General features: G+C 38.4%; 8 protein-coding genes, 2 long non-coding RNA genes and 1 pseudogene across 15 annotated transcripts; 4 read left to right on the top strand and 7 right to left on the bottom strand.

Moving 5' to 3' along the window:
* Nucleotides 1-10,028: 10,028 nt before the first annotated feature.
* Nucleotides 10,029-10,778, bottom strand: LOC121051611. Its single transcript, XR_005806248.1, has 3 exons — nucleotides 10,679-10,778; nucleotides 10,437-10,526; nucleotides 10,029-10,284 (listed from the first exon to the last, which is right to left on the bottom strand). It is a non-coding gene; the product is annotated as an uncharacterized LOC121051611 (long non-coding RNA).
* Nucleotides 10,779-13,475: 2,697 nt separating this feature from the next.
* LOC112190585 (probable protein ABIL5) lies at nucleotides 13,476-15,188 on the bottom strand. The gene is made up of 8 exons (XM_024330031.2): nucleotides 14,912-15,188; nucleotides 14,747-14,829; nucleotides 14,468-14,615; nucleotides 14,255-14,354; nucleotides 14,116-14,155; nucleotides 13,890-14,023; nucleotides 13,748-13,809; nucleotides 13,476-13,630 (listed from the first exon to the last, which is right to left on the bottom strand). The coding sequence occupies exons 1-8, from the start codon at nucleotides 15,005-15,007 to the stop codon at nucleotides 13,541-13,543; spliced, it is 753 nt and encodes a 250-aa protein (XP_024185799.1). The 5' UTR covers nucleotides 15,008-15,188; the 3' UTR covers nucleotides 13,476-13,540.
* A 528-nt stretch (nucleotides 15,189-15,716) lies between these two features.
* LOC112184572 (proteinaceous RNase P 1, chloroplastic/mitochondrial) lies at nucleotides 15,717-19,502 on the bottom strand. The gene is made up of 7 exons (XM_040514028.1): nucleotides 19,453-19,502; nucleotides 17,615-17,704; nucleotides 17,342-17,523; nucleotides 17,078-17,198; nucleotides 16,848-16,916; nucleotides 16,625-16,754; nucleotides 15,717-16,273 (listed from the first exon to the last, which is right to left on the bottom strand). Exons 3-7 carry the CDS (start codon nucleotides 17,428-17,430, stop codon nucleotides 16,044-16,046), a joined length of 639 nt encoding a protein of 212 aa, XP_040369962.1. The 5' UTR covers nucleotides 17,431-17,523; nucleotides 17,615-17,704; nucleotides 19,453-19,502; the 3' UTR covers nucleotides 15,717-16,043.
* Nucleotides 17,711-21,585, bottom strand: LOC112184574 (protein NUCLEAR FUSION DEFECTIVE 6, mitochondrial). 2 transcript variants are annotated; one of them, XM_024322835.2, is made up of 3 exons: nucleotides 21,335-21,585; nucleotides 21,123-21,241; nucleotides 20,071-20,356 (listed from the first exon to the last, which is right to left on the bottom strand). In XM_024322835.2, the coding sequence occupies exons 1-3, from the start codon at nucleotides 21,481-21,483 to the stop codon at nucleotides 20,337-20,339; spliced, it is 288 nt and encodes a 95-aa protein (XP_024178603.1). In that variant the 5' UTR covers nucleotides 21,484-21,585; the 3' UTR covers nucleotides 20,071-20,336. The 2 variants fall into 2 exon arrangements, with proteins under 2 accessions (XP_040369961.1, XP_024178603.1); XM_040514027.1 differs by lacking the exons at nucleotides 20,071-20,356; nucleotides 21,335-21,585 and adding an exon at nucleotides 17,711-19,617.
* Nucleotides 21,586-22,101: 516 nt separating this feature from the next.
* LOC112184573 (peroxisomal fatty acid beta-oxidation multifunctional protein AIM1) lies at nucleotides 22,102-27,671 on the bottom strand. The gene is made up of 18 exons (XM_024322834.2): nucleotides 27,406-27,671; nucleotides 27,235-27,306; nucleotides 27,062-27,124; nucleotides 26,914-26,970; nucleotides 26,758-26,825; nucleotides 26,570-26,651; nucleotides 26,432-26,487; nucleotides 25,570-25,872; nucleotides 25,283-25,369; nucleotides 24,786-24,960; nucleotides 24,493-24,614; nucleotides 24,096-24,259; nucleotides 23,635-23,889; nucleotides 23,360-23,481; nucleotides 23,126-23,247; nucleotides 22,827-22,975; nucleotides 22,451-22,589; nucleotides 22,102-22,348 (listed from the first exon to the last, which is right to left on the bottom strand). Exons 1-18 carry the CDS (start codon nucleotides 27,497-27,499, stop codon nucleotides 22,307-22,309), a joined length of 2,172 nt encoding a protein of 723 aa, XP_024178602.1. The 5' UTR covers nucleotides 27,500-27,671; the 3' UTR covers nucleotides 22,102-22,306.
* A 2,294-nt stretch (nucleotides 27,672-29,965) lies between these two features.
* LOC112189020 (protein tesmin/TSO1-like CXC 5) lies at nucleotides 29,966-35,561 on the bottom strand. 2 transcript variants are annotated; one of them, XM_024328282.2, is made up of 8 exons: nucleotides 34,774-35,561; nucleotides 33,718-33,825; nucleotides 33,310-33,487; nucleotides 32,145-32,507; nucleotides 31,821-31,915; nucleotides 31,654-31,748; nucleotides 30,951-31,370; nucleotides 29,966-30,639 (listed from the first exon to the last, which is right to left on the bottom strand). In XM_024328282.2, the coding sequence occupies exons 1-8, from the start codon at nucleotides 35,055-35,057 to the stop codon at nucleotides 30,395-30,397; spliced, it is 1,788 nt and encodes a 595-aa protein (XP_024184050.1). In that variant the 5' UTR covers nucleotides 35,058-35,561; the 3' UTR covers nucleotides 29,966-30,394. The 2 variants fall into 2 exon arrangements, with proteins under 2 accessions (XP_024184050.1, XP_024184049.1); XM_024328281.2 differs by having other exon boundaries at nucleotides 29,966-30,645; nucleotides 34,774-35,553.
* Nucleotides 35,562-36,919: 1,358 nt separating this feature from the next.
* On the top strand, nucleotides 36,920-38,024 carry LOC112186477 (annotated as a pseudogene).
* Nucleotides 38,025-38,061: 37 nt separating this feature from the next.
* LOC112186476 (collagen alpha-1(II) chain) lies at nucleotides 38,062-42,347 on the bottom strand. Its single transcript, XM_024324927.2, has 3 exons — nucleotides 42,125-42,347; nucleotides 39,398-39,698; nucleotides 38,062-38,939 (listed from the first exon to the last, which is right to left on the bottom strand). The coding sequence occupies exons 1-3, from the start codon at nucleotides 42,312-42,314 to the stop codon at nucleotides 38,336-38,338; spliced, it is 1,095 nt and encodes a 364-aa protein (XP_024180695.1). The 5' UTR covers nucleotides 42,315-42,347; the 3' UTR covers nucleotides 38,062-38,335.
* A 7,722-nt stretch (nucleotides 42,348-50,069) lies between these two features.
* Nucleotides 50,070-52,274, top strand: LOC112188658. 2 transcript variants are annotated; one of them, XR_002931501.2, is made up of 6 exons: nucleotides 50,070-50,391; nucleotides 50,494-50,533; nucleotides 50,698-50,863; nucleotides 51,550-51,663; nucleotides 51,783-51,871; nucleotides 51,962-52,274. It is a non-coding gene; the product is annotated as an uncharacterized LOC112188658 (long non-coding RNA). The 2 variants fall into 2 exon arrangements; XR_005807469.1 differs by lacking the exon at nucleotides 50,494-50,533 and having other exon boundaries at nucleotides 50,070-50,415.
* A 1,308-nt stretch (nucleotides 52,275-53,582) lies between these two features.
* LOC112187634 (probable plastidic glucose transporter 2) lies at nucleotides 53,583-58,828 on the top strand. Of its 3 annotated transcripts, XM_024326509.2 has the most exons (14): nucleotides 53,585-53,906; nucleotides 54,381-54,510; nucleotides 54,823-54,934; nucleotides 55,055-55,122; nucleotides 55,237-55,369; nucleotides 55,770-55,869; nucleotides 55,954-56,066; nucleotides 56,146-56,239; nucleotides 56,699-56,852; nucleotides 56,999-57,142; nucleotides 57,226-57,299; nucleotides 57,636-57,724; nucleotides 57,869-57,983; nucleotides 58,268-58,828. In XM_024326509.2, the coding sequence occupies exons 2-14, from the start codon at nucleotides 54,387-54,389 to the stop codon at nucleotides 58,448-58,450; spliced, it is 1,503 nt and encodes a 500-aa protein (XP_024182277.1). In that variant the 5' UTR covers nucleotides 53,585-53,906; nucleotides 54,381-54,386; the 3' UTR covers nucleotides 58,451-58,828. The 3 variants fall into 3 exon arrangements, with proteins under 3 accessions (XP_040370826.1, XP_040370827.1, XP_024182277.1); XM_040514892.1 differs by lacking the exon at nucleotides 56,999-57,142 and having other exon boundaries at nucleotides 53,583-53,906; nucleotides 56,699-56,813; nucleotides 57,276-57,299; XM_040514893.1 differs by lacking the exon at nucleotides 57,869-57,983 and having other exon boundaries at nucleotides 53,584-53,906; nucleotides 58,268-58,406.
* Nucleotides 58,829-58,897: 69 nt separating this feature from the next.
* On the top strand, nucleotides 58,898-60,744 carry LOC112187635 (omega-hydroxypalmitate O-feruloyl transferase). The gene has a single exon (XM_024326512.2). The coding sequence runs from the start codon at nucleotides 59,228-59,230 to the stop codon at nucleotides 60,632-60,634; it is 1,407 nt and encodes a 468-aa protein (XP_024182280.1). The 5' UTR covers nucleotides 58,898-59,227; the 3' UTR covers nucleotides 60,635-60,744.
* Nucleotides 60,745-68,002: the final 7,258 nt, after the last annotated feature.

The following is a 68,002-nucleotide window of genomic DNA, read 5'->3' as shown; positions in this document are numbered from 1 at the left end:
ACAGGACCCAAAATGTTACACAAATCGCAACGCTTTTGAAAACAATCGAAATCAACATTTCCATAATCATTGTTTTCCGAAAAAGCCATAACACAAAACAATAAAAAGCATCAATTCATGCCTATTGTTTTCATACCCAAATCTCAACGCTTTTCTCAAATCTCAACGCTTTTCAAAACAAATCGAAATCAATCATTCCCACAAATCATTTGTTTTCCAAAAGCCACACCTCAAAACAATAAAAAGCATCATTTCATGCATATTGTTTTCATAAATCCACAAACCACCCAAAATATATATATTTCACGTAAATATATATCTACTAATACATGAATACGTATGTATATATATACATCCCATAATATATACACACACACACATAGTCATCTACTCAGAAATGCCACTAACACCATCTATAGTTTGCAGTTAGCTAATTAACTCTCAAAACGATAAGGGTATTCCCGTTTGTGAATGAACTTCGTGAGATTACTCACCTCAGAATCCCGCTGCGTCTTCAATACAGAACCAAACTAACACTATCACCAATAACTCGTGCAATTCACCTTTCGAAGCACCTAATCACCAATGATCTCAAATCAGTAACGATTCACAACCAATCTAAGTCCGAAACCCCTGTTTTGAACTAAAATCCCCAAAGTGGCGCCAATCGAGGCGAAACCACATCCGAGACCTCCCAATGTCTCTGGAATACGTCCACGATCGATGTGACCAAACCACAAGTCGATCGGACGCTCAAATCCTTACGGATAGAATAATCGATCGGTATGAAACTGCAAAAATCATAACAATTCCATACGAACTCCAAAATTTGCATATTATATATCGAAACGTTCGTATCAACGAGTAGAACATATATAATACTAAAAACAGTTCCTTAAGTGGCCGGAACACTGCCGGAACGCCGCCACAGGCGGTGGCGCATCGCCGCCGGCCAAAACTCAATATTTCACAAAACTCCCAACATCAAAGTTCTTCATCTAAGCATGCTTGTGAATTCTCATAACTAGCTCGAAGTCAAAAAAACAAGCTTAAGGGATCGAAAACTACCTCACAAGCCGTGAACAGTAATCCCAACTGAGTTGAACCGATTTCCATGTAAACTGATCAAAACAAACCACATAGATCGATCAGCAAGCCTATTCTGAACTCAACCAAGGAAACACGAAGCCACAAAGTCGCCGGAGTTGTGTTTTCCGGTCGGGTCTGAAGAATCGGTACTAGAGGACACCAGAGGGAGGAGCGCACGGAGGAGTCGAGCTGATCTGGAAAGTCTCGTCGCCGGAGATGTCCGGAGCTCGCCGGAAAAGCCGGGTCGGGTCACCGGGTTCGGGTCGGGTCGAGCCCGGGTGATGAGAGAGAACGGAGCGTTTCTGGTTTCCGAAAAAGGAAAATGCAAAAATGGAAATAGTAAGTTTCCGAAAATGGAAACTCCTATTTATAGAAGTTTCCCAAAACTTCAAACGCTCATAACTTTCTCATACGAACTCCAATTCTCGCATTCCACATGTCCACGAACTCGTATCGACGCGCTCTACAACTTTCATGAAGGAAGTTTTAGGAGAATCCCAACGTATAAAAAGTCAACCTTTGCGCCACCCCTAAAGTCACATTTTCCGAATAAAAATTCATCCGAAACACTTCCGCTCCATCCACGAGCCACGAAACCGTTGAATAACCATAATTTAGATTCCGTAAGATCCTCAGAAAATAATTACGAAATTTCCGGGGCATCACAGCTGTCGTGTTTAATTAAAGGTCTAGGCATGAGGTGTCCTTGTTTCAATTAATTATTTGACCCTTTAACAATTATTTTCCTTTTTTAAGTCTAAATATTCTTGACTATATAATTATATACTATAAAAATGAATTTAAAATTAAAAAATACAAAACCGCCTAGGCGCCGCCTAGTCGCCCGTTTAGGCGTCTGGGTGCTAGTCCCCTGACCACCGCCCGACTAGCAACTAGCGATTTTTTGAACCTTGCTCCCTATACTTATAGGGTTTAATCGTTTCAGTTCCTGACATTTGAATTTCACCTAAAAGGTCCCTAAACTCCCAATTGATCTCTGCCGTCAAGCTCCGTCCAAATTGACTATTAAATTGCTGACGGATTTACGCTGAAATGTCTATTTTACCCTCAATTACTTTTTTTCTTTTAATTTTTTTTATCTCTCTCTTTTTTTCTTTTTTTTTTCTTTTTCCTTTTGACCTCTTCTTCTTCCCTGGATCCGCAAGACCCAATGCCCCTGAAAACTCACTTCGTCTCGTCCACCGATTCTCCCGAGTTCACTCACCTAACCACCTCCTTGACTCGCTCCACCATCATTGCCCTTGACGCCGAGTGGAATCCTCTCCGCTCCCACCACCCCACTTACCCAACCGTCCCACTCCTCCAACTTGCCTGCTAACTCGGCTGCGAACTCGCCGGCGACTCGGTCGTCGTCTTCCTGCTCAACTGGACCCTCCTCCAAATCGACTTGCACCTCCAATTCCTTCGACGGGTCCTTCTCCGACGATCACGACCCGATCTTCGAAGCCCTGAAAGCCGAAGACTTTGAGAAGATCTTCGGCGACTCGGCCAAGTTATCCATCAATTACGAAGCTTTGAACTTGGATTCCATGTACGGTGGTGGTAGGCCCACTGATTCCTCTTCCAAGGTCGCCTATTCTGGCTCGGCGTTGCAGGGCTAAAGAGCTCTGCTGCAAACGATATTTTCTCCTTGACAATGACGTCGCCGCCGCCTCGGGCAAGTGATATATAGTAGTGGGTTTGATGACCTTCTCGGTGGGTTTGGCAAGGCTGAGCCAGGTTCGTTGAAAAGTTCTAGCAAGGGTGTGCCTGCGGCTTTCAATGATTTGTTAACTGGGTTTGGAGCTAGTAGCAGCCCCCAATATGAAAGGTATTGTTGCTTTCTCTCATCGCTATATTTGTTGGTTGAATTGGATTCCTTTACATGATGAATTTTCGATTTTGGGCAGTACTAGTGTGGAGTTTGAATTGATGGTTAGTTATGTGAATGTGGAACTGTATTTTGTGCCTCAATTTTCATGGGCTACGTGTTGATGAATATTATAGGAACATGAGTTTGAACATCTTTTTTTTTTGCCTGATACTGTTTTGCTGTGATAATCTTGTTATTCATTGCTAGAGATTCTCAATTCTTCCTCAATTTAATGTTGAAGCAGATTATGTATCTGGATTGAAATGACTGGTATGACGTTGCCACCACTCTCACCACCCAATTCTCCCTCGTCTCGTCATCCAAGACCGCCGGGGAGAAGAAGATAGAGAGAGAGAGAGAGAGAGAGAGAGAGAGAGAGAGAGAGAGAGAGAGAGAGAGAGAGAGCTGGGTTTGTTTTTGGGAGAAGATGATGGAGATGAACAGAGGAGAGAAAACCTGGAAGAAGAAGAGGTAAAAATAAAAAATAAAAATATATTAATAAAAAATAAATAAAAAGAGTAAGTGAGGGTATAATAGACTTTTAGGGGGAAAACCACCACCACGTCAGCAAGATAACGGAGTCTTTGACTGATGCTTGACGATATGGACCAATTGGGAGGAAATTGGGAGTTCATGGACTTTTTAGGTGAAATTCGAAAGTCAGGGACTGAAACGATGAAACAAGTATAGAGAATAAACAGTATTTAATCCTAAAATAATTAACCTTGAGTCTAGTTTATATCGTCCCAACCCAAAAAAGGCTACAAAGAATTTCTCTAAAGAATTCATCGAATACAATGAACTCCTCCAATCTTAAAATCAAGTCATGTGTATCGATTTCTAAAATTGTCGGTAAAATTGTTCGACGGTCCCTCGCTTCTACCTTGTTTGGCAAGAGAGAAGCGATGGGTTTTGTCCTGTCTCCGGTGACTTGTTGCACCACCAACAACGACGTCTCTGATAAAAGACTCACTTCTTTCCAATTATAATAGGCCCGCTCACCTGCGGGACTACTTTTCAGGGACAAAAAGGGACAGATGGTCTATGACCATTAGATTTAAATGAACCAGATCCGAGGGGTGAAAGAAACTGTACAAACCTTCATGGACTCCACCCAATCCGTTACCCATCGTCATTCACTGCTCTCTCTCTCTCCCCCTCTCTCCTCTCTCTCTCTCTCTCTCTCTCTCTATTCTATCTGGCTCATTCAATCACTGGGGTTGGTCTCGTTTGAGACTCATGAATAATTAAACATTTATTAATAGTAAAATTCATTGGAATTTGGGTTTGAATCAAGGGTGCGAACTATTACAAATTCAAGATTGATTTCTATTATTTTTTGTATTCCGGAATGAACCAAAATCCAGCACCACTTAGCATGTAAAGGATGAAGTTGATCTTTCTTCTGTTTTGTTTCAGCATAATCACAAGTTTTTTTTATATGTAATGGATTGTAATATGCATCAGTTGGGTTGTCATTCAATGAATGTTTTTTCATTCATCCACTGCCCAGAACTTGTGTATATTCTTTTGCATTATGATTATAACTTGTGATTGTGAATTGGGATGTCTGTTACATGTCACTGACCAAGTAACTGTAACTGGTCACGTAACTGACCATGTCACTGACCAAGTAACTGTAACTGGCCATGTAACTAGTCACGTAACTGACCATGTCACTGACCAAGTAACTGCCCATGTCACTGACCAAGTAACTGCCCATGTCACTGACCAAGTAACTGGTCACCTGCCCATGTCACTGATCATGTCACTGACCAAGTAACTGCCCATGTCACTGACCAAGTAACTGGTCACGTAACTGACCATGTAACTGACCATGTCACTGACCAAGTAACTGCCCATGTCACTGACCAAGTAACTGGTCACGTAACTGACCATGTAACTGACCATGTCACTGACCAAGTAACTGACCATGAGACTAAACGGGATTGGATAATAGGTTAAAAAAAAATTTGTTTTAATGATTTGCCGTTTTATCCGTTTGATCAACTGAATTAAGATCCAACGGCTGGGATGATTTTGTCCCGTTTTGTCCCTTTATTTTCGTCCCGCAGGTGAGCGGGCCTGCCAATTATAAACCATCAGTATTTCCAAATTGGCCAGTTTGGTAATCATTAGCTCATAAATGACAAGAAGTTGTTAAGTATGTTATATGAGCTATTATTTCATGTACCCATTTTACAACTAATCATATTTTAAACTAATTTGATTTTTTTTTTATTGATAAAATTTTGAACTAATTTATTGTTTAAAGGTGTTCATGTTTTTATAATCTATACTAGGTGCTCATAAGGCCACTTTACTAGCCAAGTTCTTCCCGAATTCGCTTGTGCAATTGCTGGCACCAAGATGTTCGTCTCCCACGAAGAATATCCAGATAATCCAGTGGTCTGCTTTGACTTCGCCCACCCTGACAGAGAATGGAGACTAGTCCCTACCATGTGCCGAGGAGGCCACGTTTTCCTTTTGTAGGCACAGCTTTAGTCCTGGACCTGTCGGCTGATGACAACAAGAAGATATTGTTTGGCCATAATGCTCGTTATTGTTTTAGTCTAGGAGTTTATGTTATGCCTTTGGATGAAAACCAAGAATCCATCACACAAAGTGGTTATTTGGAACTACCAATGTGGCCTTATGAGTTGGTTCTGCAGCAGCTTCTGATTTTGTCTACATAGGAGGTCAGGAAGCCTGCCTTGTTATCACCCAATTCACCTACCCATCAATGGAAGAGGGACCCAGATGGATGAGCCAGGGACTCATAAGACACTAGGGGTTACCATTTCAATTTGAAGTTGACATCACCAAGCTGGACAAGGACGAGAAAAATCGCTTCACTCTGCAATTCATGCCTCCTCGCATCTTCGAATACCATACCAACCCCATCCACTTGTTTATACCCTGAAACGGTTGGGTGCTTTGTGCTGTAATAACTAACTAGTTTGTTGCATTTGAATTTGAATCTTCCAGGGACAAGGAGAAGAAAACCTTCTTCTTCTTCTTTTTTTCTTGAAAAGAAGAAATTCCACATTATTAAACAATTTAGATAAGTACACAAGATATAGATACATCAGATAGTCAATAAGGTTTATACATCACCCAAATGAAATTCAGGAAACAACAGAGCTAACTAACTAAAACATGCGATGTCTGAATACATTCCTATGATATATGTACATTTAACTGTAAGAAAGAAGTGAAAAAAGGTCATCGCTTCTTCTACTACAACAATTGCAATTCAACACATGATATGAACTTGATAGTGAAGAACGAGCAACGTCAACAGTCTAGTGGTAACAACGGGAGAAAACTGAACTACAATATTACAAAGGCTGGCAGCGAAGGTACATTAGTATTTAAACAAAGGACCAAAACCATCTGAGTTACCATCTTTGACCATTTCGTAGACCACTAAACCACCAACAATAGCATGGTGGAATGGATAAGCAAAACTGAAAATCAATGATGGAAACTTTAATCAACACAAGTAGATCATAATTTGCTCGGGGGACGACTATTAGGTGTTTGAGGTAATTGAAAGGAAAGACAACTCAAAGGAAATGCATTTTCATTTTCATTCATAGACGCCTCAAGTGAGCAGATCATACGCCTTAAAGGAATTCAAATCCTACAAGTGGCCTGTGCCACGTGGTCAAGGACCACTGGTCAAACCAAGACAAAATATACCAACACTACAACGAATCAGTCTTCATGTGATCATCCTTGGGCTTCGGTCTTAATTAGGTGAAGGGATTTGGGCCTGATCCTACAACGACCCAATCCTTGAGCACACCATTATTTTCATGTTTTGAATTGGCTTTCCCGAGCCGAACTCAAATTAAGGTGCCTTTCCTTTAGAAATAGCTCGTGAAACAGAACTAGTTTTGATTTTATGCTTGGAGGTCCGGGAGGAAGCCACATCTAAAGAATTGCAGTCACCAACATCTTGAAAAGGTGCTATCGAAGTTCCAATGGAAGAGGGATGTGAGGGAGAACAAGATTAATTTGTTTAGAAGAAAAACTGTTGAACGTCCAATTCATGCTTCCTCAAACCTCTTGTCAAAAACCAAATTAACATAAATATTTGATGTTCATGTATGTATTACGATATTGAATAATCCGATTTCTCATTTTTGCCACAATTTTTGTAATTTTTGTTTTGTTTTGGGAAGTTCAACAAATATGCTTACTTTTTTTAATGAATTCGACTCTTGGTAAGCATAGGCAACAACCCCATGACTTTCAACTTGTGTGATCATCATCTCATACAGATATGCTTTCTAAACATCATGCATCTTCACTGCATTTAATTGCATTGTCTCTAAAATGATCTTCTCCTACTTATTTCTACAGTGACTAGAAATGAGCACAATCCTTTCTTTTAGATATGTAATGTGAGATAATGGAGGTAATTAAAATAATTAACTGTATATTCTCCATCGTAACCATTGATCAGTTTATTTGTTTAGTAGGATCTTGTAGACATCATGCTCAATGCCGAGTTAATTTGTTTAGGAGGATCTTGTAGACATCATGCTCAATGCGGAGTTTGTGCAGGATGTGCATATTTCACTATGTCTATAGAAAGCTTTGCCTCACCAAGGTGGCCTTTAGCGTTGTCCTGACATAGGTTTAATTTTTCATACATCGTCCTTCCATAAACTTTCAGCGACAGCAGCGACCTCTTCCGTTTCAACGTTAGGGATGCGACTAGTGGCGGACTAGTGACAGTAATCTCTTGCGTTTTAGTTGATAATGAATAGGAGAAGAAAATGGAGAGAGAAGTGACGATGACATTTTGCGTTTTCGACTTTTAGTTGATAATGAATGTGAGAAAGAAGGGAAGGATTTTGGGTTGAGCAATGGACTAGTCTAGTCCAAGATGTTCATCTTCCCATGTAGCATCATCTTTAGGCAATCCAGTCCATTGAGTAATGCGCCTCTTCTTCTTTTGGGTCATTGTCGTGTCCAAAACACGGGCAATAGTCCAAACAACATAGTAACCTGCGCTTTGCTGTGGGTTTTCAATTGTTAAACAAAACCTCTTTCAAATTTTAAACAAATACAAAGACTTCATTCAATAGTAAACCAGACTAACTAAAGATATATAGAGCAGAGTTTCTATATCAAATGGGGATTCTCTAGGAAAATAGTGGGGGAAGAACCTCCTAACTATAAAACCCAGCAATGTCAACAACAAAAGAATATAAATTCAGATAAACCCAGAAAAACCCACATGAAATTTGATCCCACTCAAAACCAAAATCCACCACTACCTAATTTTTCGGATCACAATTTTACAACCCAATTTCAAAACTTTAAGCAGAAACAGACTCAAATACTTGAAACCAACAAATTTATACTCTATACGTTTGTGCTTTAGTATAGAGTATAAATAACCTTACCTTGCCGATCGAATTGTGGGAGAGTTTGAGACACTGAACCGAGTCGCCGATGTGACATTTTAAGGGCGATACATGGAACACCAGTGGTGTTCACTTGGTCAATAAATGACCAAAAAAACTATGCTCAACCAAGCTTGCATGTAAATCAAATAGTTGGAAAAAAAAAAAAAAAAAAAAAATCCTCAACTTAAGGATTATTTTTTCCATCATTGCATTTACATCCAAGGCTGGTTGAACATGATTTTCTTGGTCAGTTACTAACCAGGTGAACATGCTTGCATAGAACACAGGGTGAATTGAAGATGGAGGTAGTTAGGGATTAGGTTTGGGAAACAAAAAGTTTCGTAAAATTCAGAAAATGTTTGTAGGTTTAGGGTTTTTTATACTTGTTGTAGGGTGTTCAAATAGAGTATTTTTCGGCAAATTTTATCTCGTTCTTCTTTTGTAGGGTGTTCTATTATATAAATGTGAAAGTTTGCATTCATAACAGGAGAAAGGAAAGTGAACCTGGTGTTCACTAAAATTTTTATCTCGTTCTTCTTTAGTAGTGGACACCAAGTTCACTTTCCGTTATCCTATTATGAAGGCAAAGTTTCACATTTGTCTACTAGAACACCCTAAAAAAGAAGAACGAGATAAAATTTACAGAAAAAAAAAGAATGAGATAAGATTTGCAAAAAAAGTCTCTATTAAAACACCCTACAACAGGTACAAAAGATCCTAAACCTACAAAAAATTTCTGATATCTACGACTTTTTTGTTTTTGTTTTTAAAATCCACAAAACTAACAACCAAATAAAACCAAGAACCAAAATCTCTTTCCCTACACCTAAATCCAACATTATTAGAACAACCTAGAAAGCAAAGTATAAAAGACCATAAACTAAAAAAGACTTTTGACATGTAGATTGGACTGACAAACAAAAACTTAGGAACGTCCCTATCAAATTTCAGCAAGAGCAACCCAGAAAAGCCATGTTAGGGACTGCCCTCTTCTGGGGGTGTGATCAAGATCTTCTTGAAATCCATGTTTATGTTGCAGGTCAACATAAAGTAGTACAGCTTGGTATTAATGTTAGGGACTGTTTCATAAACAATTGCACCAATGTAAGGCTTATTGTAGTAAAAACTCCAAACGTTTCTATAGTCATTCAGATGGCGAATGATACTTCGGACCAGTAGCCCAGTAGGGCCTCATCTAAGCCAGTGTCCATATAGCTTCAGAAATTGTATACCGCTCTTAACCACGGGTTGTTTTGATTGGTAAGTGCTAAATTGTACTGTCTCTCCTACTCAAGCTTTTCTCACATGTTGTAGCCATATTCAAAACTATAGTAAATCCTCTATTATGAGGTTTTCTTCCGTATTCGCGGGAAAATCAGCCCTATGTTCCTCATTGAGCAAAAAGGGTGAAAGTAGAGGGCAGCAAAACTTTGTCTGTACAAACTAATTGAAAATGTCCAGAGATTTTTTTTAGGTGAATTAAAAATTGTGAAATAGTAGAGTGAGCATCGCTGAAAACCATAACCAATTTTGAGTCACTAACAAAATGAGACGATAAATAATTAGGGAGGCAACCAGATCTTTAAAGATTATTACTTTACTGTATGAAATTAAAAACGAATACTCACTTCTAAGAGACATATCAGAGTGAAGGAGTTGTTACCTGGATAGAGGTGTTTGGAGCAAGTGGTAGAAATCGTCTCTATCTTCATGCATTCCACATAACCCGAAAAGAGCTTCCACAGCCTCCCTAAACTTGTTTTGATAGTCTTTATCCTCATGAGCAGCATAACCAATTGCCTCCCTGCACCTCCCTGACTTCCATGCCATTGGGAAGCAGGGAGCCAACAGGTTTGTTCTCTTCCCAATCTGATCAGTACACCCTTCAATAGGTCCCTAGACGGACCATGTAAAGAATCGATATTTACTAACCCAAAATCAAATACTTTCCAAAAATTGAAGATACGTATCAAGAAATTGAATTCCAACAAAAATATGAATCACTCATAATTGATTTAAACTCAAGATCAACAAAATATCTGAATTACCTGGTGAGACTCTGGAGAATGGGCTGAAGAATGTCGAACATAAAGAAAAGATCAACAAAATATTTGATCAGTACACCATTCAATATGTCCCTGGATGGAGCATGTAAAGAAACGATCTTTACCAACCCAAAATCGAATTCTTTCCAAAAATTGAAGATACATATCAAGAAATTGAATTCCAACAAAAATATGAATCACTCAGAATTGATTTAAACTCAAGATCAACAAAAGATCTGAATTACCTGGTGAGACTCTAGAGAATGGGCTGAGGAATGTCGAACATAAAGAAACGATCAACAAAAGATCTGATCAGTACACCCTTCAATAGGTCCCTGGATGGACCATGTAAAGAAACGATCTTTACCAACCCAAAATCGAATTCTTTCCAAAAATTGAAGATATATATCAAGAAATTGAATTCCAACAAAAATATGAATCACTCAGAATTGATTTAAACTCAAGATCTGAATTACCTAGTGAGACTCTAGAGAATGGGCTGAGGAATGTCGAACATAAAGGAATTCTTAATATTTTTTTTTTAAAGGAGGAATTCTTAATAATACCTCGTGGTTAGGTTGACGTGATGTTTTAAGTATGTTCATTTTAAATATCTTTTTTTTTTTTTTTGAAATCTTGACCTAGCTTTGCTAGGGTTTACTCGACGGCGACGGCCTTCGACAAAATTTCCAATCTGACCAGCAACGGTGACTTTCGACTATGATGGAGGGTATATCATCCCGTCTTTTGTCTGGCTGGTTCGTGGGTGGCGGTGGTGGGGGTGCTCTCTAACGTGCCCATCTTACTTTTCTATATGGTTTTCTTTGCAGTCCAAGGATCGTGTTGGAGGCTGGATGTTGGCTGACTCCAGCGTCGTCTCGTTTGGGAGATAGTCTGGTGGCGGATGGAATTGATTGTCAAATCGACGGAGGTCGTCGGGGTTGGTATGTCGGCAAGGCCCGATTTCGGGCGTTTAAGGCAACTTTGGAACGAAGATCAAGGGCGAACTGTGCTGAGGCTCCGTCGACTTTGCTTGTAGATTTTCTACGCTGGGCATGGGTTGTACCTGAAAGGGATGCCGGCGGAGGTTTTGGGGTGGAAGACCGGAGATCTACAGTGACGGAGGTCGACGACGGCGTACGACCGGAGTGGGATGCCTTGTCTCCTTGTTGGGCAAGCTGTTTCTGGGATCCTTGCTTTGGGCTTTTCGGGCTAGGGTTGACAGGATGGGCTTTGTCCCATGGCTGGAAGTGGGTAGGCTGGGTCTTAAGTCTTTTAAAGGCCTGGTCTATCTTTGGAATGGGGGTGGAGGGTGATTTCTCACTTTTCATTCCCTCTAGGAGTAAGGTCTCTATGGCCCATACCATTGTTTAATTTCTGTTTGGGTCGCAAAAACCAGTGCTTTAGTTGGAATTTTTTATGTCAGCTTCGAGGTTTCTTGGTTTTTATTAGAATAATGGTGTGTGAATTTACTACGGTGTACTCGGGATTTTATTCTTCTAGAATAGGGTTTCTAAGGTTATAAGGAACGATTTTTTCTGTTGACCCCATAAAAGTGTTTGTACTGCTTGCTGAATATTAATGAAAGGGCTTACCTATTTCCATAAAATATATATATATATATATGTTCATTTTATATTGATTCATAATTTTTGAAATGATTACATATAATTAATAATGAGCAAATTTAAATTTTAAAATTTTAAAAATAAAAAACAATAATAATGAAAAATTCACAATATCAGGTAATTTAAATTTGTTTCCTTTCTTAGTCTAAAAAAAAAATTGTTTCCTTTCTTGACCTAAAGGGGCAAATTGGACTGAACAAGTAGTCAATAGACCGCAATTAACAAAGAAAAAGTAACTTGAGTGCATCCACGATTGAACTATGAAATTAGACCTTAACAATATACTTCTCTATAAACTTGAGCGAAGTTTCCCATAAAGGTAACAGCGCTACAAGATCTCTCGCTTTCACACAACACCATACCAGCAACTTCATCTCACCCAGTTAATAGGCGAGATCCCTGTGTGATTAAAGCCAAGCATATTATTTTGTTTTGAAAGGAAAGCCAAACAAATTAAAGAAAGAAGAGAATAAACAAAACAGGATATAAGGCCCTATGTTCCTCATTTTGTAAAAACTGGTGAAAATAAAGACCACCAAATTGTTTCCTGTATGAATTCAAAGATTATGAATTGTCATAAGAGACATGCATAGATCATAAGAATATCGGAAGATACGTAATACAAGAATCACAGAGAGAAAGCATGAAAGATTAAAATGTATAGGAATCAAAATGAAGAAGCTATAACATGGAGGTTCTTTGAGCAGGACATAGGGCCAAAACAAGAAAGGCAATTGACGCAAGTACGCACTAGCTAGCACGGTAGCTTCATATACTTCTACATGTATAATATGGATAGCTTAAGAGAGAAAACTTAATCGTACTCATTATTTCGATATTTGCTGAACTTGTAAATTTTGAGAAACCTAATAGTGGTTCCGAGAATGAATTTCTCATTATACTTGGAGCCCATATTGACCCAACTTCTAATCTTCCCCAATAGTAAACCAGCATATATCGTAGGTTGTCTACATTATGTATCTTGCAACTACATGATGAGGGACCAACATTAAGGCTGCACTTGCCTTCATTTATCAAGGTCTATACGTTTTTGCTAATGCGCAGCTTTGTTTTACTATTAAGATGAGGAGCATTCTTTGGGTTCTCCTCTTTTTCAGTTCGGGTTTTCCTTAGGTTCTCCTGGTTTTGGGAGAATTTCTAGAAATTACTTTTGTTGGGATAGGTTTTGGTTTGGTCCCTGTCCCTCTTCCCTTCGTGTGTTTTTTTTATTTTTTGTAATGTATCGGGCCAGAAATCCACTGAATTTGTAATGTAGTGTTAAGAAATCATTATTGAAATCGTTTGTACTTTAATTTGCCATCGGTAGCTATATTATATTTCTACCACCTACTTTTACGTATATGAAAATAGTGATCGCATCCACACATATGAGCATCAACATGAACCTAGATAACACTAGAAAGTACATATATATATATATATATATATATATATATATATATATATGGCCGGAGCCTTTCACATTGCTCGTTTAGCTCGTCTCATGCGTGAAAAAAAGTCACTACCCTGCCCGGATCTCCTGGTACTGCGTCCATTATTCCGAGTTTGCTGCAATAGAGCACCAACACACGAGTTAAAATGGAGACTAGGGACATAAATGAAATGAAACTAGAACTTAAAATAAAATGTTATGCACTATATATTCTGCAATCTGCTACAACTAACCTGGAAATGAAATGCGGGATTTGGACTTTTGGAAAGGATTGATAGACCATCACGAACAGGCACTACATGGAGGAAGTCCATGTTAATTACAGACAATTCATGAAAGAATACAAATACTATACATATGAAAACACAATGTCACCTAAAGCTGAATTAGCATTATCCTTGGACAAAGACGGTTTGTGTGAGTAAGTGTACAAGAAAAGTGGCATTGCTTCCTCTCTGTCAAATTCATGCCTGTCAGTAGTTTTCCGAAAGGCCGGCTTTCCACAGTCCCTGCATAAAATGGGTCAAATTCATCAATCTGATTAAAAGGAGAACTTGAAGGAGCATACATTTCAACAATATCTAGACAATGACAAGCTTACCTTATATCTTCATTTGATTTCTCATCCTCTCTAGAGATAGCTGATCACAAAACCAAAGACTTAGAAAGGGGGGAAAATGTTGGTGACAGAATTTCAATATTAGTAAAGATGAAAGTGAAATGGTATGCGGAAGAATTACGTGCACATAAAAAACGTGCGCTATGCCTCGGTAAAGTCTCACGCCATCTAGTTCTTGTGAGAGCAAGCTTGTGGGTGAATTGTTCACATAGGAGAATTCTCTATCAAATGCAAAAGCAATTTCATTGTTTAATTATTACTGATGCAATAAGTACATAAATTCTTAACAAAAATTACATGATGATGAATTGAAGATGATGATGATTATAGTTACTTGTTCGAGGCAATTGATTCGCAGCTCGGGGTCTGAAAATTCATTAGTCTCAGAAATGAGACCATTAAGGTTAGCAGAAACGCATCCTAGATGATCAACAACAGTAATCACAGCTCTGCATATATACTCTTTTGTGTTTTCCACCACACTGCCAAAATATAACCATTCCTAGTTAATCCTCACATCACCTTGTTCGTAAAACTACATTGTTTTAGACATCTATTCAGTTATCTTTCCAATGAACATTAAAGTGAAAAATGTTTAGCAAACAAGACTTACGCTCTCTTTTCTTGGGCAGCCAAGAAGGTTGATTCACAGTAGTCAGCAGCATAATGAAGTTGGGAGCTCAAGTCTCTTAGTTCCTTCAAACCCAAACTCAAAATTTTAACACCTCAATAAGATAGAAGAATTACACAAATCGTTGGGGGTTTGAAAATCATGTACCTGGAGAGACTTATCAAAGTTCACAACGTCCTTGGACTCGCCTTCTGAATCTTCTTGCTTCCCTGAACAGGGTATAGAGTTCTCCATCTTCTCCATGTTTGAACTTCTTCCGAGGTTTTGGAAAGCTTGAAAGAGTTAAAAGTGGGAGGATAAGCAATGTGGGCTTGTTTTGTTTTTAAGCTAAGAGAGAGGGAGGAAACAAACACATAAGAAAGGAGATTGATTCTCTCCATCGTATAACAGTGATCCCCAGCATGTTCAAGAAAGGAGGAAGATGACAAAATGCAACTTCCTCCCGTGATTTTGTGTTCGTTGCTTTTCAGTTTAGGACAGAAAAGTTTAAAAAATATGCAGCGAGTCAGTAACTGACAACTCCATCATAGGAAATTTCCTTTAAAATATTTACAGTGACTTGAGGATGAAAGCTCTGTAAGTAATCTTTTACTAGGATTATGACAAAATTGTAAGATTTCCTCGGTTCAAATCAAATCCAATCAAAACTAATCAACTACTTAGCTTTAACTAATAGAGATGATTGTTTGTAGTCACAGATTAGCCTGATCAAACATGAAATGTGCATGTGAGAGAATTTACATATTATTACCTTTTGTTTTAGCAATTTTTTATTTATTTCCTGATTTATTCAGTAGGAGATTCATGGCTGAGCTGCAGTGCACAATGTGATTAGATTCTATTTGGATTATCTTAATCTATATTATCATTCAGAAGGCTAGATTATTTAATTAAGCTAAAAGTTTAAATCATAGATCATAGATCATATATCTCATATTTCACCCCAAAAAAAAAAAAAAAAATTGCAATTATATACAAAGCACTATGAATATGAAGTCAAATGCTACAGAAAGAGTATACAGATAATGGTCCATACGAGGACCATCATATTCCTATTATTCTTCCAATAATTCAATTTTGCACTCATACGCGTGCAAAAGGAGAAGAACAAAATCTAGCTCTAAGCTGCAAAAATCTGATAGCAAAAAGTGCTTTCTTCAATGGAAATCTACATACTTCTCCAACTAGAAACTCAGCTCCCAGCTATAGAAAAAACATTGATTGGGAGTTTGTGACCTATGTGCCTCGGTGAAAGTTCTGAACAAGATAGCCATTAACTTCATATTTGAAAGTCAATGGTACATCCACCAATCTTCTCTGCAGTCTCAATTTCTGGTATTATGGAACGATGATTCGAGATTGTGGAACCTGATAGAATATCTTTGAGATTCTTTAGAATTTCCTGGGGTCGGTGTTTAGTATATTTGTGGTTCGCAATTTTCAACGGTTGTGACTCAATGCCAGTTCTGGTAGCTGACCTAGCAAATCCCTTGTTTTGAGGTTCTGCATCTACAGAAATTCAGTTAATGTATAAATCCAAAAGTGATTGCACTAATGAAAAACAACCTGATATGGATAATATAATAGACAGACAGTTCAAGCATTAGAGTATTCACACGATAAACACTTGATATATGACTTTAGAATCAATAACTCAAAAAGACGCAGAGAATACCATGATCTACAAACCTTATGAAATGGTTATGAAATATGTGAATCTAATCATTTTACATCTTATGAGTATCACTTTAAAATGAAATACACTCATTTAGACCTTCGTGATTTTAATTTGAACCATCTTATGTTGCCAACCCATATATTTGTAAATAAAACCATGAATTTGTTACACTCACAAATTACCTTCAGGTCTGGTTGCAGAATCCTTCCTTGCCTCACGTGATTTAGCTCGCATAATGCATAACCACATTCTTTCAGCTTCATAACCATGTTCTGACACCACTGGAATGTGCCAGTGCCCTTCCTCTGATTCCTGAGAACATATTTCACCAAGGTGCATAAATATCTACAGTCTTCTAATCAAAATTCAGTTAACTTACAGTGGCAGAGATTTATTAGTTTTGACCTGAATTACAACAGAACAAGGAGGAGGCATATGAAACACTGGACCACCTTCAGAGAAACTGAAGTGCACCTTCAATTAAAGAGGATAAATGACATGTTAGATAAATAGGAGCAGATATTATACAGAGAATCAAGTATTGTTGACTGCAAAGATATAAACAATTTGGACCAAGTAATCTAGTATAGTATAGACTATAGATAATTGTTATTATCCTAGAGAGCTCCACTCACTTGATGCCTTTCTTTCCATCTTGGAAAGAAATCATTCCCAAGAAGTTGAAATGTATGGTCTCTCATCTCATCATTTGTCACAAGTAAGCACTTGAACTTAATTGCAGCATACAACCAGTACCTGAAAACGATGGCACTTTAAATCAGTATGCATTATCCAAATAATAATCTGAGATTAGGTATTAAATCGAAAAACTTAATGTAATAGTAAAAGTTATATACAAACAATGCACATATCACTTGTTTAATATTGCTCTTACTGACCAATCATCATTTGACCCAGTAGGCGTTGCATAGAGAGCATCAGCATTTTGCCACTTCTCAATCAACGCCTTATTCACCCGTTCATCCATTCTGCCTCCAGTGATACGCCTATTATGAAGAACAATGAGTGGCCATCTCTTCGAAGGAAGCTTCTGGCGTATGCCATTAACGACAGCATTGACCTAAATAATTCACCATGCTAATGTAGACCAATCATTAATAAGAACACATTGTTAATTTCTGTTGTATGTGCTTAAGCATCAAGCTACTTGCCTTGGCTGTGATGAATTTCTTCTGGCTGAAAAGACCTACATTAGCTCCATCCACCACTGCTTCAAAAGGTCCATAATAATCGAGCCATTTCTGCATAATACAATTTTGGTCTTTCCTAAGTCAAACCATACAAGATTAAAAGCAATAAGCATTGTTGGGGGCTTTTCGTACTTGAAATTTCTGAAAGCTTGAATTTTTCTCTCTCTGTATAGCTATAGATGCAACTGATTCAGCAAAGTTTTCTGTTTCTACAGGATCAAGATCAATTGTGGCCAATTTTCCCCCACAGCATTTGCACAAGCCATCGGATCCAATAGTTGTATGTAGCACTGACCACTTTCCTTTCCCCAACCATCCCTGCCCATGCCACCCACCACCCCCATTTTCAATGGCCTGCCTTATCAATCTTTCGTCCCATTTTGTCTTTCCCACTCTTGACGCTTCCTTGCTATTAAACCACTTTACAATTAAGTCAGCAGTAGAGGGTGAGACCCTCCTTACACTTGTTCTTAGTTTCTGCAACATATAATACACCTTGTCACCTTTTCCAGCTCCCACACTCACTCTTAAGAGGGCCTCCAGTTCAGGCTCTTCTGGATAGACACCATGCTCCAACATGTGTTTCTCAACAGCAAACGCTTTGTCAATATTGCCACTACTGCAAAAAGCAGATAACGCAGGACCGTAGGAACGCAGTCTAGGATTTATTCCCATCGATTTCATCTGCTTCACCATGTCAAATGCCATGTCTCCCTCCCCCATTGACATTGCCATTCTAGCCACAGATGTCAATGCTGCTTCATTCACTGGGACACCATCCAAACACATCTTCTCATAAATCTCAAATCCCCTTTGGAGTGCATACTTCTTCACATCCTCACTAACCCGAATCTCATTGCTTTCTTGCTTCACATTTCCATCTTTTAGACTTGTACCATCATCTCCAACTTTGGTAGGATTGTTCAGTCCATCTAACAGGCGAGAGTTTCGCTTCACAAATCCATTAGAAAACCACGCTAAGTTCCTCTTTTCATTGGAAGCACCATCCACATCATCATCAAACCTGTTCCTTGAACTCAACTCCATTTTTTCAGCACTCTCATCACTTCCACTGTTATCATCCCAATTCCCAATACCCGAATCTCTTAACTTAGTCAACTCCATTGTTTCCACTCCAGTTCCTTCACCAGACGAATCCAGGGTATCCAAAACTCGAGTCCCAGACCCACTCTTAGCAGGACGAACAACACCAACAGCTGCAGAAGAGCACAGATACAACAGAACAGTATAATGATACTGATCCAACTTAATCTGCTCAGTTTGAGCCAAATCATAGTACTTAATTGCACCCATTACATCCCCTCTCTTTGAGCACATATCCAATCCAACTCTCATCTTAACTTCAGGCAAGTCTACATTAACCTTGTTTTTCTTAGACCCTCTCCCCTTTTTCTCTTCTCCCACCTGATCACTATCACTACCTCTCTTCTTTCTTTCCTTACTCTTATCTTTAAACCACATACCCTCCTTCCTTCTACTTTTCTTTGTACTTTTCTCTTTAGTGAACCTAGCTTCACTCTTTTTCTCCACAACTGAACTGCCATTGTTCTTTACAGGTTTTTCAGTTGCTGAGTTCAGGGTCTTTGTGTGTGGTTCATGGTACGTGGTGGTGGAGGTGGAAAACTTTGCAACTATGTGGTTGATATTCTCTCTAGCGAGTGGAAGTGGATAGAGTTTTAGTGCGTGTTTGAGTTGAAGTGTTTGCTTGGGAGGTGAGAAAGTGAAGAAATGAGAGGGGCAGTGGAATTCAAAAACGTTGAGAGGAGATGGGTACTTACAGAGGGTGGTGATGGAGTGAAGAAGGTGGTGCTGCTTTTGCTGCAGTACTGAGTTGGGGGAGGTGAAGGAGGCCATGTGTGGCCGTTGGAGGAGTTTGCTGGGCCGCTACCGATATGGATTAACTAGTAACAGAGGTGTAAGTCGAAATTACACAATTGCCCTTTCTGTTTAAGGTGAACAGGGACGTGATTAGCGTCTTAAATAAGGTTGATATCGTCTATAATTCCACCGGTATGGTAGAAAACAACTTCTTTTAAATCATTTCTTAATTGAACGTCTTTCATGACATTCTGGGTTTGATTACAAGGTCATATGAGGCATCAGTGCGTCCTCGAATTACTCTACGTAACAAGCATTTTCATTTAAAAGGGAAAACAGAGAGGTTTTATATGGGAATTCAACTGACGGCTACTACTCTACGATGATCCGACATGTTTCAAATCATGACTCTCTCAAAGATTATGTCAAAAGTAACAGATTGCAATAAGGGTTCTGAAAACAACCGACTGTCCAGCAGTCTTAAAATTGGAACTTGAATCACCTTACAATGTCACAGCGTCGTGTATAACTTTGTAATTTGACATGTAACTCATAGCCGGTAGTTGGTAGATATTAAGTAAACTAGAAACACATTATTGGGCACCTCCCTTAAATAACAACTTAATAGTCCCCAGCTTGGTCCCCAGCTTGGTTCAGCAGGAACAGATTTAGCCTCCTTTACAAAGGTATTCAGACAAAAGGATGAAAATCAACAAGCACTGATGCCCAATAAACTGTTTAACACATTATGCTACTAAAATCCATAAATAAAAATGTCAACGAGTGCCCTACATTGCCGTCAAACAAAATCTCTGCGAGAACTTGATAGAGAGAGAGAGAGCTGTCATAAAGGCATTGAAATTCCTGAAATGGAAAAGGAAGTATTAGGGTCCATTTGGGAGTGAATGATTAAGAATAAAGGATCTGGATCTGACATTAAACTAGACTAGTTAACAGAACCATAAGATTTTAAGAACACTACTATAATGCATTTGGAGCAACTCCATACAATATGATAACACCTAAATCACTTGATTTGGAAATACTCCTCCCAAATGAACCCTTAGAGTGCAGCCTTGATCCCATGAACTAGGCTGAACACGACTAAATCAAGACCAACTTGATTGAACGATATTAGTTTATCAACAATTTATTTGGTTATCTGCTCACCAATGATTCAGATAGATGGGGGTAAACTAATAAGCTCGAATAATGCACAGTTCAGTAGGGTGTGTAAGTGTATGTACAGCATGCAGTTTCAGTTGAACTGTGTTCATTCCTTAAAGGATTATCCTGTCGTAGTTTTATCTTTTTTTTTCCCACCACGGAAAGAACACAAGCTCCCTTAGAAGCTTATATAATAGCAAGCCAATAGAAACTCAATCCATCCACACATAGCACAAAGATCAGACACATACAATAACCAGAGCATCACATAACCAGAATTGAACCAAATAGATCAAATGTGTATCAAAATATAAGCATAGCTGAAAGATCCCATTCTGTCAAGCAACCAAAAACACTAAAGATTGAAAACTTTAGAGTTTCTTCTGTGACTTTCCAACCCTTAATCAATACTGAAAGCAATGAAAGCATGTGAGAGCTTAAAAAATTAGAGGAAAAGGCTGACCTTGAGGAACTAACCCCCAGCTCTGGGACTCAATTGACAAGCTCGATGTTAACCGCGCCGAAGCAATTGCACTATGCAATGGCATCATCGACTCCACGCTGCTCAGTTCCAATGGTAACCTAAATAATCAAACACAAAAAAACTTTCTGAGATTCCAGATTTGCCCTACTCAATTTCAATGGTAACAAACGAGAATGAGAAATTGGAATAACCTGGAAATGCGTCGGACGGGAGCGGGTGCCGGAAAGTGAAGGCTCGATTTGAGGGAAGAGAGTTCGGACGACGTCGTTTTGGTGAGCTTGTGAGTGAAGGACGGGTGTAATCGGGAGGATAACCTAGAGACGACTTTAGAGTAGGCCATTGGAGGGAGCTAGTAGTGAGTCTCTTCTACTGTGTTTGGGTTTTGGGGGTTTTGGCCGCTTAGCATTCGAGGTTTATTGATTGTGGAAAGAAACGGCATGTCGTTGCCCAGGTTCGATACATTAGCCAAACGTCCGAACCCATTCAGCTCCGACAAACCCGACCCGACCCGGTTACATTTTGGGTTGAATTTGTAGTCATGATCAAGAAAATAATGTTCAACCACCCTTGGATGTAAATCCAATGGCAAAGATAATTATTATTAAGTTGAGGTGTTTTGTTTTCCACCTTTGGATGTAAAACTAAGGGTTATTGAGCATAAATTCTTTGGTCAGTAACTGACCAGGTAAACACCACTGTGTTCTAAATATCTACAGATACACCGATATATCTCCTATAGCGTTCTTGTTTCTCCAATATATTTGTTGATATATCATAATATTAGTGTGATATCTGTAAGCCGATTTAAACGTTTGTCCTGATCTCATTATGACCTTCTGCAAAACTCACTGAACGATGCCGGGACTGATCGAATATGGAGAAACTTTGTGATTCATTTAATCATTTTGGAAGTCCATTGTGGACATGACATCGGTGAGATACGCCGGATTCAGACACATCAAGTAACTCTCTCGAGTTCTGTATAATATCCAGTGTTTTATGATACTTCCTGGATCTATTAGACCATTCACAAAGGAGAGGGCAGAAAGGAAGGTGAAAGCTTATTGCTTATTTTGGAAACCATTATCAAAGTTACATTACAATACTACTATGGGGAAGCAATCGCATGAAATTTATTTTCCGGAAAAGTTGAAGGTGCCGGCTTACATGCGTGACCTTGAAGATGAGGATGATGCGGGTGCACTCTGCAGGACAAGGAAAAAGATATTAGGTAAACAAGACACAGAGAATAGCTTCAATTCATCGCAAACCAATCACGTTTGAAAATAAGAGTTGGGTGTTATTACCAGAAGCAAGCCTTTTGTTGCTCTTTCTTCCAAAAACCTGGATGGTTTGAAGAAACCACCGTATACTCCTGACCATTTCTTGAGAGTAGCGTATATATGCTTAGGCCCAACCATATCTGCCCAAAAGACAATGCCACCCCTGCCGCACAGACAAATAGTTTAAATGAGTGAGTGGAAGAACTATGAATAGTTAATATGGGATACTCTCATAATTTAGCAGGCTGAGGACTGTCAAAGCAATACAAAGCTAAATCTATTTGCACTAATACCAGAACGGGAATCTGATCAAGTTTCACAAACAAAAAAGAATGTTTGCAACTTGCAACATCTTGAGTTCAAGCAGAAAGTCAGATGAAAGGGTCAAAATAGAACTCACCGGTAATTTGGGAAACTCATGCCAAGAACAGATGCAATGTCAAGGTCTGCTGCTCGAATTACTACTCCTTCATCCAAAATACGACATGCCTCATTCACCACAGGAAAGAGTATTATCTCCAGAATTTCTTGGTCTGTAACAGATAAAGGCTGCAAGCCATAGCCCAGAAAATCCAATGAGTATGGTTGTCTTAAAAGTGTCTAAAATGAAAGCATCTACTTACCCAGTAACAGACTGTAGTTTCAAACTTTCAATTATAACACTACTTTCTGCAAATGTAAGTTGAAATGGGAGAGTACCTTTCCACCAGGCATCATATTGGTAATTCGTCTAGACTCCTCAATAATTGGTAGCACAGACAGATCAGGCTTGGGCTTGCTTCCCTTTTCATAAATGTAATATCCTTTTCCATTGTTTTTACCTGAAATGCCATAAACACAAAGAAAATCAAACGCAGAAAAAGTAAAAGCATTCCAGGCCTCCTTCAAAAGAAAAAAAGGAAGATGAAGATATTTGGTGAAGTTCAATATTACCATTTCGTCCATTTTTGACTAAGAGTTCGACCAATGGTGATTGAAATGTGCGATCAGGGAAAGCACTAGCAAATTCCTTTCCAACAGCAAGAGCTACTCCATAGCCTGCCAAATCCTGAAGTCTGCAAGTTAAGAGAGCTAGACACAATCAACAATGCAGTTCTAAAGTCCAAGAGCATGTAGGAAAAATGATCCCCAAAAATTCTACACAAGATTTTCTGGAAGGAAAATAAACAAAAACAGTCAGTAGGAATAGTGAAAGGGAAAAAAGTTACTGGAATGGACCCATAGGAAGGCCAAAATTGCTGATGATCCTGTCAATCCTGAACACATCGACACCTGAATTGACCAATATATGTGCGCCTTGGGTATAGGGAAAGAATGCCCGATTGACTGCAAATCCCGTACAGTTACCAACCACAACAGGAACTTTCTTTATTACTTTTCCAACCGTCAAAAGGTCAAGAATTACTTGTGCCGAAGTCTTCTCTGTCCGTACTATTTCAAGAAGAGGCATCACATGAGCAGGACTGTCCATCAAAGTGCCATGTCGAAGAAAGTAGAAATTACAATCAACAAGCATTCCATGATAACCAAATAAAAGAATTGATAAGAATAAAATGCTACTAGTTGAGTAGACATATCTAAAAGCACACTGTTTCAGAGTGTCAAACAAGTGTGTTTTCTTCAATTGGTAAAGATGCATGTTTTTAGGTAGAAAAGTGAATCAACTAACCTGAAAAAGTGTGCCCCCACGATGCGGTCCTGAGATCTCGTCTTTTCTCCAACTATATTGAGGTCAATAGTGGATGTGTTTGTAGCCAAAATGCAACGAGAAGGGCAAACTTTCTCAAGTTCACCAAAAATCTTTTGTTTGAGAGGAACGCTCTCAATGACAGCCTGCAAAGAAGTTACAACTGGCATCAAATGCCTTTTCAAAATATTTTCAAGATAAAAGATCATACAATATCATTAAACACAGATATTAGGTAGAGAATAGATGCTTAGACAGTTAGAGCACCAAAGTGGTCAGTACAGATGAACATAAGGTATTATGTCTAAAAAAATAACTGAAAATACAGGGACAAAAAGTTCACATTTAAAATTCAAAATGACACTACACAAGAGCCTACCTCTATGACCATATCCACATCTTTGAAGTCTGAGTAGTCCAGACTACCTTTAAGCAATGAGAGAGCTTTGTCTGCCTTATCCCGTGCCAACTTCCCTCTAGTTACCAAGCCTTTGACATTTCCTGTCAAAAAAAAAACCTATGAGAAAGTATCCGACGCTTCCAGGAACAGGATCTCGCCAATGCATAAACCAAAAAAGGCCTGGGTATACTATTAATGATTTGGAAAAGAATATGCATCACATAATCCGCTAAAAAACTAGGCATGGACTGTTAATGCCAAGAGTGAATCACCTTCTATTGTTCGTACACCCTTCTGAAGAAATTCAGAGTTGATTTCTTTGAGAACAACAGATACATTGCTCAGAAGAAGGGCTGTAGCTATGCCAGAACCCATCAGACCTCCCCCAATGATAGCAACCTTCTTTATATGCCTTGGTTTAAGCCCAACATCAGTAACCTTGGGCACCTGCATAAGTCACAACTCAGAAGACAACACAATGAGAAAGAAAGAGGCTAAAGAAATAGCTTGTTAAAGAAGACAACTACATGCCCTTCAAAATCAATTTAAAAAGATTGGCATAAAATACGATTTTTAGAGCCAAGCACAAATATTTGGTTCAAGTGTTGGGAAATTAAGCTACAACAGAACCAATCAAACAAAAAACAGACTAACTAAAACAAATGAAGCAGATGGAGATCAGTCTTGATGTGCTAACAGAAAGAATGCAGCTATCCGCTAATTTACAAATTGATCAACCCCTGAGGAGTTACTTACAAAAGAATTGTACCTTTGCTGTTGCCCGTTGCGCAAAAAATACATGTACAAGACCTTTTGAAGTGTCTGATACAACTAACTCCTTAAAAACCTTAGCTTCCTGTATGAAAACTTCATTTGTTAGAATATACGTGAACAGGTGGCCTGCAAAGCTGTTTTCCAGACAGTTGGTAAAAGGTGCTAGCAAACTAATTATGATATAAATTATTATTATCATTATTATAATTATGATTATTTATAAATTAAAAAAAAATAGAAAAATAAAAAGAAAGATGAAATTTTCAAGAATACCAACATTACCTTCAGAACTCCACTATATCCTCCATGAATAATGCCCTCTTCAATTGCATCGAGGCATACTTGATGCTGAGGCATATTGGGAGCCGTCTTTCTGGCTTGTTGTCTAGCAACTTTAATTATCTCGCGTGCCTCAGATAGGGAGCAAAGCTTGTCTGTCCTGTGAAGGGACCGTAACCATGGTTTTCGCGCCGCTGCAATGTCCAAAGCCCATAATCGAGATACTTTCAGCAACTCTTGAGAAGGCACAATAGCATCGATAAGACCAAGCTTTGCCCCTTCTTCAGACATGATTGACTTGGATAACTGAAAAGTGATGTATGCTATAATTAAAAAGGACAGCCTATACTAAATTGGCATCAATGGGACGAACTTAAAATGCAAAGCTTTTTCAGCTGTTCAAAACAAAAGAACAAATTGAGCAGGTAAATGGTAGGCTCAAAATTTTATAGTTTTAAAATAGAAGACAAGCAATTGTTCCACACTTCTCAACATAATGAAGCTCTAATGATTTTCCAAGTGTTCACCTCTTGGACATTCATGCATAACTACATCTCATGGTCTGTGGTAATACGACTTATATCATTCCATTTAAACCAGACACCAAGCTAAAATTCAACCAAAATCTACCTCCCCTCCCCAGTACAGCAGATCTTTTCCTCAACTACCTTCTCTAGCTATAAAAATAGCAATTCTTTCCTCTTCCACCTCCTCACGGTTCAGAGCATACCATAGTGTTTTAAATAATTCAATACTTTGATAAGTGAAGAAAGTTATTAATGAGAACAAAATATATGACATTTGAAAATTAACCAAAATAAAAGAAAAAAAAATTAAACTAAGTATGAGTAGATGAACCAATTACCAGCATCATCTCAACTGCCTTTGGAAGCCCCGCAAGCCTTGGAAGACGCTGTGTGCCTTAAAGAGCAACAGTATTTTCACAATTCAGTCAACACTATCATGATCCTGTTGTTGCAGCTTATGTAGAATAAAGTCATACCTCCAAATCCCGGAATAACACCAAGTGTCAACTCTGGCAGGCCTAGTTGAGTTCTTGGAGCAGCAATGCGTGCATGGCATCCCTGCACATGATTTACTAATTAGACGTAATTGCACAAACAAATTAACCCACCAAAACTTTAACAAACTAAACTAAAAAACTGTCTGCTTAGGAGCGGGAGGACACACCAATGCCAACTCCAAGCCACCTCCGAGTGCAAGTCCTTCCACCGCAGCAACAACAGGCTTCTTCGAATCTATCACAGAGACATCAAAGTATCAACTGAAAATCGTAACTGGTGTGGCAAAACAGATCCCAGCACTTAATTTTGAGTGAGTAAGTACCTTCAACAGTGTTGACCATCAAGTCAACAGATACATCAGGCATGAGCGAAACATCCCCTGCCAAACAAATATAAGGATGAACTAAATTCTCAGCCATCCAACACTAAACTTACAGTAATAAGCACAGAAAAACTCATTTGAATCATACCGGTAGCGTGAACCTTCTCGAAAACATTGATATCAAAACCTCCAGAAAACCTTCCTCCATTTCCTTCAACCACACACAAAAGCGAAAGCATTCAAAAACACATTCAATTTTCCAAAATCAACATTCGAATCACGCAATTCAATCACCAAGAGTACAAATCAAAGCTGAATTACCGGTAACGACAATAGCCTTGACGTCGTTTCTCCTCGCGGCCTCATCGAACTTCTCCTTCAGCCCCTTGAGAACTACAGCACCACACCAAAACCAAATCACACAGAGTCAGCACAATCGGCGAGCTAAAAAAAAAAAGAGTTAACGGAAGATTAAGAGGTAGCTTGGATTACTGGATATGGCCAAGGCGTTGACGGGAGGATTGAACATGGTGATGACGGCGACACCGTCGCTTCCGACCTCCAAGGTGACCTTGACGCCCGCCATGGATCCACGAACCAGAAGCAACCTAGGGTTTCGTGATGAGGATAAGAAAATGGAGGAGAAAGCAAAAACGAAGATGATTATGAGATCACACTACTGCTACAAGTATGGCGTGTGTAAATGCTCTTTGGTCTCGGGACTCGGAATATGTGAATTGACCAGGCAGTCGTTACTTTACGATTACTTTTTTAGTGCACCACGTACCCGTCATTATGACGGGTTTCACATAATGAGGGATCGGCTGCTGTGTTGACTAAGGCCCCGTTTTTCCTTTTTACAAAAAATTAATTTTGTTCAAAATTTTAGATTTTATTATATTTGATAAATAAATAAAAATTAGCTTTAATTAAAAGTTATAGGTCACTGGCAGTAAATTTTAGAAGCAGCTTAGAGAAGTTGCTCTTAGAAGCCGATATGGATCAAAACTCACTCTGTAGTTGTTTTTGTTTGAACCTAAAATGAGCATTTTGACTTGACAAGGCGTGTCTTAGAGAAATTGAGCCAATGTCAGTGGCTCAAGCTATATATTGTCGACAAGTTCGAAATATATTATTTGGAGGCTAAATAAAGCCTACCTGCAGAATTATGGAAAATTATGCAAGCTGCAAGAAAAGGCACGCCTATGCGAATATTCATACTCCATTCAATTAAGGAATATGACATGCACGTTGGGAAATATTCAACTACATTTCATGGTGGCTAACATTGGAAAAACCTATCATGATTCCATTAATGCTTAATTGGAAAACCTACCATAATTCCATTAGTGCTCCATAATTCCATTAAACCTACCATAATTCCATTAGTGCTCCATCATGATTTGTTTAAGACCAACCACTTTGGCCCAGCAGCCTATATATAGAGGCTACGATGAAGTAACACAGTCACACAATTCATCAATTAATCTCTACATTCTCTTACCGGTGACCACACTCCAGTCCTAGAATCCTCAAGAGCTGACTGTCAGTGCCACCAAACCCTCTATCAACGTGCTTCGGTCCTAATCTCCTTGGGAGCCGACTGTAGTACCGCGACCACAACGGTTACGGAACCAGCCAAGCAAGGGTAACACCCTCGCAAACCAGCCAAGCTAAAGTCACTCTTTAGAAAGTTCTCCCCACTTCCCAGTGATTTTCGCTCTGCTCGATTTACAACGTCGAGTATCGATTGTGTGATTTAGAAGACTCTTAGCAAAAGTCCTCACCACGAGGCACACAGAATCCCGCGACGAGGTTGGTGCTCACCTCGTCTACAATCGTTCAAAAGAAGTCAGGTCAAGGGACATCCTCGACTACCGCACCCTAACGGTGCTGGCACGCCTGCGCAGAAAAGAGACTGTTGACTAGCTGCAACAAAACTGGAGCCAAACAGTTTTATGTACTGATAGCACTTTTAAAAATATTATTTACCAAACACGAAACTGTTTTAATTTACAGTTGATTATTCTCACAATACAGTAGCAGCAGTTTTTTTAAAAAGTCACTGCAATCCCAAACTAGCCCTAACATTGAGGTCAAAACTTTTTTTTATTTTTAAGGTATTCCAAAGACTTAATAAAGCCAGAGGATTAATCTACCGGCGCATGTAAAATGGCTCCAACTGTGTATTGCAGCATAGTGTCTGGTCATTTTGACTGCTTTTGGGAGTCAAACGTGGATAGAGATTCTCAACCAAAACGCTCAACTAAGAAATGGCTCTAACTATGCATTCACTGCATTGTAGTACAGTGCTTGGCCAATGTAACAATTTCGTGAGTCGAACGTGATAGGGATTCTCAACTAGAACGCTTAACCACTTACCACTTATATTGGTTAAAAAAAATAAAAAATAAAAAATAAAAAACTTTAATTTGATTGGGTTTTGAAGTTGTTGGCGGTTGTTAAAAGTCCTCTTCTTTAGTTAATGTCATCGTTAACATTTTGAGTAATGAAAATTGACATGGAAAGCAATAGCATAAATCAGACTCTTGACCCGGGCTATGTTTCGCCAGATTATCCGTAATCATATTATTTTCTCTATATATATATGGGAAACCAAGGAAGTAGAAAAGGACTGCATTTTATTCATTTGTAAGGTTCCTAAAGGATGCAGGGTAATATCAGTACTATTAAAAAAAATTGATGAAAACAGCACAAGGTTGTTAAAAGTTGTTGAAGTGTTGCTTCTAGTTTCTTTTTTGGGGAATAAGGCATGAAGTTTTGAATCATTTTTTTAATGTTTATTTTGACTTGACCTTTGATGGTCATCATAGCACTACTAAAAAAGAATCAGAAAATAAAAGAGTGCCTCGTTTGTTTCACTAATTTGGGGGCTTATGAAAAGCAGAGTGTTGCATTCAAAAATGATTAAAGAGGCTATTTGACTGTCCTTGGCCTGGATGTTTAGATTTCCTTACAACAATACGTAGATAAAAGATAAACACACAATGAAACACTGGAAAGAGGCTAACAGAATATAGGGCTATAGCACTGTACAAGAAACTGCAAAAAGAATACTTTTTGCAAGAAAAATTAAGTTACATATTCCACCATAAGTGGCGAATGCTCGCTGTTTCTCCAGAAATTATGAAAATATCGAAAAGGACAAAAAGAGTAGGAAAATAGATAAAAAGATCCTACCTTGTAGCAATCAAGCTAGCTATGATGTTAATTTGTATGGAACAATCTAAAATGATATCTTGTGCAATTACAAGGCTCTGCATTTTACACCACTTGGATCGAACTATGGTTGAAGCTAAAAATTCTAATCTACAATATATTAATAACCTAAAAAAACAAAAACAAAAATTAGATCCTTCTAAGAGTGGTTCCTAGTACTGTCTTGCCGGTTGACACCAACAAGTCGACTGAATTTACCTTGGGTAAATCTTGTGTGCTGAAATGTTTTTACAGTTCTTCTTTAAGCTTTTGGTTTATTTCCTCCATTTTCGGGGACGGATGGGGGTTTTGGAAGCACAGTACTAGGGGATAAAACTGCTGCAGTAACTATTTGCGACGTCCTGGCTGTAGGTGGAACAGCAGTTTTTGCAACACCATTGCTAATTGGTCCCTGTTGACTGCCTGTTTCCGTTCTTGGATTTGGAGTTCCATTGCCAACTTGCTCTCTTTGAGCTGCCGCTTCACTTCTGGCTAAAGATGAGCACTCTGCTTCTACAATAAAAAATTAAGAGGTCCATTGATTTCCAATGTCGAAGTGGTCAAAGGAAAATAAAGCAACAATCATTGTGGACTGGACACTAAAAGGAATCTCAACTTAACCTAAAACAAACCCATCAGTTATGTCATTTTTTCTTGTAAACATTTTGCCATCCTAATGGGACTAGGTACAACCATACAGGGGAGGGATGTGTGTAATAACAGCTGGATCAGGCCAGGAAACCATATTCACCAACAGTTTGATTATGATCGAAAAGTTTTTAACTTCTTAATCCAGATAAGAAAAAGGTTGGACTTGCCTTTAAGTTCTCCGCGAGTGATAAGCATATTTAGGCAGCCTCGAAACTTTGCTAACACAATTCTTTCTTGTTCTGCATAGACTTCTGACATTCCTTGTCCATTAGGCAACTGAGAAGATGTGTTGCATCCATCCCCCATTAACCTATTAGGAGAAGCAGCTGACATGAACATTGTATCTTGTTCATCACACATCAAGGCCAAAGTTCCGGGAGACATTGGTCTCCCTTTTGGCCCATCAACACCATCCGAATTAGAATCTTCAGGGCTGATTTTGTCAGCTTGGTTTGCTGTAGAACAATCATCAGTCACAGCTTTCTGAGTGTCAGATTCCTTTTGGCTTTGCAACCTGTCTTCTGTGGTTGTAGCAAGGGAAGCTTCTGTCTGATATTCTGCCTGCTTCTCTGCAGCATTTTTTCGGTCTGCACAGATTGGACAGATATTAAACCAACCCTTTTTGGTCAAACTAAAGCAACATTTTAATGGCTATCAAAATCACTTGAAAGGCAACTACTTGAAGCATCATCACAATAAATGATTTGCTACTAATGGATTTTAATGTATAGTGTCACTAAGTGATGTCATCCATCTTCTGTATCTCATCTTTTGGAACTATTAAAGAAGAGAAGATTTTATGTGCAGAGCCTTGTGAAGAACAATGAAATTTCAATTACTGATTCGTCATCTTATGAACCAGTAAACTACCTGCAAGTGTCTTTGCTGCTTCTTCTGCTACCACAACCAAAACTGAGCAAAGCTCCTTCAAGTCCTGTGGTTGGATGATGTCTGCTAGGAGAGACCTTCAAAGATCATACACAAATTAGTTTTGATTCACGTAGATTAACAGTAGCTTATAAAATCACCAATTATACCTGTATGTGAACTTTGAAGGCCCTAATCCTGCAGTACCAAGACGAGCAACAGGGACCGAAGACGAAGACGGTGCAGGCGGTCTGAGATGATTTGCCTGGCAAATATAGTAGCATGCATTAATGATATTATTCCAAACTAGAATAGTGCCAAGATGAAGTTAACAAATTATATGCAAAAATCATTGATAATTATTTCCAATCATCAATAGCTAAATCCTGGCCAGTTAAAAGAGATAATCATTATCATAATAGGAAAATTTGTTTCCATTGATTGACACCACTAATTTTTTGAGGTTATTACTTTTACCACAAAACTAAATTTACCTGTGGAAACTGTCCTATCCTATGAGCTGATGGATCCTTGCCTGTCTGTCCAAAAAAGAGTTCCTGACCTTTTCTTTTCTTGGATACCGGTGGGGATGATATATATCCAGAGGATCCAATTGCTCCAGTAATGGCAGCATTTGCTGCCTGTTGAAGATATGCCATGTTGTTGCTATGGTCACCATGAAATAGAGCTTGTCTCTCTTCACTTCCTTCAAAGTTTTTGCAGTCTATGCACTTACAATTCTCAGAGCAGAGAATGTTGGCTTGGAAGCATTCGCAATATTTCTTGAGGCACCCTGATTTCTTGCAGTGGCATCCTTTATTGTGCTTTGCCAAGACCACAAGCTCACCTGCTTCCTCCTACACATTTCCAAATCAATCCATTTTCTTATCATTCACATGGTACCATGAGAGGGAGACCAATAGGTACTATATAAAGGACGCCAAGCAGAAATTATAACCATATATTAATTAGAAGGTATACAATTCAATTACTTGAGTAAAATAAGTAGTTCACTTTAATCAAGTCAATTTTTGTGATGGTATAAGACAGTGAAAAATAATTCATCAAAAAGGAAAACGGCATGTGCACCACAGACTCCCTAAGGACACTTGAGCATTTATTTAAAATATTTCAGCATAAACATGTAAAAGTAAATAGAGCACGTAATGATTTTCTCATAGACTCTGAAGGTCTTGATTAATTTCAGAGGAATATTGTCTCCTCAACTTCTTATCAAAGTCAGTGGTACACAAAGGGTCAGGATTGCAACTGCCACACACTAGAAAAGTTGGGTTCTCTCATGTAGAAGCCAGGAAAACAAAAACATCGGCCTAGAAGTTTGATGAGCACACTAAATCCTAGCTTTTAACCTATTAGTACAAGACTCCACATGAGATGAAGCGGAAATAAAAATGAAGTTAGAGAAGAACATCTTCAATGCTGTCTTGACTTTAGAACCATAATACTAAGAGCAAAAATGTGCAGTGCACACATGTTAAAAAGAGCCCTTGTGGATGCCTTCATGATAGCTAAATAGTCAAACTCTAGTTTATTGACTCAAAATCATGTGCAGAACCGAAGTTGTGGCCTCGTCATCCAATAATATCAACTTCAAAGTGGATCATGGCAGAAAGCAGTCCAAACACTAAGTTTACATACCCGACTATCCCTTGGTCCATGTGGGCTGCTTGCAATTTTTGGCCTGAATGCATTTGGATTACGCTCCAAAGTAGCCTCCACCGCATCTCGCCTAGCACCTTCATTTTCAACATTGTTGCAACAGTTTACACAGTTGCAACCATCACAGTAAATTCCAGATGCAAAACACTCGCAATACCTGGTCATCAAATAAAAAAAGAATCAACTTCATATCAGGTTTGTATTTTTGTGTGTTATAGTTAGTTGATACACTAAATTGATGTAAACTAAACCTTTTTGTAGGAAAATTTTCGTTTTCGTTTGGCAAAGAAAATTAAGAACAACCATTTAGTCTTAAGGTCAAAGGGGGAAAAAAGTCAGTGTAGTATCTGTAGCAAAATGGAAAGTGCAAACAAGTTATGGACTTACAGCTTTAAGCAGCGAGAGTGTTTACAATTACACTGTTTTTGCTTCTTAGGAGTGCCATCTTTACCATCAACATTCGGTCTTGGTCTTGATTTTGGGGAATCTGGTTTCCTATGAAAAAAAAACAGTGTTTATAAGACCAGTAAACCAACTTGAGCTTGCACATAAGGATTTTCACTTCAATGCCTACATATGTATCTTCAGAAGTGTCAATATGCACAATAATTACTATAAAAATTCAACCTTGTCTGTACATCAATAAATGAACATCAAATGTACACAGATGGATTGGCAATCATAGCAACTTACCATCTACGCCCAAATGACAACTCATTTACCAAAAAAAGAATTGCAATTGAACAATCCAAAAGGAAAGAAACTCAATCAGCCCCAAAAGCCATGTGGTAAGGCATTTCTTCTTTGGAGGGGAAGCAGAGTGGCAACAACATCAGTCAATGCTCACATATCTTAGGGAAGTATGTCATTTGAATTATAGAAATTGTTTAGAAAGAGTTTAGGAAATCCTAAATTCCAAACTAAACTATCACACAGAAAAGTCCAATAAACGTCATATTTAGCTTGTGTCAACACTCAACACATAGCACCCAAATGCACCCTAGTATATGTAGATCAAACGCAATTACTTCAGAAACGTAAATTCAATACTCCCATTCATTTACAAATTGAGTAGTTAAAGTAACCGAAGTTCAACAATGCCAATATCAAAAAAACCCCTCAAACACTCCCAAAAATATCAAACAACAATAAAACTTCACCCCCTCCAGAATCAAACCTTCAACAAAGATTTCAACATTGTTCACTAGACCCCAGAATACACAAGCTCACAGACTATACTCTCCAAATACAACAGCTCTCAAATCACCTCCAATTCTGAGCTCAACTCACATCTTACTCCACAATCCGAAAATCCAAACTTCCCAATCAAATTGAACTACCAAACTAAACTATTAAGCAATAACTAGACCACAAAATCATCAAGTACCAAACATTTCCAAACAAATTAGGGAGAAAAAGGAAAAACAAAAGCTACAAACTTACACAGGCCTAACTGAAGGTACAGGTGGCTGCGGCGGCACGGGCACCGGCACCCCCACCACCTGCGGCTTCGGCTGACTCTGCGGCACAGTCACCGTCTGCAGCTGCGGCTTCGGCGGCTCCGGCAACGCCACACTCCCCGAGGTGGTGGCGCCAAACCCCGTGAAATCGAGCTGCCTCGCAAGCTTCTTCGCCGGAACGTCCCCGGACGACGTCGTTGCACCGGCCGTTACCGCATCCGATTGCGGCTTCTTCGGAGCCGAATCGGCCCCGTCGCCTTCCCCCATGGAAATCCAAAACCTCACCAGAAAGAAAAAAAAAATTCAAATTTCGCCCAAAAATTTTCCGATTCTTCTAAACTCAAATCCACTGATTACTGCCGAAATTCCCCGAATTCAGATCCAGAGAGTAATCGGAAGATTCCGCCGCTCAGAAATTGGGCCGCGGCACAGCTCAAAACTCACGGCGGAGCTCGACCGCCAGTGGCCGCAATCGGAACGACGCCGAATTGAACAGAGAGAGAGTGTGGGGGGGGCGAGGAGTTGAAAAATCTAGGGTTGGAAATGTGGGGAGGAGAAAAGCGAGAGTCTTTGGAAGATTAGAGAGAAGAGGGTTGAGGAGAGAGAGAGAGAGAGCGAAGGCGCCTCTTTTTGGTTCTTCTTCTTCTTCTTCTTCTTCTTCCTCGGTTCTCTCCTCCCTCTCTCTTCCAGGCTTTTGAATTTCAATTTTGGGAATATTGGACGGTGGATTTGGCGTTGGGGGGGTCATCCGACGGTGAATGGGGAGAGTGACTATAGACGGTGGGCATTCATAGAGGAGTGGGAGTTTTGTAGCGATTGACCGTCGGATTAGAATATAAACAAACTTGGAGAGAGAATTTTTTACCGAACAACTTTATGCAAATAACCGATCAGTGAAAAGAGGCGGAGAATTGAGTTATGGGTTTGATCTTTATGATATAACCGCATAAAAATAAAATAAAATTACCACAGTAACTAATCCTCGACATCCGCACTTTTTTTTATTTTTAATCTCACTCAACTCATTTTTTATATGCTAGTGAAATTTGAATTTATAATATATAGGGTAGTTATAAATAATAAAGTTGTCACCTACTATCTACTCTACAATTTCGTGCACATTATCTTATTCTTGTACTGTCAAATTTCTTCTTCTTTTTTTTCAGCTTATGTCACAAGCCTAAAATGTAAAACATAGACTGCAGATATAGATATAAAGTACTCCGCAACAACTTAATGTGATGCGATCATGCGAAAGAAATTTGTCTTTTTATAATTTGACTTGGTTTTAGTTTGTATTTATTTTGAAACACTAACATTAGAGTACTTATTATGAAAAGTAAATTTGTGCGTGTCTATTAAAAACATACAAAATAATCCTGGTGCTAATCTCATCAAAACTTTTTAAGGTCAAAATTTAAAACTCGACGAGATTACACTGCCATGTTTGTTTCCCGGAAAATTGGCATTGGGAAAGGAAACACTTTCCTTTCCTGTGTTTGGGACATCCATTGGAAGGGAAAGTGTTTCCCAAATGAAGGGAAAAAGTGGAAGAAATTCATTCCCTCCCCTCCCCTCCGGATTCACTTTCCCATGGGAAAGGAAATTGATTCCTTTCCTTTCCACCAACCAAACATAGCCTCTGAGAAAACAAAAAAGTATGCCTCGACTATAACAAGCATAGAGCTTTGACCTTTCTCCCCACCCTTTTTCGCTTAGGAACTTAACTGACAAAGTGAAAAAGAATTGAGTCATCTTAGAAACAAACTGAACTATGTAACCAAAAAAAGAAACAAAGAACTATTTATTTTTGGCTCAATGAAATGGTTAAGAAGTGTACAAGTAAAAATGAAGTTGGCGCTAAAAGGACCCACGACATGGACTGTCGGACTTTGACGTTGAAAATTCCGGTGGAAAGGCCAAGCACCTTTACGTGGCTTCGATCTTGTTCGAAGGTTTCCATGAAGCATCGAATCAAATGTACACGATGTGATAGAAGTGATCGTAAAATAGTAACAAAAACTATGACCAGATTCTTTGAACCTCGCTCACAATTCCAATTCCAACTTCGGTCTTAAACCCAACAGCGCCATAGAAATCTCCCAGACTACATTACCTCCGCACGTGCCCCCTCTCTCTTCCATCGGCAAACCATCAAAGAAGTCGTCGACGGCAACCTCAACTTGGTCTTCATCGTCGTCGGCTCCAAGGTCTTTTTCGTCATTAAGCAGGCTCTTCCATGTCGACCAAACCATATCGTTGATTGGCATATATGCGATACTTGGAGCCTCCGCATGCATATCATTCTGAGAAAAGGGTTTGGTGGCGGGAAGCCGGGAATTGAGTTGAGTACCCTGTGCTGGCGGACGACATGTCCCAAGACTCTGTTCTTCGCGTCTCTACTTTATAATTCTACGACGGGGCACAAACGCAGCGCGTTGCTGAGTTTTGTGGGAATGTGGAGCTGTGTAGGTTAACTGAGCAGGTGGTTTTCTCTGACCCTTGCAAGGTTTCTGAATATAACATAACCGCTGGATTAGTCCTTATCTTTGCTGATGCGGAAGCTTTGAGGGAAGACAAAGCTTTGAAGATTGAAGTTGATGAGCTGAAGTCCCAGTTTTGCGAGTGAGCACAAGCTCTAATACGTACATGGAGATCTTCACACAAGCTCTGTAATGGTAACTCGTGAGTCGACTCAGGTTATAGACCCCGGAGTTTGCGTTTTATGGACCAATCGGGCAATCGGTTATGATGTTGGAGCTTTTCTTGGCAATTTGATTCTGGCTTTCTTTGCACAAGATATCCCCGAACTGCATACCTGGAATGGATTCTCTCAACTGTTCATGACACTTGGGAACTTTTCCAAGAGAAATTCATAGCACTGTGGGATGAACACAAAGATGGAAATAATGGTGAAGCTTACATTGCTGCGATTTACAACAACTCTGAGGTTCGTAAACTTGTGCTGAAGAAATTTATGCAGGATTTATATCGTGACACCCTTAGGTTTGGCGCTGTGAAAATGATGAGAGATTTGTTGGGGTTGCACATGTTAGAGGATTTTGAATCGATTGCTGAAGCTGAGAAACGGGCTCAAGTAGTTTCCGCCATTCAACAAATCCAGTAAATGGCAAGTCGAAAAAGTTAAAATTGAAATATGCTTGGCGATTCATAATTTCGTTTAAATACGAATATAATCTGTTTTCATAAACAGATTGTCGAGTTGTTGATTTCTGTGACAAATAAAAATAATGTGGTGTAGAAGACTCTCTGTACAAAGCATTCCTTTCCAGAAGCATTCAAATAACAAATAAACACAAAGTGAGAATACTACTGTATAATCCATATCGACATCACCACCCACAAAACATTGAGCCGGAAGAGAGCATGTAAACGGTTTAGAGTCGCAAATAAGCAGTACAGAATACTAGAACTAATACTAAGCTATGCGCAACCTTCCTTACTCCTCAAGAGAAAATTACAGATACAGAAATCGAGCTGGTGAAGACAAAATTACACCTGAAAAACATGCCCCAGGCACACTTTTAATATGCACCTCCAATTCGGTCTCGCCCCATGCCACGGCGATCATCTCGTCCCCGATCCATGTACATAGGCCGGTTATAGTCCTTTGGTGGCAGACCACCCCTTAACGGTGAACGGCTTCCCTGCCTAGCATCATGTGCCCATCGGCCACGGTAAGGAGGAAGTGGTGGTGGTGGTGAAGGGGGAGACGGTGGTCGCCTTTCAAATGCTTTCCTTTCAAAGAAACTATCCCTCCCACGATCTCTATTACCCCTATCCATAGGCATTGGCCTATCAAACTTGGATCTTCCTCTATAGTTGTCTGAGTAATCCAACCAATCTCTTCGCATTTGGTGGTCAGGAAACCTGCCTTCATGCCTTGGAGGTGGCAGCCCAGCACCAAACTCTCTGGGGCCGTCTCTAGCCCAGCCACGAGGAGGAGACCTATAGCCATTCAAGGGTCTTCCATGGGGAGGATCAATTGGAGGACCAGGGAAGCGTCTAGGAGGAGAATTTGGAGGCGGTACACCAGGATATCCCCTTCGAGGACTTCCCCCAGGTCCATCACGGAACTTGTTGCAGTTGTTACAGTGGTCCCGCCTTGCAAAGTTCAAGTTGCCACATCTGCACATGGTTAATTACATGCATTAATTCTGTGGAAAAATAAAAGCAAACTAAAGTGGCCAGAATAAGAAAACAAAACTATAAGAACAGCAACCTCTTCCTTAAAGGGTTAACGCGATGCTCAAGCTTATAGCTACTAAAATACAAAATCATTTGCTCACTGTGATTTGGTTACTAGAAAACTTATTAATGTAAGGAAGAATATTCAAGTAGGGTATAAGCTTCAGCCTAGTTGAATATTCACTTTGAAGCTTAGTTGCATAAATCTAACTCTTCAAAACTTCTGACAAGATTCTGTAAAGTCTCTACATGTGCCTATCTCTATTGGCAAGGAATCACTAATTCAGAAGACTCAGAACCATCTGATACAATGATATGGTATTGACAACTTCAGAAAAACCTCAGAGGTAGACGGAAAGGAAAAGAAACCAAACGAAAAACAAGGGTAAGTAACTCACAAAGGATCAGGGCAAAACCAGTCTCCTTCCCTTGGGCGCACATTTGGATTGTTTCTACTCCCTTCAACTCTGAACGGCCCAGGACCAACCCGTGGCCCATCTAGACCTCTACCAAATGGTCTGCCAGCACCCCTTCCTCCTCGACCATAAGGTGAGTTGTCTCGATATCGACCAGGATCCCGTGCACTGCCAAACCCACGACTGCGTTGTGGACCACCTGAATGACCGTACTCAGAACTGTAGCGATGATCTGCATCCCTACGACGTACAGGAGAAGCAGAACCACCACGTACTTTATATCCTGGAATAAGGTCGTGAATTGCAAAGATGAGAAACCACCGAATTACACAGAGAAACAGATAATGGAGTATACTATACTTGTAGTAGCCAAGGGATTGGGAGTTGCAAGGACTGTTACCATCATTCAGGGCATCTCTTCATTGTGGGTAGGTAAAAGAAACATATTATAAGTGTGGAAGACAGTAAGAAGTTCAAATCCTTGTCCCCAAACAACTGGCGTATATTACCATTAAAATACAGCAATAAGCAAGTCAAACCAGGATTACTCAACCTCACAGTCCACGGCACACAGGGTAGAAGGCACCATTGAGACGATAAAATTACAGAGTTCATATATTTTCAAAAAACCGAATCCAATCTACCATATGAGCCACTACAAGCCATATCCAATACCACATCTATTTAACCTACAGAACTGGAAAAACCCAGAATCATTAGTTTGGAGCAACCACATCTCTATGCACCATTCGGGGTCACAGGGAAGAAAACTTTAACCATATCCGCAGCCTACAATTAGAAGATGGATATGCACCTAATTGATACTCAGCACAGAGAACAATAATCCGAAAGCAAATTTGTCCCAATACCGACAGTTGAAATTTGCCAGCAAGATGTAGCAGTGAAACCAATTTTACATGCCCACAGGAAAAGAACTGCCAGAAAAGAACAACACAGAGCTTCAACCTTCCAGATAATTCAGTTTACCCACTTCCGGTTTGAATGTTTGTATAACAGACCATCTTGGCTTTTTTTTCTTTTATTTATGAAAATTCAACTATGAACCCCAGATTTTACTAAAAAGCCTTAAATTTTGTCAATTATCCCCCAGGAACTGCAATGCATAACCATTCTGAACAGTAAAGGCATGAAGCAATTAATTAAGGCATATCCAACCCGAATAAGTAACTCCCCATCACTATATCGCCACTGTCACTATACTTTGTAGAACTTACAAAGTGAATTCTAAATGAGTTGGAATCCAAAAGTTCCAAGGTTTCTGCAGCCTTTTTCTCTACAAGCCCCCTTCACATATTATTAGTATAGCGAAAAATACCTAGAAAATTTGCAAGACCTAGTCGACATACTAAACGAACTTCCCCAAGGTGCGTGAGTCTACACCCAATTTAGCACTGCAGAGAAGCATAAACTCATGCAAGTTACTATATACATCCAACTCGCCTATCACAATGAAGAATAAAAAAATGAAAAATAAGACCCATAGAAACACCATCCCAACCACAAATTAAAGAACTAGAGAAGCTCCATATTACCCGACAAACAACATCTTCCTTATTGCCACACACATCCAACCGAGGAAATTTCAGGACCACTTAACCAAACTGAATTTCCCATCATTTACAGTTGACCTAAAATTTCATCTTCCAGCAGCATCCCCAAGTAGACCAGCCTTACTGTTGGTTCCAATTTCAATGAACCAACATAATAATGTTTAGTGATGGTAACTTCCCAGAATGCTCGCACCATGCATGTTCCAAACATCTTAAGCACATATCCCTCTCTAACTTCCAATCTTGATAGGCAGCAAATAAATCTCTTACTGGATATGAGCCGGACACTATAATCATCAATCCCATGAACTGATGAAAATTGATAAAAATACCCCCAAAACACCACAACCATAGGCAATACACAAAATGAGGCCCAGACACCTATTTTCATCGATGCAGCAACCCACAAGTGCAGACATCATGTACAATTCCCATCATTCATATCTCCCACAAACAAAAATACCCAGAATATGAAAATATAATCCCCCAAGACCATGATCCACGGTTGCACTCACACCAACATGCCTTCCCCAAGATTCAAGTTCTTGCAGGCAACATTCAGAGCTGTAAGACACAACAGCAGAATTTATTCACAGTTTATGACACTGTATAAGTGGTCATAGATAGACCCACATGTTCGACATGCAGCGTAAGCAACAGGCAATAGGTTCTCAACACCCAATTTTCATCACTAGCACGAATTCGTTGACATAATTATAGCTGTTAATCAAAAATCCGATTAAGCATACGCTAAAAATTGCTGGTGTTCTAACAATTTCCAATACATGATTTAGTTTGTTCAAAGCTAAACTCATAGAAGCATCAAATCAAATACCAAAAACACCAAAATCCGAAAGTTCATAATGGTTTTATATAGATCTAGTGCATAATGGTGCATATATCCATGACAGTTATCATATCAATTAAAAATAATAATAACAATAATCACAACTTTTCTAAACCAAAGCATTTCAAACAAAATAAGCTCTATACAGAAATCCAACGGCAGCAAAACGCTTAGATTAACAAACACACAATAAGCATAAGAGCATGAATAACGCTCTGGATCCTAAACCGATTCGAACATAAACCAAATCAACAACAACAAATTGAGAGCGTGAGAATCAGAGAAACGAACCAGGGTTACCGGCGTAACGATCCGGACGAGTGTACTGAGGTGGAGGAGGCTCGTGACGGACCTCGCCGGGCTCGTAATCGCTGCCGCGGCCACCGGCGCCGCCGCAGTCGCTGGTGGAGGGACGGACGACGAGGCTGCTGAGAAGAGGCTGATGGTGCGGTGGGGTTTGCTCCTCGTTTCTCGAGCCCATTGTTTCCGTTTTGCTTCGCTGTAGCAATGAGCTACGGAGCTGGTTGCGGGTAATGTAGAGCCCCAAGCGTGCGTTTGAAGATGCGAAATTACAGAAGAGGCCGACACATTTTCGTGGTTTTACGAACGGAAGACGATGTTGTCAGACTTATAGGCGGGGCAATTTGGGGAATTGGAATAGAAGCGTGTCGGCTTAAGTGCTTATTTGGGGCTTTGGGCCAAGGACCCTATTTGATAACCGGTAGCAAGTAATCTTGATCATTAAGCTTCAAAACGTGAAAGAGTAGATATATATTCTTGGTGTGAGTCAACTATTTCTAACATTGTAATTTATTACTTATTAGTATTGTGCATCTGTAAACCGGTATATATTACCTTTAAGAGGGATGAATAAGATATCTTAGAATATTCATCCTACATTAGTATTGAAGTTGAAGGTGTTTTTGGGATGTTAATTAAGTAAACATTGAAAAAGCTAATACAATGTAGAAAGATTTTGAATGTTACTGTTATACAATAGCATTGTTGATGAAAATGATTGAGTCAAATGTTGTAGTGGTAATTCAATAATTTTAAGGGATCTTTTGTGAGACTAAATTTTTATTCACATATCGGCATTTTGATCGTTCAACAAAGGATTGTTACTGTTAGACAATAGTATTGTTGATGAAAATGCTTGAGCCAAATGTTATAGTGGTAATTCAATAATTTTAAAGGATCCTTTGTGGGACTAACTTTTTAATCACATATCGGCATCTCGACCATTCAACAAAAGATTGAACGGTCGAGATAACATATGTGATTGAAAAGGGAGTCCCATAAAGGATCCCTTAAAATGACTAAAAAAAATAAATCTTTTAGTGAAATAATACGGTTTTAAAACATAAAAGGGTCGGCGTCATATCTGATTTTGAAACTCCTCCCTAATCGTACGTCCCCAGAAACTCCTTCACAATTGTTCATCCCCAATTCCAAATTAGGGTTCATCGAAAAGCATCCGAAATTCAGAAACCCTCCGAATTTCTCGCTCAGCATGAAAAGAAAGCAATGTCCAAAATCTCTACTGGAGAATGACAATATTTGTGTAAGTGACTACATCAAATTGCATGGCAGGAATTTATTTTATGATGTGAAGGACGCAAACAATGTTACACTATTCGAGATCCCTCTCAGGGGTATTAAGACATTTTCAAAGTAATTACTAGTTAATCACTTCTTTGAATCTTGAGTTTAATTAATGGTTACAGAAAAGATGGTTTTTTTTTTTTTTTTTTGAGATGTGGTTGCTGGAGCCATTATGCGTTGGTGAGAGGGAAAACCGATCGGTTCCCTCTTGCCAACGAATCTTACTTCAAGAGATTATCGAGTAATCCTACCTAAGATTTCCGATTCGGATAGTTACGATTATGCAGGACAGGTGGAGGAGTACTTTGTTGATGTTTATCCCAACCCATACCCAGAGCTAGCCTATTTGCTTCAAAAGTTTAAGGGAAAAAAATCTGAAAAGGTAAGTAAAGCTTGATATTTTTATGTGGATCATTGTCCTATAGTTGATCATTGCAGTTTAAATCTCTAGTTTAGTCTATAGTTTGAATTTTCTAAAGTTTGATCTGTAGTTTGAATTTTACACAGGCAACCATTCGAGTATCTCTATTTTCACTATTTCCTTCTCAATGTGGAGCAAAATGTAAATAGTAGCCATTGAAAGTACTAAGAACGGAACGGTCATGAACTTCTTTAACACCCAACTTCTAATGTAGAGGTCTCTATTTATAGGAGATGTCATGTCTTATTTCCTTTCGACTTTGCTTGCAATTTGCTTCCCTAGTTGCTTGAGGTTTCCTTTGATTAGTGCACAAAATCAAGCCATAATCTTGTAGGATTCTTCTAAGACTTCTCCTTGTTGATTATGGTGTCTTGAACCTTCCAAAACTGCACAGCAAAGCTGCCATAAAGATTCAAGGTCAGATTCCCTTGTTTAGGTTTTTGCTTCTGAAGCTTCCTTCTTAGACTAAGATTGACTTGTTATTACAATGTTTCTGTATGGTTCTCGACTTCTCTATGCTCTATGACATCATGTTTTCTCAAACACCTTCAAGAAAAACTCCAAGTAAGTCACCAGAAAAGATTTGCAAAAATTATTCATGAAAAGTTGACAGTTTCTGCCTTCTTGGGAAGCCTACTTCGATTGAATTCCTGCTGCGTCATTGATGCTTCTGACCAGTTCTTTTGCTCATGTTGTAGTACAAAATCACATCTTTCAGGAATACCAACCCTTTCTACAAGAGTGTAGTCGAAAGGATGCAAGAAATGCTCTCCAAAACTGTTCCCGAAAAACTGATTCTGAATAGTAGTTTTCAACTTTGCAGCAACTATTTTGCACAACTATTTCTGTGAGCTTCCCTAGCGGTTTCCGACCATATGAATGATCAAACTTAGTCCTTTGTATTATTACTTCATGGTTCTTGCCTTCGTTTATCCATTTAAGCTTCTATATATCTCTTGAATTGCCTCACATAGTACCTAAGAAGATAACAAAGTCAACATACTGTTTAAAGGAAACAGTTAAGAAAAATATAAAGGATTGCACATTATAATTGTCGCATTTTATGCTCCTATTAGTGATCTACTCATAAAGACCCAAAAATTGAACCGTGAAGATATTGATATGTGACCGAAAAGTTAGCGTAATAAGTCATCCCTTAAAATGGCCCAAAAAATGGATCCCTTAATGACATCTCAACCGTTAAGTTTTTAGGTCTTTATGAGTAAATCATTTATGTAAATTTTCAGCCAAATTGATAATCATTAAGGCATTCATAACTGCGAATTACAATTATAAATATAAACGATTTGGGTTGGAATATTGGTTTATCCATTGATTTAATCTAGTTCGATACCTTAACGGTCATCAATTTGGCTGAAAATTTACCGAAATGATCTATTCATGGAGTTCTAAGAACTGAATGGTCGAGATGATGATATGTAATTGAAAAGTGCGTTCCACAAAGGATCCCTTAAAATGATTATAAAAAATAATAATAATAAAATATCTTTTAGTGGAATAATGCGGTTTTAAAACATAAAGGGTTTTATGGAGTTGTATTATTTTAAAACTCCTCCCACATTTGTCCTAAGAAACTCCTCCCCGATCGTTCATCCCCAAATTGAAATTAGGGTTCATCGAAAAAGCATCCGAAATCCAGAAACCCTCCTAATTCCCAATTCCTCTCAATTCACTGTCAGAATGAAAAGAAAGCAAGTTCCAAAATCTTTACCTGAGGGTGACAATGTTTTTGTCAGTGATTACTGATTACATAGACTTTCATGGTGGAAATTTGTTCTACGAAGTGAAGGACTCAAACCATGGTACACTGTTCGAGATCCCTCTCTGGGATATCCAGAGATTTTCAAGGTAATTGGTTAATCATTTCTTTGAAGTCTTGAGTTTGATCAATGGTTTACAAAAAGGATGGGTTTTTTTTTTTTTTTTTTTTTCCAGAGATGTGGTTGCCGAAGCGATTACTAGTTAGCAAGAGGGAAAATTGATTGGTTCCTTCTTGCTAACGAATCTTCAGGTAAGAGATGTGATATCCATAATTTATTTTTTTTTTTACTTTTCTTTGCTTCTTTATTTATTTTGTTTTTTTGTGGTTTGCTGTTGTTTAATTGTGTGGACTAAAACAAGGTCTTTTATTAGCTTGTTTTTGTGCTTGACGTGGCTAAAGTTTAGGAAGACACCAAAATCTAGTTTTATTATTCTTTTGACTTTTCAAACCTTTGTTCCTATCTGAACTGTGGGATAAGGGTGGAGACCCTGTGTTGGAGAGAAAAAGAGGGGGAAGAAAGAAAAGGAATAGTTTTGAGTTTTGGTTTGGGTCCTGACGAAACTAAGGGGGGATTTTGGGTTATCAACAGGTTTGAAGGTTAATTTCTTTCTTACCTCAGTTTTCTTTTGACTCTTGAACTAAAGAAATGTAAAAACTGATTTTCATTCATTGATTTCCTTCACAACCAAAAACGTACATATATAGCTACCAACTAATGCAAGCTGTCCACTGGACACGTGTTGGAATTCTAAAGGAGATATAAAATGAAACAGGTAGCCCTGACATTCTTCTAACAATGTCGAAACGGTGCGTTTCTCTTCCTTGAACTAGCTTCCCAGATGCGACTAGGAGAACTAATGGAATGATTCATAACATGTGTATAATCATAACCATCCAATTCCAAAATCTTAGGCAAGATCACTCAATGATCTCTTGTCACGCCCCGACCTCTAACACATATGAGATCAGAAGCTACGACAAATATTTATCCTAGGAGAGGCAGAAGAAGGTAACTAAATTGAAGCAGAAGGAACCATTTCTTTTGAATGAGGAACAACGTGCGGATTTTGTCAAGAACTTAGTGGATAATCTCCATAATAAGAGAGTTAGCTTTAATCGGTCATTTTACAAGTGGGAAGTGGCTTATGAGAAATGGAACGCATTCGAGAATGCGGGCAGCAATAAGAAATATAACTTGCTACAAGCTAGTACGAAGGACAGTGGAGCTGCAATGATATGAAATTTTATGAGCAGAAGAAATCCAGGCAATTGTGTGGATGAAGCCGAGTTCGAACGTAACATTGTTCATCACCTTAATGAAAAACGAGAGAAGGCAACACCACCAATGCGTCCACTGGATAAGAACCAGATAGGCCACGCAGTGTATAGAGTGATGTCTGGCATAAACTCTAAGTTGGTTGACTTTATGTTTGATTGTTACATCGACATGGACTTTGATTAAGTCCTTATCCACTGTTCGAGATCCCTCTCTGGGATATCCAGAGATTTTCAAGGTAATTGGTTAATCATTTCTTTGAAGTCTTGAGTTTGATCAATGGTTTACAAAAAGGATGGTTTTTTTTTTTTTTTTTTCCAGAGATGTGGTTGCCGAAGCGATTACTAGTCAGCGAGAGGGAAAACTGATTGGTTCCCTCTTGCTAACGAATCTTCAGATAAGAGATGTGATATCCATAATTTTTTTTTTTTTACTTTGCTTTGCTTATTTATTTATTTTGTTTTTTTTGTGGTTTGCTGTTGTTTAATTGTGTGGACTAAAACAAGGTCTTTTATTAGCTTGTTTTTGTGCTTGACGTGGCTAAAGTTTAGGAAGACACCAAAATCTAGTTTTATTATTCTTTTGACTTTTCAAACCTTTGTTCCTATCTGAACTGTGGGATAAGGGTGCAGACCCTGCGTTGGAGAGAAAAAGAGGGGGAAGAAAGAAAACGAATAGTTTTGAGTTTTGGTTTGGGTCCTGAAGAAACTAAATGGGGATTTTGGGTTATCAACATGTTTGAAGGTTAATTTCTTTCTTACCTCAGTTTTCTTTTTACTCTTGACCTAAGAGAAATGTAAAAACCGATTTTCATTCATTGATTTCCTTCACAACCAAAAACGTACATATATAGCTACCAACTAATGCAAGCTGTCCACTGGACACGTGTTGGAATTCTAAAGGAGACATAAAACGAAACAGGTAACCCTGACATTCTTCTAACAATGTCGAAACGGTGCGTTTCTCTTCCTTGAACTAGCTTCCCAGATGCGACTAGGAGAATTAATGGAATGATTCATAACATGTGTATAATCATAACCATCCAATTCCAAAATCTTAGGCAAGATCACTCAATGATCTCTTGTCATGCCCCGACCTCTAACACATATGAGATCAGAAGGTACGACAAATATTTATCCTAGGAGAGGCAGAAGAAGGTAACTAAATTGAAGCAGAAGGAACCATTTCTTTTGAATGAGGAACAACATGCGGATTTTGTCAAGAACTTAGTGGATAATCTCCATAATAAGAGAGTTAGCTTTAATCGGTCATTTTACAAGTGGGAAGTGGCTTATGAGAAATGGAAAGCATTTGAGAATGGGGGCAGCAATAAGAAATATAACTTGCTACAAGCTAGTACGAAGGACAGTGGGGCTGCAATGATATGAAATTTTACGAGCAGAAGAAATCCAGGCAATTGTGTGGATGAAGTCGAGTTCGAACGTAACATTGTTCATCACCTTAATGAAAAACGAGAGAAGGCAACACCACCAATGCGCCCATTGGATAAGAACCAGATAAGCCACGCAGTTTATAGAGTGATGTCTGGCATAAACTCTAAGTTGGTTAACTTTATGTTTGATTGTTACATCGACATGGACTTTGATCAAGTCCTTATCCACCCCCCCACCCCCCCCCCCCCCCTCCCAAAGCAATTGAATTTTCAGTTATTTAATGGTAATTAAAAAAATGGGTTATTATCACAAATGGTATCTGAACTTATCCTCTATTTTATCGTTGATACCTGAACTTCAATTTTGATCACAACCAATACCTAAACTTTTCGATTTCATTTTAAATGGTACCTAAAGCCACATTCGATCACTATTCCGGCCAAAGAAGCCAAATCTAAAAAAAACAAAAAATAAAAAAAAAGTTCAAAGCAAGTCTATTACCAAAAAATCATCACTATATATGATCGCAACCCTTGAAATCATCAAAAATCATCACTATGATCGCTTCTTTTAGTCGGAATAATTATCGGAGGTGGCTCTAGGTACCATTTAAAATGAAATCGAAAAGTTCAGGTACTGGTTGTGATCAAAATTGAAATTCAGGTACCATCGATAAGATTGAGGTATAGTTCATGTACCATTTGTGATAATAACCCAAAAAAAAATTGATACCACAACCCCCACTATTTTCTTTCATTATTTTGTCTCTGCATTAACCGTTTTATTTCATCAAATTTTGTTGCTAGTTGTTAAATTAAAAGAAAGTGTATTGAACCGCTCGAGATAGTGGGGTGGTAGAAGGTCCTAGTTTGGAACCTCCAGGTCTGCCTTTCGAATCCCCATGAGGCCTTGGTGGCCAGCTAATGGGTACTTAATGCCCCATGACATTCGGAAGAGATTAGTCTGGCTCTACTGGGATACTCCCTGAAGGGTGTGTGTGTATTGCTAATTTTCTAACGTCAACTTCCCCCAATAAAAAAAAAAAAGTGTATTGAAATGACATAGAAGTAGTAAAATATGGTTTCAAATGAAAACAAGAAAATTTCAACTCCAGTATATTACAAAAGTTTTTTTTTTTTTTTGAAATAATATTACAAGAGTTTCTAGGAATGAGAAGAAATTTTCACTAATATAGAGGCACAAAAATGTAAATATTGCAAATTACGACAAACATCTCCATGTGCAGTTTGTCGGTTTGTCCTTCGTTGCCACCATGCATGACTTCAAGTCGCCGAGTTTAGGACACGCGTTAAACTGCTAAGGCGTATGGGCCCACCCGCACTCCCGCCACAGCGCCTCCCTAGCAAATACAAAACTATAGGGACCAAATACAAAACTAAGATACTAGATGTCGGCTGTCGCAATACACGCGTCCAACACCTTTCTAGAAATTTAAGCAAAATATAGGGACTAAATTCAAAACTTAGATTCTGGAAGTCGTAGATACAACCGCCCACGGTCCTTTACGTAACAGTGACTGACCACCAACATTCCAACACCTGGACTTTATACTATCTTCCTCCGCAACCAGACACATTCCAATACCATGCACTCTTCCATCTGGCACAATCTCAACCGTTCAAAAAACGAAATGAGTCAAATCTTTATTAATTAAGCCAATTCTTGGCAGGATGGTTAAATTTTTGAAGTACCTGTAATACCCACGGTTTATTAAAATTACAAAAACTATGGGGACAGATCTCTACGCCAGAGAAGAGAAGAAAAAAGGCAAAACAAAAACTATGGGGACAGATCTCTACGCCAGAGAAGAGAAGAAAAAAGAAATATTGCCCGCCGTTGCACACGATCTCCAGACTTGAGGAGAACTGCCAGGCCACGATCTCAAACCAGACAGACACTCAGGGCGACGTGGGAATTGATCGCAGTACAAATGGATAAATCAACACTCATCCCTTTTCCAATTTACAGTTCATACGAAAATAGAAAACAGACAAAGAAAGAAGAGCAGACCAGAATCAAACCCAGAAGGAGGAGAAAATTCTTAACAAATCGGCTGAGGTCAGACTTGATAATTGTCATTGGGTAAATTTCAAATTTCGTTTTCCATTGATTTTCAAATTCACTTGGTTTTTGTTTTCCTTGGGTGTTTGAATTTTTCAGTGATCCTTGGGTAATTGATTTTATATCAAAGCAAATGTAGGTAGGTTCAGAATTTTAGTTCTTTCAGTTTCGTTCAGTTTCATTACATTTATTTATCTTTGGGTTTTGTTTTGCTCAAGTAGTGCTTCAGTTTCTGTTTTCTAATGTCGAGTGCTATACATGTCAATACGTGTTATCTAATCATCGAAATTTATATGTGGTTAGGAACTACATTGACTGATCTGGTCAGGAGAAATTGGTGTTTTGGATTATCATTATTTACTGTGGAAAAGTGCTTGAACTGGAGATGGGCACGCCAAGCAGTAGGAATATTAGACAGAAATAAATATCAACACACCCGTCCACCAAACTCTCTCAAATCATTTTGGAGGTTGGAAGACTCTTTCTCTTTTCTTTTTTGATTACTGTATGGTGTTGCCATTGATGTGTTTCTCAAACTTATGTAATTTTCTTTACAACGGTAAGATCTTTATATAGTGGAATATTCAAAATGCAACAGTATTGGTATTACATATATATTTGACACAACACACACAGACACATATGGAGCATAGTTGTAGATAGAAGAAGGTGATACGACAATGGAGAATTAGCTGTTAAGTCTGCTAATGTGCCCACCAAGTTCTTTTGGCTTTTAGATAAATTGCATCTGAGCAAGGGTTATAATCTGCAGGAATGGTTCTAGAATTTCACAAATTCGTGTTTAAAAATTTAGATATTGTTAATCATGTGGAATGAAAGGAATCTAGGTTCTAAAATTTTTGAGCCTGTCATCATTAATTCACCAAAAGAATGTTGGTGAACTAATTCATCATTAGGTTCTAAAAATTATTGTTTTTAAGAATCAAGATTTTTACTATTAGCCTTATTATGTTTTTAAAATTGCAGAATCCTTATTTAGCATTATTCTGTTGAAGATTAACATTAATTGTTGTTCTTTCTTTGATTGTGTGAAGTTATTTGACTGTTAACTTATTTCTTTGGGTCTTTACACAGGTCAAACACTATTTTTTCTGATGGTTCAGTTTGTTTCCCTTTATTTTGTTTTCAATATAGGTGCAGGAAAGCAGAGGTAGGTACACGAAACCAACCATAGAGTTGGAGGAAAACAATCACAGAGGTCAACAACATCAATAACATTAGTTTGGTCGCAAAGAAACAATCACAGAGGTGAAGGAAAAAGGAAAAGTTATTTCTATGGTTCTGTACACAGAAACAGAAAGTGAATCCAACCAGAATACACACTGATGTTCTACCACTTACTAACTTCATGTTTTCCTTTTACACAGGTTCAACCTCATCAGTTCTGTACGTGAATTCAACCAGAAAAAATTTGATTTCTTTCTCTCTACACAGGGTTTCTTGGTGGCTCACACAGGTGAGAAACAAATTCGAAAAAAAAATAAAAAATTACTGCTTATAGCTTTGTCGTTCTCTTAACTTACTTTATATTGTTCTTTTCACATAGGTTCTCTGGGAGAATTACACATAAATATTGCTTGGAAGATGCATAACTGCACATTCATTTAAGGAGGCATAGACGCAGAGCGCAGGTTAATTATCTTCGATCTTCAAATAGAGTTCATGAAGATGTGATGTTATGTTTTATGACAGTTTAGAGGAACCTGCCAGATTCAATGACAGATAGGGATAGTGTCATGTTGTTCAAAATGACTTATGTTTCATTCATTGCAAGAAAGCATGAATTTGAAAAATGTACTTGGATTGCAATCCTTGATTGCAGACTATATGCGGTGGCAACAATATGGAGCTTTCAAAAATATGGAGCGTTTAAATGTTACTTTTAGAAGAGAGTTTTTGCACCAAACCTAACAAGGGGTTTAACTTGGTCGGCACAGTGAAATTGAGTGGGTTTACTGAAAGTGTATTAGCAAACAAAAAATTTCCCTATTTAGGTAATAAGGTCAGAAAAAAAATAAAGACTCTTACCCACAAAAAAAAAAATGCAAACATCTACACAATTCAAACTAAAAGAAAACAATATAGTATTGTTTTACCTTTTACCTTTTTGCGAGAGGGTTTTTTTGTTATCTTCCACAAAAAATATAAAAAATAAAAAAATAAAAAATAAAACCAGGCCTCACCACAGGAAATTCCTATTGCATCAAACGAAAACATCGCACTCAAGCACATGCTTAAACTTTACCTTGCAGATGCGCCCAAGTGATGAAAATCCTCTACTTCGGGGTGGATGCCTCTTACAACAGTATGTTGTAGATAATTACGTGAAAATTGAATCACAAAAACTCAGATGGCTTCGAAATAATCAAGATACAATTCGTAAAGAATTTTATCAAGGACTTCAAGACTCTTTAAATGCAGGGGAAAACAATGCTGGTATGAGTTAATCTTTTGCTTCCACCTACATTACACATATTTAATTTTTAGTTTTACAATTGTAGAAACATATAATGTAAATTCACATTTTCTTAGGTAATGTCGGTCGTAGGACCATTCTGCCATCATCATTTGTTGGAAGCCCACGTGATATACCAAGATGCAATGGTTTTGGTTCAAAAATATGGTAGACTGGATTTGTTTATCACTATGACGTGTAACCCAAATTGGGAAGAAATTAAAAGTGAGCTACTCCCTGGCCAGACATCACAAAAGAGGAAGGACAATACGCACGCGCGAGCGCGGCCCTTCCGCACGCGCATCGCGCGTGCAGGAAGGCTAGTGACCATAAAGCCACGACTTGCCACTAACCAGCGGTGACACCTCTGCTCTTCTCAAACATCCTGACCGCACTGGATCTTAGCCTGGGTTTATTTTACTAATTAATTATCTTTTTATATCGAGAATGAAGTAACAAACCACCTCAATTACATATTAACAAGTTAGTAACACACTTTTGAGTTAGCATCAGAAATGAGGCTCACGAGATATCAGGAAAACCAAACTAATCTTCTGTTGTAGACGCATCAACCCGAAACCTCTTAAACTAAAGTACTAAACTGGTAGAAGTTGAGAATCGAACGCTACATATGAGATTTTATGTTAGACCGCTCCACTAACCTTGTCACATTAAATAATTAATAATATTTTTATTTATCGCAGTTATATTTCTGTCCGTCGAGAGAAAAGAAAAACAAAAGAAAAAAGGGTTACTACTCTGTTTGCTTTCTCCATAATTAACACAAACTTCATCTCTCTCACTCAGTCATTTTCATTACCAGAACCACCGCACCAGACCTACAATTCTACGCGGCCAACATCTCTCTCGCGTCAAGAAGCTGGTCAGAGGCGAGAGCTTTGTTCGCGAAGTTCGGTGGAGTTCGGAGACGTGAAGAACTTGGAGTGAGAGTTCGAGACTCACCGACTTCAACTTTTCACGTGGCTTTGATTTGATTAACAATTCAGATCCATTGAATGATCGGAGCGCAGAGAAGGTATTAAGCTTCGTACTACGTTTCTATGAATGTGAATTTCTTTGAATCGCAGCTTGGAGCCTTTTAAGTTTCGATTGGATTGATCATTTTGTTAATTTTGTAAGTTTCAGTGTATTTTAGTTGAATCTGAATTATTTTTCTTGCTTCGAATTTGTGTTTGTGCTTTTTTTGTAATGAAAACAATGGATTTGATGATCAAGTAGTTTTCAATCAGTGATCTCTGTTCTTCAGTTAGCAGTTTTAATTTGAGAAGGGTCGAGAAAAGCATGCAACTTCAATTTGAGGCATAACCTTTGGTGCCTTTGTTAGTGTAATTACAAAACCGAACTGGAAATGTGTTAGATATGATCTATATATTTTAATCACTAAAACACTTCGAATGCTTTACAAAATTGCTTTTTGTTTGTATCTGATGTCAATGCGACGGAAGTTTCATTCTAGTTTCCTCTGATTTGTGAAAATGGCTGGTTGCAGCTTCTTATGTGGGTCCGCCAACGTGAACCATACTCGATGTACAAGCGTGCGTCATCGAGAGATTATATGAATACCACTGATATGGAATCAAAAGAGTTTGTAGATACTCTTGACATGGAAGACAACTCAGGTAACTATTTATGGATCATCTGTACTTATATAAACATCAAGATTTATGTACCATGGTTAGAGTCCTTCCATGTTGAGGGTTTTGTTCCCATGATTTGTCCAAATTACAGTTAATGAGAACATGGCATGTGTTCGAGTATTTTTGCTGCCTTTTTGAAAATCGTTTTTTTTTTGGTGTATATGTGCTTAATAGAAATAAAAAGGGGAATAATGAGTAGAGTAAACTTAAGTTTTCTTGATCAAGAATATGGTTAAGGAACTTAAAATATGTATAATTCAGTGAAATTTATCTTATTTCTGGTATGCATCTTAGCTCTTTTGCAGAAAAGTATGGTTCCAGAACTTTCAAACCCCTCATGGAGGCTTTCCTTACCCCATGTACTAGTGGCAACTATATCTTCATTCTTGTTTGGGTACCATCTCGGGTTAGTGCAAGACACTTCCTTTCCTCTTCCACCTCTCTCTACCTCCCTGTCTCTCTCGTGTTACTTTTTATTGAAGCATTAAAGTAATTACACTGTACTTTCGGATCTTTCTTTGGACAGAGTAGTCAATGAACCACTTGAAAGCATTTCTGCAGATCTTGGTTTCAAGGGGAATGCCTTGGCTGAAGGTGACATGAAGTGGATATTCTTTTCTTTGTTTGGAATTTGTTCCTATCTAATTTCTGATTTTAGCATCAAGCTATTTGTTCTCATGGATTTTAGAAATTTTTTATGAAATGAAGGTCTGGTGGTGAGTACATGCTTGGGAGGTGCCTTTCTTGGATCTTTATTTAGTGGATGGATAGCTGATGGAGTTGGACGTCGTAGGGCTTTTCAACTGTGTGCATTGCCCATGATTATTGGTGCTGTTATGAGGTGATATGTATACTCTGAATAGTAGTCGTCTCACAGTCCTTACCATTCTAATTAAGCACTACATGGAGCTTTATTTTGTTAGATTGGTTGTATCTTCATGTAATGTATCCCTATGGTCTAGAAGTTAGATTCCTGGTACATCTTGTGAGTTGTGATATATTTTGGAGTTAGAATCTTGTTTCATATACATTATTGATTTTGGATCCTCATACTCCTGTAATATTGTAGCTAAGTTAGACTTTACTTTCCCCAATTATGGTCTGTTGGTTTCCGTGTTTGCTTGCATTTATATTCTACTATTAGTTAAACAGCTCCACAAAACTCATATGCACCAATCTCCTTGTTCTCTAATAATACAAGTTAAAAGATTTGTGGCTAAAGTTTCTACCCGCAATTTCAGTGCAACAGCCAAAACTCTTGCTGGTATGCTTATAGGAAGGTTATTTGTTGGGACTGGTATGGGTCTGGGCCCTCCTGTTGCTTCTCTTTATGTAACAGAGGTAATCAGCATAAGCCTTTTTTAATATCTATTACACCATGTGTGTCTTGTGTCTTATCTAATGTTTCCTCATTTGTGTGAGCAGGTTTCTCCTTCTTTTGTGAGGGGTACTTACGGTAGTTTCATCCAGATTGCAACATGCCTTGGACTTATGGGGGCTCTTCTTGTTGGAATCCCTGTGAAAGAAATTGCGGGCTGGTAAAAAACATGATAAGCTTCACGATATCTCTAATTTGTAATTAACCTTTCAAATTTACTATCTAAATTTTTGTGTCAGGTGGCGTGTTTGTTTTTGGGTATCTACAATTCCAGCTGCAATACTTGCTCTAGCCATGGTATTCTGTGCAGAGAGTCCACACTGGCTACATAAGGTCTCCTCTATACGCAATTACCTTTTGTTGCTCGGATGACTTAAGTCCTTTCGAAACTCAGATTTGAGTCGTGCCAGTAATGACACGACAAATGATTTCTGGATTTTTTTTTAAATTTTTTTTTTGGGCACTTTTGTTCTATACTGTCCTTTTCTTAAACTTCTTGACCATTAATTAGAACAAATTGATGGTGTTGATTTTGAAAAAAAAAAAAAAGAGAAGAAGAAGACATGTCTCTTTGGATCATAAGCATTATGTTCTGTCACTTTGTGTGAAACAGGTGTAAAGTATAGCCTGCTGGTCTGTGTGAATTGTTTGTAACAAAATTTCTGAAGATGGGTTATTCCCCAGCATTACTGTTTAGGGATATAATATGCCTCTAAATTTGTGAACTGTTACAGTCTTGAACTGTTCTTAATAGTTAATACAAATGTGACCCGTGTCTATCATGTGATATAGCAAGGAAGAACTTACGAGGCAGAAGCTGCATTTGAGAAACTCCTTGGTGGATCACATGTCAAAACTGCAATGGTACAGTTAAACAAGGTGGACAGTGGAGATGAGACAGATGCTGTAAGCCTTTCAGAGTTGTTCTATGGCCGCCATTTCAGAGGTAGATATGATACTTTCTAGCATTTCCTATGGGTTTTGCTTATAGCTGGGCTATCTCTCCATTCGTCTATGGTGTATGCCTTTCCTCTTTCTCATGATCTTTCGGCTTTCCAGAAGTACCCTGTTATTCACATATTCCTTTTGCAGTTGTTTTTATTGGGTCAACCCTATTTGCTTTACAACAGCTATCTGGTATAAATGCTGTCTTTTATTTCTCCTCAACTGTATTCAAAAGTGCTGGAGTACCATCAGGCCTTGCTAATGCCTTCATAGGAATTGCAAATATATCAGGTAACTCTGATTTGCAGTAGCATACTCTCCTATCTAAATCTATTGCATCTTCTCTTGACTGGATGGATTCTTGAAATTTCCAGGATCTGTTGTCGCAATGGCTTTGATGGATAAAGTAGGAAGGAAGGTGCTACTGTTATGGAGCTTCTTTGGCATGGTAAATAAAATTTTCATACCATAATTGATTCAAGCTGAGGTGCCATATTGATTAGACTGAAAAACTTGTTAAAAATCACACATTACATGGGAAAAGAAGCTGCAGAAAATGGGCTCGAATATTACAATATAAGGAGTAGTGTAATCATCTGATAGAGGCTTGGGAAAGTAAATGATCTTGTATTATGTTTTGCTGTAATAATATTAGCTTTTCAAATTTACCTCAATACATGCACAACTCAACTGCTATTATGAGTATGTAAAAATATATTCTGTGTTGGTAGAGCTTATGTTTCTTGCTAGCTTGGTCTTTATGTAATACATTTTATCCACTCAGGCAATGGCAATGGCTGTTCAAGTAGTTGCAGCAAGTTCTTATTCTTCAGGCTCTGGGTCACTGTACCTATCTGTTGGTGGAATGCTGATGTGAGTACTAAATTCTAAACTTTTTATCTTGATGATTAACCTTATGCTAAATGCTAGATGACATGTACATGACTAGTTGGGTATTAAAACTCAATTAGTACTTTCTGGAGAAGCATTCTCAAGTTTTGTTAACTATTTGTGCAGGTTTGTCTTAACATTTGCCCTAGGAGCCGGACCAGTTCCAGGTCTCCTTTTACCAGAAATATTTCCAGGTCGCATCAGGGCAAAAGCAATGGCTGTCTGTATGTCAGTGCATTGGGTAACTATTTTTCCTCTCTCTGAATAATCATTGTCTGCTTTCATGCATGACTGTTACTTTGATTCTGGTGACTGGATCACCTTAGTACTGTGTCAAGAGTTCATAGTAGTTATGCTGCTTCAGTAGTCCTTGAGTTTTTTTATTTGGTATCTTGCTGGTTCAGCAGGCCATGAATCTTCTGATTTGACATTTTGCCCTATGAGGATTCTGGATTAAGAAATGGATTTTTATAAATACATTTATGGTTATCTATAATTTATAGATATTGCTATTGGTGTTTTCAGGTGATAAATTTCTTCGTGGGTTTGCTGTTCTTGCAACTATTAGAAAATCTTGGCCCACAGCTTCTGTATTCTATGTTTGGTACCGTTTGCATGATGGCTGTGGTTTTTGTGAAACGGAATGTGGTGGAAACTAAAGGAAAATCGCTCCAAGAGATTGAGATAGCGCTCCTTCCACAAGAATAGAGGTGCCTTTTAATATGAGAAAAGTATTTTGCTGCTGGGAGTGGAAGCACGTTGGGTCGCAAATGAACTAAAAATGGTAGCAGTTTGGATAGAGCACTTAACGGGAATGGTACAGAAAAATTCAAACTTGCAAATTCTCATCGGCAAAAGTTTTGCGGACTTGTAGGTTTTTTATGCAGGTATGAGACAGTCATGTAATATTATATATCCATCTGTTAGCTCGTAATTATGTGATAGAGGCTTAAGGTGCCATGAATATGTAATTGTTTAAACTTCCAATTCACTGAAATATTGAAATATGTATGATAACTTTTGGGGTTTTAGCCCTTGAGCCAGCTTTTTGGATACATCACCAAACAGATTATTACAATTTCTGAAGTGAAACCAGTTTGTTTGTTTTTTTTTTATTGGGATCAAACTTATAAAATTCCATTCATGTAGAAGGAAAAAGTTACAAGTAGGATTTAACACACCGCAGGAGCCAACTTGGGTTTTGATTAATAGCCTTTTGATGGATGTTCTTCATGCATTTTCCATTCGTCTTTCTTTGTCTGCTGAAATTATCCAAAAATAGAAGAGATTCTCATGCCGACTAATTCAATGAAGACTACGTGTATTCTTTTTGGATCACGAACGATATCACTTCCAACTGTACCATACCTGCAACTTTAAAATCCTCATCTATTTAGCCCAATCTTTGCATGTCGAAGAGCAAAGTTACCTTCTACAAATGCAGCTACTCTGCATTCATGGCTTGTATCTCCAGCAATACCTGTCATGGCTCCTCCATGGGTTCAAGAGCTCCATTTTCCTCACCTGCACATCCCCATCACTATCGACCACATGACTCCGGTCATACCCTCAGGGCCTATTCCGGTAGCTCCTGGCCAAACTCTATACCTTTCGAACCTAGATGACATGATCGGAGCTCGTGTTTTCACTCCAACTGTATATTTCTACTCGTCATATGACCGAAGACCTGTTATGAAAATTCTACACGATGCTCTTGCAAGTGTGTTGGTCCCCTACTACCCTTTATCGGGTAGGCTAAGGGAGGCCAGAAATGGGAAACTAGAAGTGTTTTTTGGGCAAGAACAGGGAGCACTGTTGGTGGAGGCACACACTGAAATGGCCTTGGCTGATCTAGGAGACCTCAAAGTCCCAAACCCAGCATGGACGCCGCTGATCTTTAGGTTCCCAAACGAAGAACCATACAAAGTCCTTGACATGCCATTGGTGATAGCTCAGGTCACTAATTTCAGCTGTGGTGGGTTTAGCATTGGCTTGAGAATCTGCCATTGCATCTGTGACGGTCTTGGTGCTATGCAATTCCTCACCTCATGGGCTGCAACAGCAAGAGCAGGCACATTGATCACTAACCCAGAGCCATGTTGGGACAGAGAATTTTTCAGACCTCGCAACCCACCACTTGTGAAATTCCCACACATTGAATTCATGAGAATAGAAGATGGCTCAAGCCTCACAATGAGTCTATGGCAAACCAAACCGGTTCAAAAGTGCTACCGGATAAGCCGCGAGTTCCAAACCTTGCTGAAAACTCTGGCTCAACCGAAAGATAACATGTCTAATGTTGCATGCAGCGCTTTTGATGCCATGGCAGCTCATGTATGGAGATCATGGGTGAAAGCACTTGATGTAAAACCATTGAACTATGGGCTTAGGCTAACCTTCTCTGCCAATGCCCGCAATAAACTCAAAAACCAACCACTAAAAGACGGGTTTTATGGCAATGCAGTGTGTCTAGCTTGTGTCACAAGCACTGTGACAAAGCTTGTTCATGGGAGGCTCTCGGAGATTACTCACTTGGTTCGTGAAGCCCGGCTTGGTATCTCCGAAGAGTACTTAAGATCAACGGTGGACTATGTTGAAGTAGACAGACCAAGAAAACTGGAATTTGGAGGCAAATTGACAATAACTCAGTGGACTAGATTTCCAATGTATGATTCTGCTGATTTTGGATGGGGAAGGCCTATATATGCTGGTCCGATCGATCTCACTCCTACACCACAAGTCTCTGTTTTTCTGCCGGAAGCTGAGGCTGATCATCCTAGTGGGACAATGCTCGTTTGCATTTGCTTGCCTGAATCTGCTACTCATAGCTTCACAGAACTTCTGTCTCTTACACATTCCGGTGATCCAAATCATGTCAATACTACTACGTAGAACCTGAAATTTGTTGTTCGCTATGTGCTGACTGGTGAGAACTGAGATGATCGGAGTGTTGAGTATGAAACCATGAATTCTTCAATAATAAAATTCTTCTGTTCTTTGTACTAGCTATAAACGAATGTATTGACACTTTCTTATTAGATGGGGGGAAATGGAAGTATAAAGGAAAAATCATTAGTATACACTATACAAGACATAAACACAGCTTAATAAGCTTCATTGAAGCACAAAAATTACATTTCATAAGCTTGGTCCAAAAACTTGTTCTGCATACTGTTGTTTTTGATTCGGTGGGTCTGAATCATCTCAACTACAAGCTTCAAATTCTGTACCTCTTGTTTTCAAAATATGGTACAAATTCAACTACAATTATTTGGGTGGTGACTTGTTATGTGGTGCACCGAAGGGGATGTGATACAAATACAGCAACGTAAAGAGAAGTTTTACGGTACATTAATGTATCGATACATTAAGTAAATTAATTTGATATGGAAATAAAATTTTCTTAGTTGGATTTGTCTATGGTATTAATATATCAAGAAGACTACTTCAATACAGATATAGACTAAATGGAGATCAAGTAAAACTAATCTACTTAAACATGAATCCTTTAGTATGGGTTTTTGTCCATTTACCTCATTTCTAGGGATTTTTTTCCCACTTTACCCCATTAAGTTTTTTTAATTCTCTCTTACCCAATACACTCTAAGGGAGTCTTCCCTAATACCCCATTAAGATTTTTTTTAATACCATTTTACCCCTCACCCCTTTGTTACTTAGAGAGAGAGATAGAGAAAATGGAAGAGAGAGAAACCATAGGAGACTTCGCCGGAATCCGATCACCGGCCTCCGGAATCCTGTCACCGGCCTCCAGAATCCGGTCACCGGTCGCCCGAATCCTGTCACCTGCCGCCGGAATCCGGCCAACTTTAATCGGATTCCGGTCACCGGCTGCTGCCCACCGAAATTTGCTGAAAATCTCATCGGAAAGTTTTTTTTGCCCCCAATAGATATCTATTGCCCCCTAATAGAGGGGCAATAGACGTCTATACGTCTATTGCCATAGACGTCTATTGCCCCAATAGTCTATTGCATAGACGTCTATTGCCCCAATAGTCTATTGCCCCTTAATAGATGTCTATTGGCCCCTAATAGACGACTATTAGCCATGTATTGCCCCCCAATAGACGTCTATCAGCCATGTATTGCCCCTCAATAGACGTGACGTCTATTGTCCCCCAATACACCTGTATTGCCCCCCAATAGACGTCTATTGCCCCCCAATACAACTTTCGGTCACCGGAATGAGAACTAATTTTTCTAAATTAAACAAATAAAACTTCCATTAAAGAAAAAAAATGAAGAGATTACATCAATTCAAAACGTCTATTGCCCTCCAATAAACGTTTGCTACCCCACAATAGACCTTTTACGAGCCTCTATTGCCCCAATAGAACTTTTTTTTTCTTTTCATTTTGGGCTTTTGACCCATTTTACAGCAAAAAAAGTGCTATGGCTCCATCTTCCATAGTATTCCCAGAAAGCCAGCCACATATCATTTTCCTTGCTTTTCAACTTATTATAAACAACAATATCAATACAGCGAGAAAAACACCAAGTTGTTGTTATTTGTATAAGCAACAATTGCTTGATAGACCTACATCGAGACATAGATTCACATATGTAGACAATATCCAACAAAATTTATAAAACAAGTTTCGTAAATAACTAAAGGAGGATAATTCATGCAATTATGCAGTTCTAAAGCAGAACCATCTGCAATTTTCTAAACACGAAGCAAAATTCCATTCTTGACTGCATCAATAGTACGCAACGGAAGCAATTTTAGTGTGCAATCACAAACAAACTTCTCTGACTACAAAACACGGAGACATATTGCTTCATTTGCCCATAATCGCAATGAATCCCAATTTTGGTCGAGCTCGAGCGCCAAATCTCGCCGGAGATGAGCCAAACTTGCTGCTAAGCTAGCTAGTTGGACTATTAGAAATAGCAAACGATGTTCGAAGCATCAAATTTGAAATCAAATCAGAACCCTACAATCCCAAAATTAGAGTCGCCGGAGACCAAAACGGAACGGGCCGTTACCTGAGATTGCTCGACGCACTGCTGGAACAGATCCATGACGAAATTGACCTGGTTCTCGCGGTCCAACGACAAGTTGTCAGTGTTGGAAATGGAATTGGGCTCCGAAACGACGTCGTCGCAGTTCTGCTCGGCGTGGATTGTGGAATGGTATTGGGAAAAGATGTCGTCTTCGCCGTCAAAGTCTTCGTCGTCTTCTTCATGGACGGTGACGAACTGGGCCGGCGGGAAATCAGGATCGGAGGAGATGTAGAGGTCGAAGTCGTTGGAGGACCAGTAGGGGATGGATTCGAAGGCTTGTTTATATGGTTGTCCTCGTCGGCGAGGGTGAGGAGGGAGGGAGGGAGGGAGGGAGCGAGAGAGAGAGAGAGAGAGAGAGAGAGAGAGAGAGAGAGAGAGAGAGAGAGAGAGAGAGAGAGAGAGAGAGAGAGAGAGAGAGAGAGAGAGAGAGAGAGAGAGAGAGAGAGAGAGAGAGAGAGAGAGAGAGAGAGAGAGAGAGAGAGTGTTGCTCGTGCCGGAGAGAGAGGAGAGATAGAGGAGCATGGCATCGATGTCTTTTTCCAATTAGGCTGAGGGTAAAAATGTCATTTGACTTCAAATAGGGTAAGTGGGAATAAAAATCTCTTGCTGGGGTAAGTGGGATAACTTTGGCTCATTTTGGGGCTTTTGGTCAAGGACCCTTTAGAATATGCATTATAAATTATTTTGTATATATAAAATTAAGGTGAAAAAGAAGAAGAAAAAGATTGAAATAGAATAACATGGTGTTTGAATATGGGTTTGTTCCTCAGAGCATCTTTAGCAATGCTAGCTATTTTTGAGTCAAGTTTTAGCTAAAGTAGCTAAAAAATCATTTTAGCTAAAGTAGCTAAAAAATCATTTTAGCTAAAGTAGCTAAAAAATTATTTTAGCTAGCCACTTTAGAATTACGTCTGCATCAATACTCTCTACTTTTGGCTAGTTTTGAATTTATATTATTTTTTAAATGAAGATTAAATAGTTTAAATGTATTTATAAATTACATAAAATAACTTAAAAGGAATGTTTTAAATTATAGAGAGGCTCATCCCGCTCTCCATATTTAAGAGTGAGATAGCTAAAAGTTATAATAGAGAGCCACTTAGGAGTCTGGTGCAGTTGCTAAAATAGATAAAAAGCTAAACATGTTCTCCAAAATAGCTAAGGAGCCAAAATAGAGAGTCTGCTAAAGATGCTCTCATAATACTTAGCGGTGTTAAGGAATTTTAATTATGTGAAAGAATAGACACGTGTAAAAATTTGGTTGGGGCGTCACACGACTGACGTGTGTGACAAGAGCTGTCAATATTCCTTTATTGATTGAGAGTTTTAATATTCCATATTGCATAACTAATAAGAGCTCAATATTCAGTAGTTGATTAGGATTTTATTTCCTATTATAATTAGTTGAACTGTATGTATGATGTATCTATGTATATACCTCCATTTGAGAAGAATAAAACATGACATAATTATAGACTATCAGTTTTGTCATGGTATAGAGTAGGGCTGTCAATTGGTTTGGTAATTACCAAACTGACCGAATACCAACCAATATTTTAGGTTTGGTAAACCGACTTTTTGGTAACCAAGACCGATAAAACCGAAATAAAAAATTATAGAAAAAATTGGTTTGGTTTTGGTAAATACCTAATCTACCGATTATCTAAATATTAGCTTTATATACTATGGTTTTCAATACACATACATGTATATTAAGAAATAAACATAAAAGTTTTCATAATAGTATGAACATTACTCAATATACTACATAATTAATAGTACATGTATTTTGAGTAACCTAGTCCAAGATTGTTAAATAACCTAATTTTATTGAAAATGGCTAAAATTTGATGTCATATATACAAAAGAAAGCTATGATTAGTAGATGAATACGAAGTTTACGGTTGTAAAATTGAAAAACCTAATTTTGTTCTTTCTAATTTATATTACAAAGAATTAGTTGTTCTAAAGTTAGTAATACCGAAAACCGAAATACCGAATTTGGTAGATATGACTAAAATCCGAAAATTTTGGTTGGTAATTGGTAGCTCAATTTTGAAACCGAAAGTTTTGGTCTTGAAGTTGGTAATACCTATAACCGATTCGAACCGACTGAGTGACAGCCCTAGTACAGAGCATGGTACCCGAATTTCGAATCTTGTACCACGTATTCTGATAAACATAGATACATCCGGTGAGAACGTCTTCCATGCTCCGAGCTTCCCATGCTCGTCTTGTCTGGGGCCACACACGTGAGCTGCACATGTCAATTAATTAAGGGGAAATGTATATGGAAAAGGCATAGACGGTGTTCGGTTCCATCAAGAGGTAGAAAGAAGGGGTGGGTAAAATTTCAAAGTTCATTGATCAATTCAATCCTAGCAAAGTGCAAAAGCAGCACCAAACCCAATTTGAACAAGATTCGAATTACTGAGCATGGAATTTCCAAAGCAATAACCAGTTTCCCAATCCCCCAAAAGCACAATCGAAGTTTACTCCGGCGAAATAGATTGGCAAGTTTCGGGATTCCGGGTATGAGTCGACTGCGACGAGTCTGGGTCGTCGACTGACTCGAGGTCTTTTTCAGTCTGACGGACCTGCCATGGCCTGGGCGAGTTACGCCGACCGAGTCTGGTCTAATCTGAAGCTTAATTAGTGGACGGTCTATGTCAAAGGGATTGAGATCTAGTCTGACTCGAGTTTCGTTGCAATTGCATGCTTCCAATTTATCTCATTGCAATCGAATCCTTGATCGGAAGCAGCAAAAATGGCAATTCGCATTCACGGCAACATTTTAACTTGAGATTTAAGGTTTGTGAATTCTGCAGCAGCCAGGATTTTGGTCTAATTGAGTTTTGTTATTTCCATAAGGAACAATGATTAGATGAGAAAACTGATCTTGTGTGAACTTGTACTGCGAACTCGGTGGAACGTACAGCGTATGAACTTGGCAGCAATTCTCAGAATTTTTTTTTATCTTCTGAAGAGCAAAAAAAAAAAAAACGCATGGGCCTGGGTAGGGCTATCACTCGGTCGGTTCGAATCGGTTATAGGTATTACCAACTTCAAAACCAAAACTTTCAGTTTCAAAATTGAGTTACCAATTACCAACCAAAATTTTCGGTTTTTAATCATAACTACAAAATTCGGTATTTCGGTTTTCGGTATTACCAACTTTAAAACAACTAATTCTTTGTAATTAAAACTAGAACGAACAAAACTAGGTTCTTCAATTTTATAGTCGTAAACTTTATACTCATCTCCTAATTATAGCTTTCTTTTGTATATATGACATCAAGTTTGAGTCATTTTCAATAAAACTAGGTTATTTAACCATCTTTGACTAGGTTACTTAAAATACATGTACTATTAATGTAGTATATATATGTAGTAATGTTCATACTATTATGAAAAATTTTATGTTTATTTCTTAATATACATGTATGTTTATTGAAAATCATAGTATATAAAGCTAAAATTTAGATAATCGGTAGATTCAGCATTTACCAAACCCAAACTAACTTTTTCGGTAATTTTTGATTTCGGTTTTATCGGTCTCGGTTACCAAAAAATCGGTTTACCAAACTTAAAATATCGGTTGGTATTCAGTCGGTTTGGTAATTACCAAACCAAGTGGCAGCCCTAGGCCTGGGCATTTTCTTTGGACTGGCTTTTTTTTTTTTTTGTTATTTTAGTTATTATTATCTTTTTTTTAAGGGTCATTTTAGTTATTAGTGTATGTATTTTTAATTTTAATGAATTGTTTTTTGATAATTTATTTAATTAATAGTATTTGTGATCTCAAAGTTATCCGTTATTTTTCTAAATAGACTACACTAGTGACATAATAAAAAGAAAAAGAATTGAAAAAATGTGTGAAATTAATTTCTCTAAGAGGTTGAAGTAAAAAATTTCTAGATTTTGTACATGTATCACAAAGCCGAAGCTAGTGCTTATAAGAAATGGTCATAAAAAGCATCCTCATAGTATTTGAGATAGAATTGGAAATTGTGGTTTATTGTTAGTTATATTAAAATCATTGTGTGGCTGACTGAGTGGAATGGATTTGAAACGAAGTCGAAAGCCGATATTATTTTTATTATGAGCGTAGAATATTGCCTTAGTCTCATTCAACGGTCACATTTATCGATTTCTAATTTCGATTTGTTGGATTGCAAAAAATCCTTATATGCCTACTAATTTGGTGTAACTTATTTATTAGTTATATGAAGAAGTATACCTTTCATAACCAACAAGATGGAGGAAAAAGAATTTATCAAAATCAACCGTTGGATGTCATCTTGACGAGAAGAAATTATTGTGGTCAAAATTTCAGCTATTTTCGTCGTTGTTTGGATATCGATCTACTAGATCAACTCTAAACCTTAAATACTACAAAAAATATTAATATGCACATAACCGCTCATTCACTAGAAGAAATTCATCCCAGCCAAGGCAAGTAGCTTGATGCTTAAGCACATACCACAGAAATTAACAATGTGTTCTTATTAATGATTGGTCTACATTAGCATAGTGAATTATTTAGGTCAATGCTGTCGTTAATGGCATACGCCAGAAGCTTCCTTCAAAGAGATGGCCACTCATTGTTCTTCATAATAGGCGTATCACTGGAGGCAGAACGGATGAACGGGTGAATAAGGCGTTGATTGAGAAGTGGCAAAATGCTGATGCTCTCTATGCAACGCCCACTGGGTCAAATGATGATTGGTCAGTAAGAGCAATATTAAACAAGTGATATGTACATAGTTTGTATATAACTTTTACTATTACATTAAGTTTTTCGATTTAATACCTAATCTCAGATTATTATTTGGATAATGCATACTTATTTAAAGTGCCATCGTTTTCAGGTACTGGTTGTATGCTGCAATTAAATTCAAGTGCTTACTTGTGACAAATGATGAGATGAGAGACCATACATTTCAACTTCTTGGGAATGATTTCTTTCCAAGAAGAAAGGCATCAAGTGAGTGGAGCTCTCTACGATAATAACAATTATCTATAGTCTATACTATACTAGATTACTTGGTCCAAATTGTTTATATCTTTTGCAGTCAACAATACTTGATTCTCTGTATAATATCTGATCCTCTTTAATTGTAGGTGCACTTCAGTTTCTCTGAAGGTGGTCCAGTGTTTTTGTTTGGCTTCAAAATCAGTTGGCGTGCAAACTGTCTCTTTTGAGCGTGTGTGCGTGTGTGCGGGCGTGCCAGC

This window comes from Rosa chinensis, chromosome 2 (genome assembly GCF_002994745.2).
Source record: "Rosa chinensis cultivar Old Blush chromosome 2, RchiOBHm-V2, whole genome shotgun sequence".
NCBI classification, from domain to species: Eukaryota; Viridiplantae; Streptophyta; class Magnoliopsida; order Rosales; family Rosaceae; genus Rosa; species Rosa chinensis.
The sequence above is the reverse complement of the archived record's forward strand: the minus strand, read 5'-3'. Positions and strand labels throughout refer to the sequence as shown.

What these genes read in the sequence shown, in the direction of transcription:
- LOC112190585 (XM_024330031.2), bottom strand. Translation starts at nt 15,007, where the DNA reads ATGGAGAAGATGGAGAACTCTATACCCTGTTCAGGGAAGCAAGAAGAT. An exon ending in CGCACGTTTTTTATGTGCAC is followed by an intron (nt 14,156 to 14,254) that starts GTAATTCTTCCG and finishes TTTTGTGATCAG; the next exon opens with CTATCTCTAGAGAGGATGAG. An exon ending in TAATGCTAATTCAGCTTTAG is followed by an intron (nt 13,810 to 13,889) that starts GTGACATTGTGT and finishes TCCTCCATGTAG; the next exon opens with TGCCTGTTCGTGATGGTCTA.
- LOC112184572 (XM_040514028.1), bottom strand. Translation starts at nt 17,430, where the DNA reads ATGGATGAACGGGTGAATAAGGCGTTGATTGAGAAGTGGCAAAATGCT. An exon ending in CTTGTTCTGTTGTAATTCAG is followed by an intron (nt 16,755 to 16,847) that starts GTCAAAACTAAT and finishes ATATGTTCTCAG; the next exon opens with GAATCAGAGGAAGGGCACTG. An exon ending in TTCTGCAACCAGACCTGAAG is followed by an intron (nt 16,274 to 16,624) that starts GTAATTTGTGAG and finishes GAATTTCTGTAG; the next exon opens with ATGCAGAACCTCAAAACAAG.
- LOC112184574 (XM_040514027.1), bottom strand. Translation starts at nt 19,528, where the DNA reads ATGGCCTCCTTCACCTCCCCCAACTCAGTACTGCAGCAAAAGCAGCAC.
- LOC112184573 (XM_024322834.2), bottom strand. Translation starts at nt 27,499, where the DNA reads ATGGCGGGCGTCAAGGTCACCTTGGAGGTCGGAAGCGACGGTGTCGCC. An exon ending in GATGGTCAACACTGTTGAAG is followed by an intron (nt 26,826 to 26,913) that starts GTACTTACTCAC and finishes TCTCTGTGATAG; the next exon opens with ATTCGAAGAAGCCTGTTGTT. An exon ending in GATATAGTGGAGTTCTGAAG is followed by an intron (nt 25,370 to 25,569) that starts GTAATGTTGGTA and finishes GTTTTCATACAG; the next exon opens with GAAGCTAAGGTTTTTAAGGA.
- LOC112189020 (XM_024328281.2), bottom strand. Translation starts at nt 35,057, where the DNA reads ATGGGGGAAGGCGACGGGGCCGATTCGGCTCCGAAGAAGCCGCAATCG. An exon ending in CACTCTCGCTGCTTAAAGCT is followed by an intron (nt 33,488 to 33,717) that starts GTAAGTCCATAA and finishes TTTGATGACCAG; the next exon opens with GTATTGCGAGTGTTTTGCAT. An exon ending in GGATAGGACAGTTTCCACAG is followed by an intron (nt 31,916 to 32,144) that starts GTAAATTTAGTT and finishes TATATTTGCCAG; the next exon opens with GCAAATCATCTCAGACCGCC.
- LOC112186476 (XM_024324927.2), bottom strand. Translation starts at nt 42,314, where the DNA reads ATGGGCTCGAGAAACGAGGAGCAAACCCCACCGCACCATCAGCCTCTT. An exon ending in TCGTTACGCCGGTAACCCTG is followed by an intron (nt 39,699 to 42,124) that starts GTTCGTTTCTCT and finishes ACCTTATTCCAG; the next exon opens with GATATAAAGTACGTGGTGGT. An exon ending in TGGTTTTGCCCTGATCCTTT is followed by an intron (nt 38,940 to 39,397) that starts GTGAGTTACTTA and finishes AACCATGTGCAG; the next exon opens with ATGTGGCAACTTGAACTTTG.
- LOC112187634 (XM_024326509.2), top strand. Translation starts at nt 54,387, where the DNA reads ATGTGGGTCCGCCAACGTGAACCATACTCGATGTACAAGCGTGCGTCA. An exon ending in GTCCACACTGGCTACATAAG is followed by an intron (nt 56,240 to 56,698) that starts GTCTCCTCTATA and finishes CATGTGATATAG; the next exon opens with CAAGGAAGAACTTACGAGGC. An exon ending in TCTGTATGTCAGTGCATTGG is followed by an intron (nt 57,984 to 58,267) that starts GTAACTATTTTT and finishes TGGTGTTTTCAG; the next exon opens with GTGATAAATTTCTTCGTGGG.
- LOC112187635 (XM_024326512.2), top strand. Translation starts at nt 59,228, where the DNA reads ATGGCTCCTCCATGGGTTCAAGAGCTCCATTTTCCTCACCTGCACATC.